Below are 72,089 nucleotides of genomic sequence, written 5' to 3'. Positions count from 1 at the left end.
CCACTATTTTTGCTACTGGTATATAGTGCCATTGTCTGACTGGGAATTCAAAGAATATATTGGGGTTACGTGCACCCACAATTTTTGCTACTGGTATATAGTGCCATTGTCTGACTGGGAATTCAAAGAATATATTGGGGTTATAAATACCCTCATTTCTTGCTACTGCCATATAGTGCCAGTTTCTGACTGGTAATTCAAAGAATATATTGGGGTTATAAATACCCTCATTTCTTGCTACTGCCATATAGTGCCAGTTTCTGACTGGTAATTCAAAGAATATATTGGGGTTACAAATACCCTCATTTCTTGCTACTGCCATATAGTGCCAGTTTCTGACTGGTAATTCAAAGAATATATTGGGGTTACGTGCACCCACAATTTTTGCTACTGGTATATAGTGCCATTGTCTGACTGGGAATTCAAAGAATATATTGGGGTTACAAATACCCTCATTTCTTGCTACTGGTATATAGTGCCATTGTCTGACTGGGAATTCAAAGAATATATTGGGGTTACAAATACCCTCATTTCTTGCTACTGCCATATAGTGCCAGTTTCTGACTGGTAATTCAAAGAATATATTGGGGTTACGTGCACCCACAATTTTTGCTACTGGTATATAGTGCCATTGTCTGACTGGGAATTCAAAGAATATATTGGGGTTACAAATACCCTCATTTCTTGCTACTGGTATATAGTGCCATTGTCTGACTGGGAATTCAAAGAATATATTGGGGTTACAAATACCCTCATTTCTTGCTACTGCCATATAGTGCCAGTTTCTGACTGGTAATTCAAAGAATATATTGGGGTTACGTGCACCCACAATTTTTGCTACTGGTATATAGTGCCATTGTCTGACTGGGAATTCAAAGAATATATTGGGGTTATAAATACCCTCATTTCTTGCTACTGCCATATAGTGCCAGTTTCTGACTGGTAATTCAAAGAATATATTGGGGTTACGTGCACCCACAATTTTTGCTACTGGTATATAGTGCCATTGTCTGACTGGGAATTCAAAGAATATATTGGGGTTACAAATACCCTCATTTCTTGCTACTGCCATATAGTGCCAGTTTCTGACTGGTAATTCAAAGAATATATTGGGGTTACGTGCACCCACAATTTTTGCTACTGGTATATAGTGCCATTGTCTGACTGGGAATTCAAAGAATATATTGGGGTTATAAATACCCTCATTTCTTGCTACTGCCATATAGTGCCAGTTTCTGACTGGTAATTCAAAGAATATATTAGGGTTATAAATACCCTCATTTCTTGCTACTGGTATATAGTGCCATTGTCTGACTGGGAATTCAAAGAATATATTGGGGTTACAAATACCCTCATTTCTTGCTACTGCCATATAGTGCCAGTTTCTGACTGGTAATTCAAAGAATATATTGGGGTTACGTGCACCCACAATTTTTGCTACTGGTATATAGTGCCATTGTCTGACTGGGAATTCAAAGAATATATTGGGGTTATAAATACCCTCATTTCTTGCTACTGCCATATAGTGCCAGTTTCTGACTGGTAATTCAAAGAATATATTAGGGTTATAAATACCCTCATTTCTTGCTACTGGTATATAGTGCCATTGTCTGACTGGGAATTCAAAGAATATATTGGGGTTATAAATACCCTCATTTCTTGCTACTGCCATATAGTGCCATTGTCTGACTGGGAATTCAAAGAATATATTGGGGTTATAAATACCCTCATTTCTTGCTACTGCCATATAGTGCCAGTTTCTGACTGGTAATTCAAAGAATATATTAGGGTTATAAATACCCTCATTTCTTGCTACTGGTATATAGTGCCATTGTCTGACTGGGAATTCAAAGAATATATTGGGGTTATAAATACCCTCATTTCTTGCTACTGGTATATAGTGCCATTGTCTGACTGGGAATTCAAAGAATATATTGGGGTTACAAATACCCTCATTTCTTGCTACTGCCATATAGTGCCAGTTTCTGACTGGTAATTCAAAGAATATATTGGGGTTATAAATACCCTCATTTCTTGCTACTGGTATATAGTGCCATTGTCTGACTGGGAATTCAAAGAATATATTGGGGTTACAAATACCCTCATTTCTTGCTACTGCCATATAGTGCCAGTTTCTGACTGGTAATTCAAAGAATATATTGGGGTTATAAATACCCTCATTTCTTGCTACTGCCATATAGTGCCAGTTTCTGACTGGTAATTCAAAGAATATATTGGGGTTACGTGCACCCACAATTTTTGCCACTGGTATATAGTGCCATTGTCTGACTGGGAATTCAAAGAATATATTGGGGTTATAAATACTCTCATTTCTTGCTACTGGTATATAGTGCCATTGTCTGACTGGGAATTCAAAGAATATATTGGGGTTATAAATACCCTCATTTCTTGCTACTGGTATATAGTGCCATTGTCTGACTGGGAATTCAAAGAATATATTGGGGTTATAAATACCCTCATTTCTTGCTACTGCCATATAGTGCCAGTTTCTGACTGGTAATTCAAAGAATATATTGGGGTTATAAATACCCTCATTTCTTGCTACTGGTATATAGTGCCATTGTCTGACTGGGAATTCAAAGAATATATTGGGGTTACAAATACCCTCATTTCTTGCTACTGCCATATAGTGCCAGTTTCTGACTGGTAATTCAAAGAATATATTGGGGTTATAAATACCCTCATTTCTTGCTACTGGTATATAGTGCCATTGTCTGACTGGGAATTCAAAGAATATATTGGGGTTATAAATACCCTCATTTCTTGCTACTGGTATATAGTGCCATTGTCTGACTGGGAATTCAAAGAATATATTGGGGTTACAAATACCCTCATTTCTTGCTACTGCCATATAGTGCCAGTTTCTGACTGGTAATTCAAAGAATATATTGGGGTTACGTGCACCCACAATTTTTGCTACTGGTATATAGTGCCATTGTCTGACTGGGAATTCAAAGAATATATTGGGGTTACAAATACCCTCATTTCTTGCTACTGCCATATAGTGCCAGTTTCTGACTGGTAATTCAAAGAATATATTGGGGTTACGTGCACCCACAATTTTTGCTACTGGTATATAATGCCATTGTCTGACTGGGAATTCAAAGAATATATTGGGGTTATAAATACCCTCATTTCTTGCTACTGCCATATAGTGCCAGTTTCTGACTGGTAATTCAAAGAATATATTGGGGTTATAAATACCCTCATTTCTTGCTACTGCCATATAGTGCCATTGTCTGACTGGGAATTCAAAGAATATATTGGGGTTACAAATACCCTCATTTCTTGCTACTGCCATATAGTGCCAGTTTCTGACTGGTAATTCAAAGAATATATTGGGGTTATAAATACCCTCATTTCTTGCTACTGCCATATAGTGCCAGTTTCTGACTGGTAATTCAAAGAATATATTGGGGTTACGTGCACCCACAATTTTTGCCACTGGTATATAGTGCCATTGTCTGACTGGGAATTCAAAGAATATATTGGGGTTATAAATACTCTCATTTCTTGCTACTGGTATATAGTGCCATTGTCTGACTGGGAATTCAAAGAATATATTGGGGTTATAAATACCCTCATTTCTTGCTACTGGTATATAGTGCCATTGTCTGACTGGGAATTCAAAGAATATATTGGGGTTATAAATACCCTCATTTCTTGCTACTGCCATATAGTGCCAGTTTCTGACTGGTAATTCAAAGAATATATTGGGGTTATAAATACCCTCATTTCTTGCTACTGGTATATAGTGCCATTGTCTGACTGGGAATTCAAAGAATATATTGGGGTTACAAATACCCTCATTTCTTGCTACTGCCATATAGTGCCAGTTTCTGACTGGTAATTCAAAGAATATATTGGGGTTATAAATACCCTCATTTCTTGCTACTGGTATATAGTGCCATTGTCTGACTGGGAATTCAAAGAATATATTGGGGTTACAAATACCCTCATTTCTTGCTACTGCCATATAGTGCCAGTTTCTGACTGGTAATTCAAAGAATATATTGGGGTTATAAATACCCTCATTTCTTGCTACTGCCATATAGTGCCAGTTTCTGACTGGTAATTCAAAGAATATATTGGGGTTACGTGCACCCACAATTTTTGCCACTGGTATATAGTGCCATTGTCTGACTGGGAATTCAAAGAATATATTGGGGTTATAAATACTCTCATTTCTTGCTACTGGTATATAGTGCCATTGTCTGACTGGGAATTCAAAGAATATATTGGGGTTATAAATACCCTCATTTCTTGCTACTGGTATATAGTGCCATTGTCTGACTGGGAATTCAAAGAATATATTGGGGTTATAAATACCCTCATTTCTTGCTACTGCCATATAGTGCCAGTTTCTGACTGGTAATTCAAAGAATATATTGGGGTTATAAATACCCTCATTTCTTGCTACTGGTATATAGTGCCATTGTCTGACTGGGAATTCAAAGAATATATTGGGGTTACAAATACCCTCATTTCTTGCTACTGCCATATAGTGCCAGTTTCTGACTGGTAATTCAAAGAATATATTGGGGTTATAAATACCCTCATTTCTTGCTACTGGTATATAGTGCCATTGTCTGACTGGGAATTCAAAGAATATATTGGGGTTATAAATACCCTCATTTCTTGCTACTGGTATATAGTGCCATTGTCTGACTGGGAATTCAAAGAATATATTGGGGTTACAAATACCCTCATTTCTTGCTACTGCCATATAGTGCCAGTTTCTGACTGGTAATTCAAAGAATATATTGGGGTTACGTGCACCCACAATTTTTGCTACTGGTATATAGTGCCATTGTCTGACTGGGAATTCAAAGAATATATTGGGGTTACAAATACCCTCATTTCTTGCTACTGCCATATAGTGCCAGTTTCTGACTGGTAATTCAAAGAATATATTGGGGTTACGTGCACCCACAATTTTTGCTACTGGTATATAATGCCATTGTCTGACTGGGAATTCAAAGAATATATTGGGGTTATAAATACCCTCATTTCTTGCTACTGCCATATAGTGCCAGTTTCTGACTGGTAATTCAAAGAATATATTGGGGTTATAAATACCCTCATTTCTTGCTACTGCCATATAGTGCCATTGTCTGACTGGGAATTCAAAGAATATATTGGGGTTATAAATACCCTCATTTCTTGCTACTGGTATATAGTGCCATTGTCTGACTGGGAATTCAAAGAATATATTGGGGTTACAAATACCCTCATTTCTTGCTACTGCCATATAGTGCCAGTTTCTGACTGGTAATTCAAAGAATATATTGGAGTTATAAATACCCTCATTTCTTGCTACTGGTATATAGTGCCATTGTCTGACTGGGAATTCAAAGAATATATTGGGGTTACAAATACCCTCATTTCTTGCTACTGCCATATAGTGCCAGTTTCTGACTGGTAATTCAAAGAATATATTGGGGTTACGTTCACCCACAATTTTTGCTACTGGTATATAGTGCCAATTTCTAACTGGGAATTCAAAATGCGCAAGGCTCCCGGAAAGGGACGTGGACGAGGCCGTGGGCGAGGTCGGGGGAATGGTTCTGGGGAGCAAGGTAGCAGTGAAGCCACAGGGCATCCCGTGCCTACTCCTGTGGGGCAGCAAGCATTGCGCCACTCCACAGTGCCAGGGTTGCTTGCCATATTAACTAAACTGCAGGGTACAAACCTTAGTAGGCCCGAGAACCAGGAACAGGTCTTGCAATGGCTGTCAGAGAACGCTTACAGCACATTGTCCAGCAGCCAGTCAGACTCTGCCTCCTCTCCTCCTATTACCCAACAGTCTTGTCCTCCTTCCTCCCAAAATTCCCAAGCTTCACAGAACAATAACCCCAACTGTCCCTGCTCCCCAGAGCTGTTCTCCGCTCCTTTCATTGTCCCTCAACCTGCCTCTCCACGTCACGATTCCACGAACCTAACAGAGGAGCATCTGTGTCCAGATGCTCAAACACTAGAGTCTCCTCCATCTCCGTTCGATTTGGTGGTGGATGACCAGCAACCCACCCTCATCGACGATGATGTGACGCAGTTGCCGTCAGGGCATCCAGTTGACCGGCGCATTGTGCGGGAGGAGGAGATGAGACAGGAGTTGGAAGAGGAAGTGGTGGATGATGAGGACACTGACCCGACCTGGACAGGGGGGATGTCAAGCGAGGAAAGTAGTGTGGATGTTGAGGCAGGTGCAGCACCAAAAAGGGTAGCTAGAGGCAGAGGCAGAGGTCAGCAGCTTAGGCGAAGCCAGGCCACACCCGGAATCTCCCAAGATGTTCCAGTTCGTACCCAGCCCTGAAAAACTCCCACCTCGAGGGCACGTTTCTTGAAGGTGTGGAGTTTTTTCAAGGAATGCGCCGAGGACAGATATAGTGTTGTCTGCACAATTTGCCTCTCGAAATTGATTAGGGGCTCTGAGAAGAGCAACCTGTCCACCACTTCAATGCGCCGTCATTTGGAATCCAAGCACTGGAATCAGTGGCAGGCAGCAACGGCAGGACAAAGGCCGCCTGCCGTTCACGCCACTGCCACTGCCTCTGCCACTGCCTCTGCCTCTGCCACTGCCACTGCTGACTGTGCTGGCGATGCACTCCAGAGGACGAGCCAGGACACCACTTCATCTGCCTCCGCCACTTTGTTGACTTCTCCCTCATCCTCCCCTGTTCCTGTCTTATCTCCTTCTCCTGCACCATCAAAGGCACCATCAGGCGCTTCTTTACAACAACCCACCATCTCTCAGACATTGGAGCGGCGGCAGAAATACACTGCTAACCACCCACACGCGCAAGCCTTGAACGCTGGTCTGGGACACCTTGATGGCACCCCCTCGCCAAAGTGCCGCCACGGAGGGTCCTAGTGTCACCAGGCGTGAGAAGTATAGGCGCATGTTGCGGGAATACCTTTCCGACCACAGCCCTGTCCTCTCCGACCCCTCTGCGCCCTACACGTATTGGGTGTCGAAGTTGGACCTGTGGCTTGAACTTGCCCTATATGCCTTGGAGGTGCTGTCCTGTCCTGCCGCCAGCGTCCTATCTGAGAGGGTGTTCAGTGCAGCCGGTGGCATCATCACTGACAAGCACACCCGTCTGTCAGCTGAGAGTGCCGACCGGCTCACTTTGATAAAAATGAACCACCACTGGATAGAGCCTTCATTTTTGTGCCCACCTGTGTAAAGCACCCCAACATGAAACTCCATGTCTGTACTCAACCTCTCCAATTCCTCCGCATCCTCATACTCATCCACCATAAGCGTTGCACAATTCTGCTAATACTAGGCTCCCTCCACCCTGATTTCCCCCAACTCTGCTGGTTAGAGGCTCCCTCCACCCTGATTTCCACCAACTCTGCTGGTTAGAGGCTCCCTCCACCCTGCTTTCCCACAACTCTGCTGGTTAGAGGCTCCCTCCACCCTGCTTTCACACAACTCTGCTGGTTAGAGGCTCCCTCCACCCTGCTTTCCCACAACTCTGCTGGTTAGAGGCTCCCTCCACCCTGATTTCCACCAACTCTGCTGGTTAGAGGCTCCCTCCACCCTGCTTTCCCACAACTCTGCTGGTTAGAGGCTCCCTCCACCCTGATTTCCACCAACTCTGCTGGTTAGAGGCTCCCTCCACCATGAATTGGTCCAAACTGGGCTGTTTAGAGGCTCCCTCCACCATGAATTGGTCCAAACTGGGGTTTTTAGAGGCTCCCTCCACCATGAATTGGTCCAAACTGGGCTGGTTAGAGGCTCCCTCCACCATGAATTTGCCCAAACTGGGCTGTTTAGAGGCTCCCTCCACCATGAATTGGTCCAAACTGGGGTTTTTAGAGGCTCCCTCCACCATGAATTGGTCCAAACTGGGCTGGTTAGAGGCTCCCTCCACCATGAATTTGCCCAAACTGGGCTGTTTAGAGGCTCCCTCCACCATGAATTGGTCCAAACTGGGGTTTTTAGAGGCTCCCTCCACCATGAATTGGTCCAAACTGGGCTGTTTAGAGGCTCCCTCCACCATGAATTGGTCCAAACTGGGGTTTTTAGAGGCTCCCTTCACCATGAATTGGTCCAAACTGGGGTTTTTAGAGGCTCCCTCCACCATGAATTGGTCCAAACTGGGCTGTTTATAGGCTCCCTCCACCATGAATTGGTCCAAACTGGGGTTTTTAGAGGCTCCCTCCACCATGAATTGGTCCAAACTGGGCTGTTTAGAGGCTCCCTCCACCATGAATTGGTCCAAACTGGGGTTTTTAGAGGCTCCCTCCACCATGAATTGGTCCAAACTGGGGTTTTTAGAGGCTCCCTCCACCATGAATTTGCCCAAACTGGGCTGTTTAGAGGCTCCCTCCACCATGAATTTGCCCAAACTGAGCTGTTTAGAGGCTCCCTCCACCATGAATTGGTCCAAACTGGGGTTTTTAGAGGCTCCCTCCACCATGAATTGGTCCAAACTGGGGGTTTTTAGAGGCTCCCTCCACCATGAATTTGCCCAAACTGGGCTGTTTAGAGGCTCCCTCCATCATGAATTGGTCCAAACTGGGGTTTTTAGAGGCTCCCTCCACCATGAATTGGTCCAAACTGGGGTTTTTAGAGGCTCCCTCCACCATGAATTGGTCCAAACTGGGGTTTTTAGAGGCTCCCTCCACCATGAATTTGCCCAAACTGGGCTGTTTAGAGGCTCCCTCCACCATGAATTTGCCCAAACTGGGCTGTTTAGAGGCTCCCTCCACCATGAATTGGTCCAAACTGGGGTTTTTAGAGGCTCCCTCCACCATGAATTGGTCCAAACTGGGGGGTTTTAGAGGCTCCCTCCACCATGAATTTGCCCAAACTGGGCTGTTTAGAGGCTCCCTCTATCATGAATTGGTCCAAACTGGGGTTTTTAGAGGCTCCCTCCACCATGAATTGGTCCAAACTGGGGTTTTTAGAGGCTCCCTCCACCATGAATTGGTCCAAACTGGGGTTTTTAGAGGCTCCCTCCACCATGAATTTGCCCAAACTCTGCTGGTTAGAGGCTCAATCCACCCTGATTTTCAAAACAAATGTTGGTGCCAACCTCAACTTACTACAAGGGCCAAATTCACTGCTGGTGACAAGCTCTCCTCACTGCAAGTGCCAAATACACACGTTTCAAGGTGTTTTCCTACTGTCAGAGAGGTGGTATTGAGTGTGTAAAGTGTGTAGTTGTTAGGCTGTGATGTTGGGGTAATAGAGGGTCTTTGGTGTGTTAGATGCCCCCAGACATGCTTCCCCTGCTGTCCCAGTGTCATTCCAGAGGTGTTGGCATCATTTCCTGGGGTGTCATAGTGGACTTGGTGACCCTCCAGACACGGATTTGGGTTTCCCCCTTAACGAGTATCTGTTCCCCATAGACTATAATGGGGTTCGAAACCCGTTCGAACACACGAACATTGAGCGGCTGTTCGAATCGAATTTCGAACCTCGAACATTTTAGTGTTCGCTCATCTCTAGTGTCCTTCTATACGAGTAAATAAGTTACGGACATGTAATAGTTAAAAAACAAACGTGATTGACGTGTTTCACTAGTATAAATAGAAGGTAACACGCTCTTGAAAACCAACGAGCTTGAAAAAGTATATCTTGTATACGAAACAGCTGTCGCTCGGTTTTTTGAGCGTGCCTCCTCCCGTTTTTAACTTTGTATGGACGTTCTTCAATAAAGTTTACAACTTTTTACGCAACTTCGGTGAGTGCCAAGCAATTTTTCTTTGTTATTTACATTGTACTTTGTTTGGGACTTAGAGCACCACCATTGTTTGCGCCTTTTTTGTCTCCTGTACAGATGCAATTTTCTGTTTGAGTAGTGCCACCTCTACCTACGTGTCTGTTGGGTTTAATTATATGAAAGTCTGCTCTGTCACTTTAAGCCGTCAGCATAGAATCGGTGCAGAATATGGATAATAACATTCCTATGGGGTCTGACAGATGTAGCAGTGCTGACTACTGAGTCCCCGCTGTGTGAGGCTAGGGATAATGCATGCTCAAAACACTCTGACTATAGATAATATTAGATCAGGAGTATACGGAGCCCAAGACAAGACTAAAGCATCCAAAGACCAGGCTAAACAGAGCCCTAGGTCAGAACTAGATATAGCCCAAGACAGGACTAGACACAATACAGGACAAGGCCAGACACAGCCCAAGGATAGGTCTAGACACGACCCAATACAGAACTAGATACAGTCCAAGACAGGACTAGATACAGCCCAAGACAGGACAAGGTCAGACACAGCCCAAGACCAGGACTAGATACAGTCCAAGACAGGACTAGACCCGATCCAGGACAGGGTCAGACACAGCCCAAGAATAGGTCTAGAAAATAGAGAGACACCGAGCACACTTATAGTGTAGATGGTCTATTATAAATATATAGATGAATTATCTGGTGTTTATAAAAAGAACTCAGGACCTGGTGGCCTCTCACCTGATCGGGTTGTGACTCCGTTCACAACTCCGTTTTCAGCAATATTAGGCTTCGTCAGAGTGAGAGTGGCAGCACGTCTCTATAACACTGGTCAAAAACCAGGAGGATGCACCAATGAAAGAACAAAAGGACGGCGCTCTCAGGTCCAAAGGAATTTATTCAAAAAGAAGATTGCAATCTTCTTTTTGAATAAATTCCTTTGGACCTGAGAGCTCCGTCCTTTTGTTCTTTCATTGGTTCAAGAATAGGTCTAGACACAGCCCAAGACCAGGCTACACACAGCCCAATACAGGACTAGATACAGCCCAGGGACAGGAATAGACACAATCCAGGACAAGGCCAGACACAATCCAGGACAAGGCCAGACACAATCCAGGACAAGGCCAGACACAACCCAAGACCAGGACTGAACACAATCCAAGACAGGCGAGGACTTCAGCGAAGACTAGGACCAGATCAGGACAACCAAGAACTTCCATCATATTAAACCTCAAAGAGAACACAAAACAAAACAGCACCGATCAAAAACCGATGATAGTGTAGTAATTTTTAAAATATGGTTGGTACAAAAAAAGTATAAAAAGTAATAATATCTATTTAGACCCGATGGCCTCTCACCTGTTCAGGTTGTGAAACTGACGTGCATTCACACAGAGTAACACCAAGCGTGTATCACAACCGTACACGCAAGCGCTACGGCAGGCTGCCGAACACTTCCCTTTAACTTCAATGGGAGCGCTCGTAATGGGTTCAGTCTGTAAAGAAGGAATAAATAATTGAGTTATCAGCTGCTAAAATGTGTATACATTTTTTTGGGACACCCTGTATATGCGCGCGCATATATATGGGACACTCTGTATATGCGCGCGCATATATATGCGAGCGCATATATATGTGAGACCCTGTACATGTGCACGTGTATATATATGGGACACCCGCGCCCATGTGCGCGTGCGTTTTTTTTGGACACCCTGTATTTGCGAGCGCATATATATGCGCTCGCATATATATCTCAGACTGAATCTGGCTCTGACCTCTCATACCGATTCTGGCTCTGACCTCTCATACTGATTCCGGTTCTGACCTTTCATACTGCTTCTGGCTCTGACCTCTCAGACTGATTCTGGCTCTGACCTCTCAGACTGATTCTGGCTCTGACCTCTCAGACTGATTCTGGCTCTGATCTCTCATACTGATTCTGCCTCTGACCTCTTATATTGCTTCTGGCTATGACCTCTCAGACTGCTTCTAGCTCTGACGTCTCATACTAATTCTTGCTCTGACCTCTCAGACTGATTCCGGCTCTGACTTCTCAGACTGATTCTGGCTCTGACCTCTCAGACTGCTTCTGGCTCTGATGTCTCATACTGCTTCTGGCTCTGACCTCTCATATTGATTCCGGCTCTGACCTTTCATACTGCTTCTGGCTCTGTCCTCTCATACTGATACTGGCACTGATCTCTCATACTGATTCTGGCTCTGACCTCTCATACTAATTCCAGTTCTGACCTTTCATACTACTTCTGGCTCTGACCTCTCAGACTGATTCTAGGTCTGACCTCTCAGACTGATTCTGGCTCTGACCTCTCAGACAGATTCTGGCTCTGACCTCTCATACTAATTCTGGTTCTGACCTCTCAGACTGATTCTGGCTCTGACATGTCATACTGCTTCTGGCTTTGATCTCTCAGACTGATTCCGGCTCTGACCTCTCAGACTGATTCTGGCTCTGACCTCTCAGTCTGATTCTGGCTCTGATGTCTCATACTGATTCTGGCTCTGACGTCTCATACTGATTCTGGCTCTGACCTCTCATACTGATTCTGGCTCTGACCTCTCATACTGATTCTGGCTCTGACCTCTCATACTGATTCTGGCTCTGACCTCTCAGACTGATTCTGGCTCTGATCTCTCAGACTGATTCTGGCTCTGACCTCTCAGACTGATTCTGGCTCTGACGTCTAATACTACTTCTGGCTCTGACTTCTCAGACTGATTCTGGCTCTGAACTCTCAGACCGATTCTGGCTCTGACCTCTCAGACTGATTCTGGCTCTGACCTTTCATACTGATTCTGGTTCTGACCTCTCATACTATTTCTGGCTCTGACCTCTCAGTCTGATTCTGGCTCTGACCTCTCATACTGAACTGAAGTATGAGAGGTCAGAGCCAGAATCAGTATGAGAGATCAGAGTCAGAATCAGTATGAGAGATCAGAGCCAGAATCAGTATGAGAGGTCAGAGCTGGAATCAGTATGAGAGGTCAGAGCCGGAATCAGTCTGAAAGGTCAGAGCCAGAAGCAGTATGAGACGTCAGAGCCAGAATCAGTCTGAAAGGTCAGAGCCAGAAGCAGTATGAGACGTCAGAGCCAGAATCAGTCTGAGAGGTCAGAGCCAGAATTAGTATGAGAGGTCAGAGCCAGAATCAGTCTGAAAGGTCAGAGCCAGAATCAGTATGAGAGGTTAGAGTCAGAATCAGTCTGAGTGGTCAGAGCCAGAATCAGTATGAGAGGTAAGAGCGAGAATCAGTCTGTAAAGAAAGAATAAATAATTGAGTTATCAGCTGCTAAAATGTGTATACATTTTTTTGGGACACCCTGTACATGCGCGCGCATATATATGGGACACCCTGTATATGCGCGCGCATATATATGCAAGCGCATATATATATGAGACCCTGTATATGTGCACGTGTATATATATGGGACACCCGCGCCCATGTGCACGCGTGTTTTTTTTGGACACCCTGTATTTGCGAGCGCATATATATGCGCTCGCATATATATCTCAGACTGAATCTGGCTCTGACCTCTCATACCGATTCTGGCTCTGACCTCTCATACTATTTCTGGCTCTGACCTCTCAGTCTGATTCTCGCTCTTACCTCTCATACTGATTCTGGCTCTGACCACTCAGACTGATTCTGGCTCTGACCTCTCAGTCTGATTCTGGCTCTGACCTCTCATACTGATTCTGGCTCTGACCTCTCATACTGATTCTGGCTCTGACCTCTCAGACTGATTCTCGCTCTAACCTCTCAGACTGATTCTGGCTCTGACCTCTCATACTAATTCTGGCTCTGACCTCTCAGACTGATTTTGGCTCTGACGTCTCATACTGCTTCTGGCTCTGACCTTTCAGACTGATTCCGGCTCTGACCTCTCATACTGATTCCAGCTCTGACCTCTCATACTGATTCTGGCTCTGATCTCTCATACTGATTCTGACTCTGATCTCTCATACTGATTCTGGCTCTAACCTCTCGTACTGATTCCATTTCTGACCTTTCATACTGCTTCTGACTCTAACCTCTTATACCGGTTCTGGCTCTGACCTCTCAGTCTGATTCCGGGCTCTGACCTCTCAGTCTGATTCCGGGCTCTGACCTCTCATACTGATTCCGGCTCTGACCTCTCATACTGCTTCTGGCTCTGATCTCTCATACCGATTCTGGCTCTGACCTCTCAGACTGATTCTGGCTCTGACATCTCATACTGCTTCTGGCTCTAACCTCTCAGTCTGATTCTGGCTCTGACCTCTCATACTGATTCTGGCTCTGACCTCTCATACTGATTCTGGCTCTGACCTCTCAGACTGATTCTGGCTCTGACCTCTCAGACTGATTCTCGCTCTAACCTCTCATACTGCTTCTGGCTCTGACCTTTCAGACTGATTCTGGCTCTGACCTCTCATACTAATTCTGGCTCTGACCTCTCAGACTGATTTTGGCTCTGACGTCTCATACTGCTTCTGGCTCTGACCTTTCAGACTGATTCCGGCTCTGACCTCTCATACTGATTCCAGCTCTGACCTCTCATACTGATTCTGGCTCTGATCTCTCATACTGATTCTGACTCTGATCTCTCATACTGATTCTGGCTCTAACCTCTCGTACTGATTCCAGTTCTGACCTTTCATACTGCTTCTGACTCTAACCTCTTATACCGGTTCTGGCTCTGACCTCTCAGACTGATTCTGGCTCTGACCTCTCAGACTGATTCTGGCTCTGACCTCTCATACTAATTCTGGCTCTGACCTCTCAGACTGATTCTGGCTCTGACATCTCATACTGCTTCTGGCTCTAACCTCTCAGACTGATTCCGGCTCTGACCTCTCAGACTGATTCCGGCTCTGACCTCTCATACTGATTCTGGCTCTGACGTCTCATACTGATTCTGGCTCTCACGTCTCATACTGATTCTGGCTCTGACCTCTCATACTGATTCTGGCTCTGACCTCTCAGACTGATTCTGGCTCTGACCTCTCTGTTTGATTCTGGCTCTGACCTCTCAGACTGATTCTGGCTCTGATCTCTCAGACTGATTCTGGCTCTGACCTCTCAGACTGATTCTGGCTCTGACGTCTAATACTACTTCTGGCTCTGACTTCTCAGACTGATTCTGGCTCTGAACTCTCAGACCGATTCTGGCTCTGACCTCTCAGACTGATTCTGGCTCTGACCTTTCATACTGATTCTGGTTCTGACCTCTCATACTAATTCTGGCTCTGACCTCTCAGTCTGATTCTGGCTCTGACCTCTCATACTGATTCTGGCTCTGACCTCTCATACTGATTCTGGCTCTGACCTCTCAGACTGATTCTGGCTCTGAACTTTCATACTGATTCTGGCTCTGACCTCTCATACTGATTCCAGTTCTGACCTTTCATACTGCTTCTGGCTCTGACCTCTCATACCGATTCTGGCTCTGACCTCTCAGACTGATTCTGGCTCTGACCTCTCATACTGATTCTGGCTCTGACCTCTCATACTATTTCTGGCTCTGACCTCTCAGTCTGATTCTCGCTCTTACCTCTCATACTGATTCTGGCTCTGACCACTCAGACTGATTCTGACTCTAACCTCTCATACTGATTCTGGCTCTGACCTTTCAGACTGATTCTGGCTCTGACCTCTCATACTAATTCTGGCTCTGACCTCTCATACTAATTCTGGCTCTGACCTCTCAGACTGATTCTGGCTCTGACGTCTCATACTGCTTCTGGCTCTGACCTTTCAGACTGATTCCGGCTCTGACCTCTCATACTGATTCCAGCTCTGACCTCTCATACTGATTCTGGCTCTGATCTTTCATACTGATTCTGACTCTGATCTCTCATACTGATTCTGGCTCTGACCTCTCATACTGATTCTGGCTCTGACCTCTCGTACTGATTCCAGTTTTGACCTTTCAGACTGCTTCTGGCTCTGACCTCTTATACCGGTTCTGGTTCTGACCTCTCAGACTGATTCTTGCTCTGACCTCTCATACTGATTCTGGCTCTGACCTCTCATACTGATTCTGGCTCTGACCTCTCACACTGCTTCTGGCTCTGACCTCTCAGTCTGATTCTGGCTCTTACCTCTCATACTGATTCTGGCTCTGACCACTCAGACTGATTCTGGCTCTGACCATTCAGACTGATTCTGGCTCTGACCTCTCAGACTGATTCTGGCTCTGACCTCTCATATTATTTCTGGCTCTGACCTCTCAGTCTGATTCTGGCTCTTACCTCTCATACTAATTCTGGCTCTGACCTCTCAGACTGATTCTGGCTCCGACCTCTCAGACTGATTCTCGCTCTGACCTCTCATACTGATTCCAGTTCTGACCTTTCTTACTGCTTCTGGCTCTGACCTCTCATACCGATTCTGGCTCTGACCTCTCATACCGATTCTGGCTCTGACCTCTCAGTCTGATTCTGGCTCTGACCTCTCATACTGATTCTGGCTCTGACCTCTCATACTGATTCTGGCTCTGACCTCTCACACTGCTTCTGGCTCTGACCTCTCATACCAATTCTGGCTCTGACCTCTCAGACTGATTCTGGCTCTTACCTCTCAGACTGATTCTGGCTCTGACCTCTCATACTATTTCTGGCTCTGACCTCTCAGTCTGATTCTGGCTCTTACCTCTCATACTGATTCTGGCTCTGACCACTCAGACTGATTCTGGCTCTGACCATTCAGACTGATTCTGGCTCTGACCTCTCAGTCTGATTCTGGCTCTGACCTCTCATACTGATTCTGGCTCTGACCTCTCAGACTGATTCTGGCTCTGACCTCTCAGACTGATTCTGGCTCTGACCTCTCATACTGATTCTGGCTCTGACCTCTCATACTAATTCTGGCTCTGACCTCTCACACTGATTCTGGCTCTGACCTCTCATATATATATATGTGCGCGCATATACAGGGTTCCCAAAAAAATGTATACATATGTGCGAGCGCATATACAGTGCCTACAAGTAGTATTCAACCCCCTGCAGATTTAGCAGGTTTGATAAGATGCAAATAAGTTAGAGCCTTCAAACTTCAAACAAAAGCAGGATTTATTAACAGATGCATAAATCTTACAAACCAAAAAGTTATGTTGCTCAGTTAAATTTTAATAAATTTTAAACATAAAAGTGTGGGTGAATTATTATTCAACCCCTAGGTTTAATATTTTGTGGAATAACCCTTGTTTGCAATTACAGCTAATAATCGTCTTTTATAAGACCTGATCAGGCCGGCACAGGTCTCTGGAGTTATCTTGGCCCACTCCTCCATGCAGATCTTCTCCAAGTTATCTAGGTTCTTTGGGTGTCTCATGTGGACTTTAATCTTGAGCTCCTTCCACAAGTTTTCAATTGGGTTAAGGTCAGGAGACTGACTAGGCCACTGCAACACCTTGATTTTTTCCCTCTTGAACCAGGCCTTGGTTTTCTTGGCTGTGTGCTTTGGGTTGTTGTCTTGTTGGAAGATGAAATGACGACCCATCTTAAGATCCTTGATGGAGGAGCGGAGGTTCTTGGCCAAAATCTCCAGGTAGGCCGTGCTATCCATCTTCCCATGGATGCGGACCAGATGGCCAGGCCCCTTGGCTGAGAAGCAGCCCCACAGCATGATGCTGCCACCACCATGCTTGACTGTAGGGATGGTATTCTTGGGGTCGTATGCAGTGCCATCCAGTCTCCAAACATCACGTGTGTGGTTGGTACCAAAGATCTCGATCTTGGTCTCATCAGACCAGAGAACCTTGAACCAGTTTGTCTCAGAGTCCTCCAAGTGATCATGAGCAAACTGTAGATGAGCCTTGACATGACGCTTTGAAAGTAAAAGTACCTTACGGGCTCGTCTGGAACGGAGACCATTGCGGTGGAGTACGTTACTTATGGTATTGACTGAAACCAATGTCCCCACTGCCATGAGATCTTCCCGGAGCTCCTTCCTTGTTGTCCTTGGGTTAGCTTTGACTCTTCGGACAAGCCTGGCCTCGGCACGGGAGGAAACTTTCAAAGGCTGTCCAGGCCGTGGAAGGCTAACAGTAGTTCCATAAGCCTTCCACTTCCGGATGATGCTCCCAACAGTGGAGACAGGTAGGCCCAACTCCTTGGAAAGGGTTTTGTACCCCTTGCCAGCCTTGTGACCCTCCACGATCTTGTCTCTGATGGCCTTGGAATGCTCCTTTGTCTTTCCCATGTTGACCATGTATGATTGCTGTTCACAAGTTTGGGGAGGGTCTTAAATAGTCAGAAAAGGCTGGAAAAAGAGATAATTAATCCAAACATGTGAAGCTCATTGTTCTTTGTGCCTGAACTACTTCTTAACCCCTTCCCGACATGCACCGTAATAGTACGGCGCATGTCGGGTCTGTAACTATGGCGACCGCCCGGGAGCCGGGCGGCCGCCATAGCCGCCGGGTGTCTACTGCTTTAAGCAGTAGACAACCGGCTCTAATGCCTCCGATCGGTCCCCGGACAAATCGGAGGCATTAACCCCTCAGCCGCCGCGGTCAAAGGCGTCGGAGGTGCCATTTTCCCGGCGGAGCATGCGCGCCGCCATTTTGGCCGGGATCGCCGGCTCCTGGAGCATGCTCCAGGGCCGACCCCCCGTTGCCATGACAGCCGGGAGCCTTGTTAAAGGCTCCCAGGCTTGTCTGCAAATCCTCTCTTTTGCAGGCTGGTCTATGCAGCCTGCAAAAGAAAGGATGCTTTTTTGCAATGCATTGCAATGCATTAGCATTGCAATGCATTGCATTAGTGATCAGACCCCCTGGGGTTCAACACCCCTAGGGGGTCTAATAAATGCAAAAAAAAAATTAAAAAAAAAGTTAAAAAAATATAAAAAAATATAAAAAGAATTAAAAGTTCAAATCACCCCCCTTTCCCTAGCACACATATAAAAGTAGTTAAAAACTGTGAAACATATACATGTTAGGTATCCCCGCGTCCGAAATCGCCCACTCTACAAATCTATAAAAATATTTTTCCTGTTCGGTAAACGCAGTAGCGGGAAAAATAGTCGAAAGTGCCAAACCGCCGTTTTTTCACTGTTTTGATTCTGATAAAAATTTGAATAAAAAGTGATCAAAGCAATAACATTTCCCGAAAATGGTAGAACTAAAAAGTACACCCAACCCCGCAAAAAAAGACGCCCTATGCATCCCCGTACACTTACGTATAAAAAAGTTACGGCCGTCGGAATATGGCGACTTTTAGAAAAAAAATTTTTTAACACAGTTTTGGAATTTTTTTAGGGGTCAAAATGTAAATAAAACCATATAAATTTGGTATCCCTGGAACCGTACCGAAACACAGAATATAGGGTACATGTCATTTTGGCTGCACAGTGAACGCCGTAAAACCAAAGCCCGTAAGAAAGTCGCAGAAATGCATTTTTTCTTCAAATCCACCCCATTCTGAATTTTTTTCCTGCTTCCCAGTACATTATATAGAATAATTAATGGTAGCATCATGAAGAAAAATTTGTCCCGCAAAAATTAAGACCTCATATGGCTCTGGGAGCGGAGAAATAAAAAAGTTAAGGGGTTTAGAAGGAGGGGAGTCAAAAACGAAAATCAAAAAATGCCATCGGCGGGAAGGGGTTAATACTTTAGGGGAACCAAACAGAATTCTGGTGGTTTGAGGGGTTGAATAATAAATGACCCTCTGAATAAACTTTTCACAATTAAAAAAAAAATTAAACAAAGAAATAACATTCTTTTTTGCTGCAGTGCATTTCACACTTCCAGGCTGATCTACAGTCCAAATGTCACAATGCCAAGTTAATTCCAAATGTGTAAACCTGCTAAATCTGCAGGGGGTTGAATACTACTTGTAGGCACTGTATATGGGACACCCGCGCATATTTATATATATAAATATATGCATATATATAGAGGGTGTCCCAAAAAAATGCGCGCACATGTGCGGAGGTGTCCCATATATATGCGAGCGCACATATGTATACATTTTTTTGGGAACCCTGTATATGCGCGCAAACATATATATATATATATATATATATATATATATATATATATATATATGTACAGGGTGTCCCAAAAAAATGCGCGCGCACATGTGCGTGGGTGTCATGTGCGCGCGCATTTTTTTGGGACACCCTGTATATATATAAATATATATATATATATATGTGCAGGGGCGTAACTACCGTGGTAGCAGCAGTAGCAGCTGCCACAGGGCCCGGGCCATTAGGGGGCCCGGTGACAGCCGCTACCGCTGCGGTTTTTTTTTTAAATAGGCCGTTACAGGCCCTATTCACTTGCCGATCCTGGCTGGGCCGGGATCGGCAAGTGACACCGCGGGCCCCACAGGGGCTATCATTATACTCGGGGGTCTTTGCAGACCCCCGAGTATAATGACCGGCGGATCGGGAGAGGTAAGGGAACATAACAAACAGTGTTACTTACCTCTCCGCGATCCTGCCAGGCCTCCGTCCTACTGCTGTCTGACGTCTCTGACGTCACATGAACCCGGCATGTTTCCCGGGTCATGTGACGTCCGACGTCATTAACGAAGGACGCGAGAGGAGGACAGCACAGCACAGGAGCCGGGGAACAGGTAAGAAGCAACAGTGGGTTTTTTTTTTTTAATGTTTTTATTCCCCCGGGTCTCCGATTATTATACTCTGGGGTCTGAAAAGACCCCAGAGTATAATAATTGTTTATGGGTGTCCACAGAGGGCCACTATTGGGGTTAATACTGTGTGCAGGGGCCACTATTGGGGTTAATACTGTGTGCAGGGGCCACTATGGGGGATATTACTGTGTGCAGGGGGCCACTATGGGGCATAATACTGTGTGCAGGGGCCACTATGGGGGATAATACTGTGTGCAGGGGCCACTATTGGGGTTAATTCTATGTGCATGGGCCACTATTGGGGTTAATTCTGTGTGCAGGGGTCACTATTGGGGTTAATACTGTGTGCAGGAGTCACTATTGGGGTTAATACTGTGTGCAGGGGACACTATTGGGGTTAATACTGTGTGTGCAGGGGACACTATTGGGGTTAATACTGTGTGCAGGGGACACTATTGGGGTTAATACTGTGTGCAGGGGACACTATTGGGGTTAATACTGTGTGCAGGGGACACTATTGGGGTTAATACTGTGTGCAGGGGCCAGTAAGGGACATAATAGCGTGCGGAGGAGGGGGTCGGTCGAGGTCTTCGGCGTCAGTTGGGATGGGGGGGGGGGCCCCATGTCAAAAGTTCGCCACGGGGCCCCGCCATTCCTAGTTACGCCACTGTATATGTGCGTGCATATACAGGGTTCCCAAAAAAATGTATACACATTTTAGCAGCTGATAACTCAATTATTTATTCTTTCTTTACAGACTGAACCCATTAAACCGAGTGATGGCATACAAACTTGACTTTGAAAAAAGGAAATTTATTCTAAAATGCTCCTGGAAGTATGAAAACGCAATAGAAGTGCAAAGACAATTTAGGAGGGAGTTTAACAAAGAACAACCTACACGAGTTACCATCACTCAAATTAGAGATAAGTTTGAAGCTGATGGAAATGTTCAGGACGTCCATAAGAAGCGTTCCGGAAGACCACGCACCTCGACAAGCCCCATAAAAGAAGAAAGATTACTGGAAACGTTTCAACGAAGTCCAAGAAACTCTTTGCGGCAAGCTAGTCGTGAGGTAGGGATTTCAAACTCATCAGTTCATCGCATCATGAAACGTTGTCAGTGGAGAAGTTACATTCCAAGATTAGTCCATGCTCTTAATGACGATGATCCAGACCGAAGAGTATTGCGAATGGTACTTGGAACGATGTAACGAAGATGCACACTTTCCCACAAAGATTGTGTGGAGTGATGAGGCCACATTCAAATTAAATGGTTCGATTAACAGACACAATTGCACCTACTGGGGACCTGAGAATAACACATGGTAGTGTGGAGGTGCCCCATCTTTCTTCTTTTATGGGGCTTGTCGAGGTGCGTGGTCTTCCGGAACGCTTCTTATGGATGTCTTGAACATTTCCATCAGCTTCAAACTTATCTCTAATTTGAGTGATGGTAACTCGTGTAGGTGGTTCTTTGCTAAACTCCCTCCTAAATTGTCTTTGCACTTCTACTGCGTTTTCATACTTCCAGTAGCATTTTAGAATAAATTTCCTTTCTTCAAAGTCAAGTCTGTACAGTATGCCATCACTCGGTTTAATGGGTTCAGTCTGTAAAGAAAGAATATAATTGAGTTATCAGCTGCTAAAATCTGTATACATTTTTTGGACACCCTGTATATGTGCGCGCATATAGAGGGTGGGGCGCATATATATGTGCGCGCATATATATGTGTGCACATATATATGTGCATATATATGTGCGCACACACACACACACACATATATATATATGCGCGCACATCTATATACACACACACAAACACATATATATGCACACACACACACACATATATGCGCACACACATATATAGGCACGCACACACACATATATATATATATATATATATATACTGTATGTCACTCTGGGATGGGGTTATGAACGATTTCACATTTTTGATGAAAATGAGAGCCATGCTTCTTTGAAATTGTGAATTATCAATTTAACTAAATGAATTCCCCATCCCTTAAAGGGTATGTTCACACATTCCGCATGTGAACATTCCGCAGGGCACCAGCATCCTGTTGTGGCATTCCGCTCCGGATTAGGCTCGAATGAATGGGCCTAATTCGCAGTGCGCTTCTTTTTTTCGATCCTATCATACAAACACTTTTTTTTCTGAGTAAAAAGTCGGAATAGCCTTAAGAAAGGCTATTCTTCTCCTACCTTTCGTTGTATTCTCCGTGCCGCAGTTCGCCTGAAATCCCAGTTTTTGTTGGTATGCAAATGAGTTCTCTTGCAGCACTGGAGGTGGGCCCCAGCGCTCAAACAGCACTAGGGGCGTCCCCAATGCTGCAAGAGAACTCTCTCCGGCGCCGCCTCCATCTTCTTCTGCAATGTCCTCTTCATCCTCTTCTTCCGGCGCAGGTTTCAGACTTCTTGGCCTCAAGCAAAGCAGATTGCATATGCCCACAGGCCAAGAGAAAATGGCCGCTTACAATATTGTAAGCGGCCATTTTCTTGTGGCCTGTGGGCATGCGCAGTCTGCTCTGCCCGAGGCCGCTCACAGTATTGTAAGCGGCCATTTTCTCGTGGCCTGTGGGCAGTCTGCTCTGCCCGAGGCCTAGAAGTTACAAGCCACCGCCGGAAGAAGAGGCTGAAGAGAGCTCTGCTGACGAAGATGGAGGCGGCGCTAGAGAGAGTTCTCTCGCAGCATTGGGGACGCCCCCAGTGCTGTTTGAGTGCTGGGGACCACCTCCGGTGCTCCAAGAGAGCTAATTTGCATATCGAGAGAAACTGGGATTGTAGTCGAACGGCGGCACGGAGAAGATGACGAAAAGTAGGAGACGAATAGCCTTTCTTAAGGCTATTCCAACGTGGCACCTAGAAAAAATTGTGTGTAAATGATAGGATCCCTTTAAGTTCCCAAAATTTTTTGGAACACCTCTACAATCTATACTTCTTGGGCTGTCCTGTTCCTAAGAATAAGGGTAGTGGGTGTAAGTCAATTACTATCCAGAGTACCAGCAACATCTGTCACAACCTACATGTCAAAGGCCTACATCCAAGGCCATGCATTCGAGTCCCAATGCTGCTGCCACTAAGTTATATCACATCGCCAGCACTGAAAGCACAAGATTCAGCTGTTAGCTGGAAATGAAATAGTTCATATGGCTTCACAACTGCATTCATTGGCAGCCACACAATATAAGTGGGAATACCAGTGCTTAAATGGTCACTAGCTTTTCTGACAACTTAGTCTCACTTCATAGAGCATGTGATTCTGGACCAAAATGATATGCACTTTTAATTAAAAATGTTTCTGCTTTCTGTCTGAAAAACCTCTCTAAAGTTCTTGCCACTAGGTGTCTCCCTTCTACCTAATTTGCTCATATGACTCTGCGAACGGAGAAATAAAAAAGTTATGGGGTTTGGAATCGGGAGAGTCATAAAAGAAAATCGAAATATGCCCTCGGCGGGAAGGAGATAACTTGTAAATTACATTTTGTATGTTTTACAGTTGTTTGAAGGAAAATCACTACACACAGCTCTGTCACTAATATGTAAACTGGCTTGGCCCGTAATGAGTTAATATGTGCAACAACTAAAGCATAAAGAATACATGAGCACGAGTACCTCTAATACGGATTGGGAAACGCTGCTAAGCTCTTCGTCTATGTCAAAAGATTTCACTGAAAAAAAAAACACACACATTTTCCAATCTTAAGCATCAGGGGCGGATCCAGGGCCGGGCGAGCCGGGCAACCGCCCGGGGCCCCGCGGCGCGGCCGGGCCGGGACGCCGATGAGCTGAATGCATAGGCGTTTAAAGCCGGAGCTGTCACAGCTCAGCTCTTGCTTTAACGCTGAGCTCCGGTATTTGTAGCCGCGATGTGATGACGTCATCACATCGCGGCTACAATATGTGTATGAGGGAGAGAGCTGCGAGGGAACGAGGAATGGTGAGTGTGTGTGTGTGTGTGACAGAGAGAACGTGAGAACGGCATGACACTGGGGCAGATGAAGAGGGGGAGAGAACAGCATGACACTGGGGCAGATGGAGGGGGGAAAATGGCATGACACTGGGGCAGATGAAGGGGGGAAGAACAGCATGACACTGGGGCAGATGGAGGGGGGAGAATGTCATGACACTGGGGCAGATGGAGGGGGGAGAATGGCATGACACTGGGGCAGATGGAGGGGGGAGAATGGCATGACACTGGGGCAGATGGAGGGGAGAGAACAGCATGACACTGGGGCAGATGGAGGGGGGAGAACAGCATGACACTGGGGTAGATGGAGGGGGGAGAACGGCATGACACTGGGGCAGATGGAGGGGGGGGAGAACGGCATGACACTGGGGCAGATGGAGGTGGGGAGAACAGCATGACACTGGGGCAGATGAAGGGGGGGAGAACAGCATGACACTGGGGCAGATGGAGGGGGAGAACGGCATGACACTAGGGCAGATGAAGGGGGGGAATGGCATGACATTGGGGCAGATGAAGGGGGGAGAACGGCATGACACTGGGGCAGATGAAGGGGGGAGAACGGCGTGACACTGGGGCAGAGACGGGGGGGAAATGAAACTGTGGGCAGATAAAGGGGGAGAATGGCATGAAACTGGGGACAGAGATAGAGGGGGGGGCCATGAAACTAGGGGTAGATGAAGGGTGTATATGAAAATGGGGAAGAGATATAATTTATGGGTGACTGTGTAAGGGGCTTATGGAATAACTGTGTCATTTGTCTGATCTTCTGCTGCCATCTACTGCTGAAAGACTAAATTGCAGGGCAAATCTATTCACAAAAGAACCCCCCCTACAGCTCAGAGAAAGATGGTATGTTCCAGAGAGGAAAAGCGTGTGCATACAGGAAGCTGCAGGCAGAAGGGGGACACATGTCATGCTAGGAGGACCTGCTGCAGGCTGCTTTGCCCATTAAGGACTTTCCTTTGCTGAACAAGGACCCTGAGAGACTTCACTATTCCTGCCTTGTGTCAGCTTGTAAACAGAGGTATGTTGGAGTGTGAGTAGAGTGAGGGGCCATACAGCTCGGTCAAGCATTAAAGCAGCTTTGTGTGCTGGAAGACAAAGCAGGCCCTGCCTGGAAGATAAAGCAGGCCCTGCCTGGAAGATAAAGCAGGCCCTGCCTGGAAGATAAAGCAGGCCCCTGCCTGGAAGATTAATAAGGTGCACCTTGTTACTGACTTACTTTAAGAGAGGCCTCTCCTAGCCAATGCATACAGGTTCTAACTAAAGACACTAGAGGGGTAACTACCACTATTTGTTGTGCGCACTGTCATATTGAAGTTATATGTTTTGCTTAGCTACTGTATACTTATTTCTTACCTTCTCTCCTGCTCTCATCCTCCTCCCCTCCTTTCTTTATTAAACTGTTATATATTGTTATTCCGTGGCTCTGTGCAGTTACTGCGTATATCATCACCTGCTCCCCATTACAACTGTAGGAGGATTATACTGTGTGGAATCACATGAAAATTGAATGAGAATGGGTGGAGTCAACATAAAAGTGGGTGGGGTCTAACTTGCTGTGGGGCGCTGTGCGCGCTGCACATTTTGTTCCCTCTTTCTAGTCTTCAACAGTTGGGAAGTACAGGTTAGAAGTGCGAGACCCCCAGTAAGTAGGGCCCCGCCAAAGTCAATTGCCCAGGGCCCCGAAAACCCTGGATCCGCCACTGTTAAGCATCTTACTATTGATTGGAAAGCCAAATAAATGAGGGCAGAAGGAACCCAGATTCTGTCATGAAGAGTTCACATACTGGAGTCCTCACTCCATAATAAAAAGGCTACTTATTGAAAATGGGCGCTGCATTCGTCTCCCCGCACTGACAATGGACACTGATATGGCTGCTATTATAGTTATGGTGATTGATATGGCATACATTTATTGATACAGTTAATAGGTTGTGTAATCTTTTAGGCAGATCGTCTATGTGCCACATTTATCAGAAAACTGGAGCCGTGGTGATAAATCTGGTGCGTATTCAGACCAGCTGTTCACACTGCCTATTAGTAGGTTTTGCCCTATAAGTTTACACTACAGCCGCATTACATCTGAGGAAAGTCTAAAGCAAAACAGGAAGTTAATATATTTTGCAGTAAGATGCCAAAAATGTCCTAGAGATGAACGTCCTTTACCCAAATTCAAGTAAAGTTTAATAGGCGCCACTCCTCTGATACCAGCACTACTGGTATTTTTTCCCTATCCCTCACCATTCCTGAGAAATCAGTGCAGATAGTTTTGGTGCCTGATGTGCTACTTAGGCTCTGCACAGTCAAGAATGAAATCTCAGGCAGTGGTTGGCAAGGATGGGTGATTCAGACCATTGACTCTGTCCACCTCTGATTGTACAGTGTTGGAGAGCTCTGAATTATGTCCCCCTGGCTTGCTCGTGTCCAAGACCACCCGCTTGTAGACATTAGAAGCTTTACTAGCATACCAGGCACAAAAACTAACTGCACCAACTACTCAGGAATGGTGGGAGATAAAAAAAAAAAAAAAAATCAGTCAGTGTGACAAGCTGGAGTTGGTGAAAGGTTCTCTTTAACCAGCTAAAGACCAAGCACCACACATTTGGGACTAGCCACACCATTGCAAAAGTACAGTGTGGGTTTAATTTTCCCTGAAATCTTATAGGAGCATGTAGGGTGCCCGGATGCCAGAGACTGATTTGTTTTCTCATTTCCATGCTACATACCATTCAAAGGACCAGATTCACTATTGTGGTTTAGACTAGACAATGGCGTAAACATAGGGCATATTCGGCACATTTCTGGCATAATGTAGTGCATCTTGGTGCCTCTAGCTTGGCCTACAATCTTTCGACATGCTAGACATCTCAGAAAAAGGGGTGTGGCTTAAATGCACCACTGTACAGTAAAATCTTGCCAGAAAATCAGTAAACCAACTGGGTGCATTCACATGGAGGAAAATGGTGCTGAATTTGGTGTGGAATCCGCGTCAGATTCAGCACTGAAAAAAAAAGCCTCCCATTGACTTCAATGGGTTCCTTTTTCTGCTACGAGTTCAATGGGTTGAAGTCAATGGGAGGCTTTTTTTTCAGCGCTGAATCTGAGGCGGATTCCACACCAAATTCAGCACCATTTTCCTCTGTGTGAATACACCCTAAAAGGTGGTATAAAGGCAGACTAGATAGTTTAAGGATAGGCCAGATTTATCATCCAGCATCAGTCACTGTGACAAATCTGACATATTCTCAGACTGCTTATCTACGTTTGCACTGTTTATTAGTAAAACTGAGACAATGAGTGCTATATATTGAACACAGGAAGTTGTAAGTTCTGCTGTAGGGTAAGTTCACGCAGGGTTTTTTGGACCGAATTCTTTTTTTTTAAATGTAGATTGTGAGCCTCATAAAGGGATCTCAATGTACATTTTTTTTCTCCTATCACTAAGTCTTTGTAGAATGGGAGGAAATCCACGCAAACATGGGGAGAACATACAAACTCCTTGCAGATGTTGTTCTTGGTGGGATTGGAAATCCAGGACTCCAGCACTGCAAGGCTGCAGTTCTAACCAGTGAGCCACCGAGTTGCCCAAGTCCATCTCCAAAGACCTGAATGTTCCTGTGTCTACCGTGCGCCGTGTCATCAAGAAGTTTAAAGCCCATGGCACTGTGGCTAACCTCCCTAGATGTGGACGGAAAAGAAAAATTGACGAGAGATTTCAACGCAAGATTGTGCGGATGGTGGATAAAGAACCTCGACTAACATCCAAACAAGTTCAAGCTGCCCTGCAGTCCGAGGGTACAACAGTGTCAACCCGTACTATCCGTCGGCGTCTGAATGAAAAGGGACTGTATGGTAGGTTACCCAGGAAGACCCCACTTCTTACCCAGAGACATAAAAAAGCCAGGCTGGAGTTTGCCAAAACTTACCTGAGAAAGCCAAAAACGTTTTGGAAGAAGGTTCACTGGTCAGATGAGACAAAAGTAGAGCTTTTTGGGAAAAGACATCAACATAGAGTTTACAGGGAAAAAAAGAAGCCTTCAAAGAAAAGAACATGGTCCCTACAGTCAAACATGGCGGAGGTTCCCTGATGTTTTGGGGTTGCTTTGCTGCCTCTGGCACAGGACTGCTTGACCGTGTGCATGGCATTATGAAGTCTGAAGACTACCAACAAATTTTGCAGCATAATGTAGGGCCCAGTGTGAGAAAGCTGGGTCTCCCTCAGAGGTCATGGGTCTTCCAGCAGGACAATGACCCAAAACACACTTCAAAAAGCACTAGAAAATGGTTTGAGAGAAAGCACTGGAGACTTGTAAAGTGGCAGCAATGAGTCCAGACCTGAATCCCATAGAACACCTGTGGAGAGATCTCCTGATGTCAGTTTGGAGAAGGCCCCCTTCACATCTCAGGGACCTGGAGCAGTTTGCCAAAGAAGAATGGTCTAAAATTCCAGCAGAGCCTTGTAAGAAAATCATTGATGGTTACCGGAAGCGGTTGTTCGCAGTTATTTTGTCTAAACGTTGTGCTACCAAGTATTAGGCTGAGGGGGCCAATACTTTTGTCCGGCCCGTTTTTGGCGTTTTGTGTAAAATGATCAATGATTTGGCTTTTTTTTCATTCTCTTTTGTGTTTTTTCATTGCAAGCAAAATAAATAAAGATATTAATACCAAAGAGTTTGTGCTTGCAATCATTTTCTGGAAGAAACTGAGTATTATCTGACAGAATTGCAGGGGTGCCAATACTTTTGGCCAACACTGTATGTGAGATACAGTATATGGGGGTACTAATAATGAAGATATTTATTACCTCCATGTCTCACATATCAGTAACTCTTATGTGAAGCACACAGGGGTTAATGTGAGGGACATAATGGGGTTAACTGCTATTAATATGAGGCACATGGAGTTACTAAGGCAGGGGTAGGCAATTAATTTTCCCATGGGGCCGCATAAGAAATTGAAACTATGCTAGAGAGCCGTGCCACTGCAAATTTAGCTCCACCCACTTCTACATTGACTCCGCTTATTCCCAATCATCTTTCCATGTGCCCCCACAAAGTCTAATCCTCCTAAAGTCACCCGTACATTATATGCCCCCACATTATAATGTTCCCTTCCAACTGCCCCACAGTATTTAGTCCCTCTCCTGGTGCCCCAGTTTAAACTGGCGGAAACTAGAGAGGACATGAAACTGGGGCAGCTGGCGGGGGTCATTAAACAGTGGGGGTAGTTGGAGGGTGGCAATAAATTGACAGATGGAGCGGGACATGAAACTGGGGGCAACTAGAGGGGGACATTAAAATCGGGATGCTGGAAGCCGTCATTAAACCGTAGGGGTAGCTGGAGGGTGACATTAAACTGGGGGCAACTAGAGGCAGACAGGTCCACCTCCAGCTACCTGCACGGTTTACTGCCCCCTCCAGTTGTCCCCAGTTTAATGTTCCCCCAGTTTAAGTGCTCTTCATCTACCACCAGTTGCATCCCCCCCTCCATTTCTCCCTCAGTTTCATATCCCCCTTTATTTGCCCCATTTCATGTCCCCCCCATCTGCCATCTCTGCCCTAGTATAACATTCCCCTTCCATCTCTGCCCCTAGGTTACTGAGACACACACACACACATACAGACAGACACATATAGACACACACATACATATAGACACACACACACACATACAAACAGACACACACATATAGACACACACACTCTCCACACTGAATCTGACATTCCCCTCTCAGTACCTCATGACACACACCACATGTCTCCATCTTCTTGCACTGTCCTGCCGGCACTAAGACACTCCTCCCTAGTCAAGCTGTGGGGGCCGGTCTGAATCAGTCAGAGGGCTGGATATGGCCCACGGGCCGTGCTTTGCCCAGGTCTGTACTAAGGGCTCACTCACATCTGCGCCCCGGTCTCCGTTTTGCAGGTTTCCGTTTCCTGCCCGAAACTGAACAGGAGACGGAAACCTGCAGGCATTTTTCAAACCCATTCATTTGAATGGGTTTGGAAAGTGTCCTTTTAAAAAAAAAATGGTTTTGCCGTGGAGAGCACAAAACGCTCACGGCCGAACACGGTCTGACAGGTTTCCATTTTCAGTCAGCAGCAGACAGAAACCTGGAAACGGAGATCAGGCGCTGGTGTGAAACCAGTGTAACCTGTAATACACATGACCATTCTTTTTATACTCAATTGTGGATAAAAGTGTGAAATAGAATATTTCAATGGTCCTGTACACACGGCCATTGTTTTTGCGGGTATTTGTACAGGCCAAATTGAAGACCTGCAAATTATGGAGCAGGTCCTATAGCTGTCCTATACCTAGAGCTTTCATGTCCTCAGAGATGGGTGATATTATATACCACTAGAAAAATGCAATACACTGAATTCACTGCACTGCCAGCTTTCACAGTATGTGCCCCTGTGCTGGAGATATTGGTGCTATTAATTTCGGGAGCAATATCTCTCCACTGTCAGAAGAGCGGGTCTTATAGCTCAGCATAATTCCTGGGCTGTGAAGAACGTCCTCCTGATTGTACTCTTCCACTTGCACTATCATATTGGCGTTTTCTACCGCTAAGCTAGAAGGCTCACCTTTCCAACAGTGGAGAGATATTGTGCCGAAACTAACTGCACCAATATCTCCATCATGGCGAATACCGGCAAATTCAGTCAGCTTTTTTTTTTTTAATCAGATAATTTTTATTAACAAATTTTTCTTAACATAAAATCAAACAATCGACAAAACAACAGCAACACAATAACAATTCAAAGTAAATATGGAGACACAATCCGACACATAAAGAGGGAGGGGGGGAAGTCCACTAGGACCCCCCGCTAAATCTCCCGAACCTCCTTTGATTTCCATGTAAAGAATAGCATTCAGGGGATCAAGGAAACAGAGAAAGTTGAAGTGAGAGATCTGTTCCTAATCAGAGACGGGGAGGGAAGGCCAGGTGTGTCCAACCATGCTCCCCAAATTTTTTCAAATTTAGTTTGGGCCTTTCTCTGTATATATACTCCCCTCTCCAGCCTAATAGTATTATTAACTCTAGATATCAATTCCACTAGAGAAGGAGGACTCGGGTCCAACCAATGATAAGCAATCAATTTTCTTGCCTGGTATAATACCCTGGACAACCCTATAAAATCCGGGCTTTCCGTGTCCACACCCTCCCCCAAAAGACCTAGGAGGCAAACTAATGGTGATCGCAGAAGTGCAATAGAATACACCCGGCCAAGCAAGGACAGTACCTGACTCCAGTAATTGGCTAACTCCTGACACTCCCACATCATATGCAGGAGATGTGTGGGTTCCATACTACAGCGGGGGCATTTGGCATCAGAACTGATATGAATACGGAACTCTGTGTCTCTGTGGAGTCCTATAGACCCTATGCAAGAAATAAATATGAGACAGTCTCTGTACTTCACTAGGGGACAGTGTTGGGGTTAGGGCTAACACATCTCGCCAGGTTTCCTCATCCACCGCACCAACATCCCCCTCCCACCTTTCCCTAGTCTTGACCAGGAAATCCTCCAAGTATGCCATTAATAACTGTCGGTACAGTGTAGATATCATTCCCTTAGTAATAGATCCCATAAGAGTATGTTGCAGTGCGGGGTTTAGTCCAACTGTCAGGGGGGTACGTCTAGTCTGAACATGGAAGGCATGACGAAGCTGAAGATACTGATAAAACCACACCTGGGGTATAGAAAAATCACTCTGAAGGTCTGCAATGGTCTTAAATATCCCGTTATCTAGGATATGACTAAGGGACAGGACACCCTTATCCCTCCACCCCTCAAAGCCCGTTAGCACAGTAAATTCAATCAAGCGATTATTATGCCACAGAGGAGTAAATGTAGTAAAGCCACAAGTACCTAACAGCTTCTTCCCCCTATCCCATACCTTGTATAAGAGGGCTAACGTGGGGAGTCGAGAACGAGCGGTTGGTAGGGGACCAGCCTCCAAAACAGCCACCGGAACAGTCCAAGGGGTATCTTGCACACATAGATGGCCCGATCTCACTGAGCCCAACGGAAGTTCCCATCCCTGAAGCTGCTGCAATTGCGCTGCCAAAAAGTAAATCCAGGCATTCGGAACTGCCAAGCCCCCCTCTGTCTTGTCCCGCTGTAGTGCCTCTAGACCAGAGGTTCTCAAACTTATTTTGTCTACCGCCCACTTCAAGAATTAATTATTTTCTAGCGCCCCCCCAAATGTTTTTTAGCGGCTAAATTCACTTGTTTTCGTAATATCGTCGAATGACATTACTGGCTGTGACATGATGGCGCGTGCGCTTTTATATGAGGCAGCAGGCGGGCCTAGTACTTTCGAGAATGGACTAGAAACTTCTCGCTTCGCATTGGAGCTTACCGCCATCTATGGTACAGTTTGACAACTTTTGGACAGGAAATAGTTACTGTCTAGTCCCCTAGATGGCGTTACACGAGGAAACGCGCATTAAGCGTAAAGGAGCGGTAAAGTTTGTGTTAAAAGCAAAAAAAACAATTTTAAAGGGGTAGCCTCATGAAGCTGGATCTGCCTTCTAAGCTGCCTAAAAATCTTCTTTCTTCCTGTTTGCTCGCGTCAATTAGCCCCACCCCCAAATTAGTGTGTAGCTCCGCCCACCACATAGCGTGATCCTATGGGATGACTGAAGGGCCTGTGATGTCATCAAAAGGTCCTGTAGACTTGGATTTACCTTGTACGGAGTTTCCTAAAGGACCTGGCTCCTCTGCCCACTAGCAGCCTGCTCTTTATAATAAAGCTTTATCCTAGTGAACAGAGAGACCAGTTCCTTTAGCCCAGTAGGATTGAGGGTGCATTCACACTGAGTAAACGCTAGCTTATTTTGTAGAGTAAAATTACACTTGTAAATTTTGCTATCCCATTGACTTCAATGATATTTTTTTACAAGTGTAAAAAAACGCCTGTAAAAAATACGCCTGTAAAAAATACGCCTGTAAAAAATACGCCTGTAAAATGTCATTGAAGTCAATGGGATAGCAAAATTTACAAGTGTAATTTTACTCTACAAAATAATCTAGCGTTTACTCAGTGTGAATGCACCCTTAGACTGCTTTATATAAGAAAGCAGCACTTATTCCACCCCCCCTCTATCTCACAGCAGGGAGCTAGGTGATGTGTATGTGATGTGTATGTGTGGTGCAGACACAGGCTGGCTCTGTACACTCAGCCCCCCCCTCTCCCCCCACACAGCAGGGAGCTACGTCATGTGGCTCCCTCAGCAATGAGCAGGGGGCCAGGTGCTAGTGTCCATAATGAAGTGAATAAAGTAAGATAGTGGACAAACAAAGCAGTTTTGCTGAAGCAATGTATTTAGGAAAAGTCTTAAATCCACATTAACAAGCAGTATAGATAGAATCATTGTTATGATACCACCCCTTTAAATTAGCCATCGCCCCCCTAAACCGCTTCAACGCCCCCCAATCTTCTCTGTGCCCTTTACTGCCCCCCCTATAGGCCTCCAGCGCCCACAAGGGGGCGTTATCGCTCACTTTGAGAAAGACTGCTCTAGACTGATGCGTGCTCCCTTCTTCTACCAAATTAATTCCCTGAAAATACTATGAATTTTCCTAAAGTATTGCATTGGTATCCACACTGGAGAATTATGAAGGAGATATAATAATTGTGGCATAAGGACCATTTTAAGTAAGTTACAGCGCCCTACTACGGAAAGGTAAGAAAAGGACCGGAATACGGAAAGGATCACCGCGCTCAGTAGATGAATAAAGTGTAACTCACACTTACATAGCAGGAAGCAGAAGTGGGAGACACTAGGGGCCCCCAGAGACACCCAGAAATCACTCAAAACACACTAAAAAGTATATAGGTACATTTATTAACCCATTAATAGAACCAATAGACATTTAAAATAAAAACAAAAAACATTTTATGCCCTTTAAGGGAGAACACTTCTCAGAGTTGGCTAAGAATTCCTGGGGAAATTCGTTCAGAGGTCGGTGGTGTTTAATAAGCTTGACACCTTAGCTTTGTTAAATGAAAGTGATGAAACTGGAGCATTAAAAGGACCCCTGTATATACACTTGAAAAAGGGCACAGATGCCCGAAACGCGTTGTGTTTCTTCTATCAAAATAAAGCACTTTTTATTCATCTACTGAGCGCGGTGATCCTTTCCGTATTCCGGTCCTTTTCTTATATTTGACTGACACCAAGGGTGGCACAGGATCCTGCAGTCTCATTGCCCCGGGCGGAACCCCCCTCATTAAGTGGTTCAAAAGCCTATAAAAGCGGTTGTGTTCACAACCATCCAAGGTGAGAAGTTATCTTACCAGTTCTTTTCAAATTACTATACAGTACTTCACTATATGCAGCTCGGTGCTGCTTTCTGTTTTTGTCTCATATCTACTACGGAAAGGGGGAGTTTACACCAGGAGTCCACTTTACGTCGCATTTTAGTTATGAAGGGTTCTAAATTTAGAGACAAAAACGACACAGGTCTGGCAGATACCACCACCCCCAGATATTTAAAGGAGTCTACCCTCTGCAAAGGAAGTCTGTCAGTTAGTAGCGACTGCGGTAGCGGGTCAACTGGTAGCCAGACCGATTTGTCCTAATTTATTCGTAGTCCAGACCAAGCCCCAAAATCCTGTATTATAGCCATTACCCGTGGGAACGAGGAAGTCACATCTCCCAGATATAAAAGCATGTCATCAGCATACAACGATACTTTTTCTTCTATGTCACCACATTGGAAGCCCACAAAAATTCAAAGCATCCCGCAGAATGCAGGCTAGGGGTTCAATAGCTAGGGCAAATAATAAGGGAGACAGTGGGCAACCCTGTCTGGTGCCCCTGCTCAATTGAATACGCTGTGACAACGTCTCATTCACCCGCAGTCTGGCCCCCGGGAGATGATATAGCAATTGAACGTAGGTTAAAAACCGAGGTCCAAACCCCATCGCCCTGAGGACAGCCCATAAATAAGTTCAGTCAGCTTTCTAGCAGTATATAATACCGCACATCTCTGAGGACATGAAAGATTGTCTTTAAAGAAGACCTTTCATGGGTTTAATCACATGCGGTGTTATATACAGCTGGAAAGCCGACAGTGCACTGAATTCAGCGCACTGTCAGCTTTCCCGATCTATGCCCCAGGTAAAGAGTTATCGCTACCGGTACCGTAGCTCTTTACAGTCAGAAGGGCGTTCCTGACAGACTTTTCATTGTACTAATTTGGTTTTCTCTTTTTTTCCAGCTTGGATTCAATAGGAGGTGACAAAACCAAAAATTGCCCGACCAGATCTGAACAGGTGGCCCTGACCTCAAAGATCCAGGCTCTTCACTTCATCCTCTACATCTTATATGAGCCCAGGTACGTGATCTGACCCCCTCTACCCACACCCCCACCTTTATTTTGTACTGATTTGGTTTTCTCTTTTTTTCAGCTTGGATTCAATAGGAGGTGACAAGGCCAAAAATTGCCTAACCAGATATAAACAGGTGCCCTGGATCTTAAGGATCCAGGATCTTCACTTCATCCTCTGCATCTTCTATGAGCCCAGGTACATGATCTGACCCCTCCCCACCTTTTCATTGTACTGATTTAATTTTCTCTTTTTTTTCAGCATTAATTAAATAGGAGGTGACAAAGCCAAAAATTCCCTGACCAGATCTCAGCAGGTGCCCCAGACCTCAAGGATCCAGGATCTTCAGTTCATCCTCTGCATCTTCTGTGAGCCCAGGTATGTGATCTGACCCCTCCCCACCCCCACCCTCACCTTTTAATTGAACTTATTTGGTTTTCTCTTTTTTTCACCTTGGATTCAATAGAAGGCGACAAAGCCAAAAATTGCCTAACCAGATCTAAACAGGTGCCCCAGACCTCAAGGATCCAGGATCATCACTTCATTCTCTGCATCTTCCGTGACTTCAGGTACGTGATCTGACACCTCCCCACCCCACCCCCACCATTTCATTGTACTGATTTGCTTTTCTCTTTTTTTCAGCTTGGATTCAGTAGGAAGTGACAAAGCCAAAAATTCCCTGACCAGATCTCAGCAGGTGTCCCGGACCTCAAGGATCCAGGATCTTCACTTCATCCTCTGCATCTTCTATGAGCCCAGGTACGTGATCTTACCCACCCCCACCTTTTTATTGTACTGATTTGATCCTTACTTCATCCTCTGCATCTTCCTTGAGTTCAGGTACTTGATCTGACCCCTCCCCACCCCCACCTTTTCATTGTACTGATTTAATTTTCTCTTTTTTCAGCTTGGATTCAATAGAAGGTGACAAAGCCAAAAATTGCCTGACCAGATCTAAACAGGTGCCCTGGACCTCAATGACTTAGGATCTTCACTTCATCCTCTGCATCTTCTATGAGTCCAGGTACATGATCTGACCCCTCCCCACCCCCACCCTTTAATTGAACTTATTTGGGTTTCTCTTTTTTTCACCTTGGATTCAATAGAAGGTGACAAAGCCAAAAATTGCCTAACCAGATCTTAGCAGGTTGACCAGACCTCAAGGATCCAGGATCTTCACTTCATCCTCTGCATCTTCTATGAGCCCAGGTACGTAATCTTACCCACCCCCACCTTTTTATTGTACTGATTTGGTTATCTCTTTTTTTCAGCTTGGATTCAATAGAAGGTGACAAAGCCAAAAATTGCCTAACCAGATCTAAATAGTTGCCCCGGATCTCAAGGATCCAGGATCTTCATTTCATCCTTTGCATCTTCTATGAGCCCAGGTATGTGATCTGTGATCCAGGTATGTGACTTACAAAAGTAGAATTCGAAGACCAGGAGGCATCTGCACATATCTGGTCAAGGGACAAAGCTCGATTTTCCGCCCAGGATGTAGACACACACAGAAAGAGTGAGTGCGCTGACACCTGACTAAATCCAAGGTGTGAAATCTTTCCAACAGGTGTCTCCCTTCTACCTAATTTGCTGTTCACTCCCTGTTAATAGGGAAATCTTGTCCATAGATACATTTAAAAAAAGCAAGACATTTTCATAGAGAGTGTAAGGAGAAGCCCGATCAGTTGCAATTTTTTGTGGAGATTTATTTAATGTTCATTTGCATTATGTAAGAAAAATTCACACATTCTTTTCAAATAGCATTGCAACAAAATATAGTCTAGTAATTTAATTATGTCTTCCCATAATTAAAGAAAATATGTAAACCTAATAACATAAAGCTATGATAACTGCAGTCTTCTGCTTGTCCAATGACTCAAGTAAAAATGAAAATAAAATTTGTGAAATTGTAAAATCTCTAGTAAGGTGAGAAATGTTAGTTACACCAAAGAATAAATACATTTAATGAACTGAATTATTTCCAGCTAATGTTATTAGATATGGTGACTGTAGGTTGTAATATAAAGCAGCCTGCATTATAGGCATATTCACACCAGTTTGTCAACAAATAATATTATCACTTATTCCATCTGTTTTTGCTATATTGTATCTCTTGTTTTACTGAGGCACATTCATCATTCCATACTGTTGTTCATGGGAAAAAAAACCAAGGCAGAATCTTTGGCGTGCGCCAGTTTCGACCCTAGAATTGCACTTTTTTTTGTCCCTTTTTTGCCGCTTATGGCACTTTCTTCAAAAACATGGATGGGGCAGGATCAGCCTTCTTGATAATTGAGAAGCATCTGGTGCCAGATGGCCACCCACTAAGATTGGCATACAATACAGATAAAAATGTCTTTGGTCAAAAAAACAAAAGCTGAAACACGCGGGTAAAAACGTTAAGGTATGAACAGATCCTAACAGCGATTTTGTCATTAACATCGCTAGTCCTATGACCTATTTGTACATAGCATTCATGTGATATATACTTAGCATATGGTGTTGTAATGGTTTTGTTAAATAAAAAAAATCAGCAATTCAATTCTGTAGAAAAAACTCAGGAGAAAAATTATGTTTAATATCTTTGGTTTATGATATGCAGATTTCCTTTGTATTGATGGAAATCTGTTGTGTTAGGTTTTTCATTCTGTTATTTGCTATATTGTGTGTGCTGCTGGACATTGCTCTAAGCTAAGAAATCGACCATTCGGTATTTTTTTAAATATATCGCCTGTATGATTTTTGTTTCGTGTGTATGAGCTTGTATATACTTCTGAAAGCAGCCTGTTATTGTGAAAAGCACATTCTGCAAGTGCAATAGTAAAATATTCCTAATTTTTATAGAAAGGTGAAAGTGCGATGTGTGTGAAATGATATATCTAAGCAGTTGATCATAAAGCATATTTTTCATGTCTTCTTTCAAATGATGAAGTTATGGAAAACCGTATCCATTACCCAGATGAAAACTCAAAGTCCATATATTTTCAGTGTTTGGGGTATTCATCTTTCACATTGCTGATAAACCTTCCATTTTCATACCCATTGAAAGCCTATACATCATTGAAGCTGGCTGTTATACATGAAATAAGTTGTGGCTGATGGGGGCTCCATTTAAGCCTTTTGGTAAACTGTGACCGCGTCATATCCTTCTGGAGGTCTCATGCGTGCTCTGGCATGGGCTTCACAGTAAAGCTGGCCCTCCACAAAGAAGTAGCCTTTCTGTTTCAGGTTCAGGTTGCAGTCTGCACAGACAAAGCAGTCAGGGTGGCGGAACTTGTCCCTAGCTTTTACCACTGTGCCCCTGTAGTTGTAAAATGAAAAAAATCTGATTATTTAACGTTCCACTTATTGACATGCTAAAATATGTTTTTTAGGATTTGCTATGAATATTATGTGCTTACACTAGGTTCACACTAGCATTGGTTGTCCACTGGAGGACCAGAACAAAATAATAATAAGGAAAGCTTGTCATGCTTTGTCACCTTTAGGTTCCTTGCAGACAACCGTGGCCATGATCAGTATGCTATACGTTTATTTCACGGATAGCACACTGACCTATTTATTTCTATGGGACTGTACACATGACTGTGAATTACTCAGTCACGTGTGTGGGCCGACAGTCCAGACCACAAAATATATAGAACAGGTCCTATTCCTGTCCTATTTTGCGGTCCTTGCTTTGTGACTCCTATTCATATAATGAAAAGGGCCACAGAAGCTAGGCTAGCGCTCGGGCGGCACACAGGTGACATCCACATGTCCTTTACTTCACTGCAATTTCCAAAAATGCATCTGTCCATTACTTGTCACTTGATTCCTTTGCCCTTTTTGTGTATAAGTATGCTTACCTTCTGAAATTGTGTCATACCATGCCTGATGAAGAGACCTAGTAGTCTCGAAAGCTTGCAATCTGTCATTTTTGTTAGCCATTAAAAAGGTATCAGCTACTGAAGACTTAATCTTTCTATACTGTCTCACAGTTGCTTGGCTTCTTACAATGCAGATTTCTGATGTACTTTACAAGCCACATTGTGTCTTATACTTACACTATCCCATTCCCACATCTGTCACATATGGGAACTTTTTGGACAGCAGGTGCTCCGGTACTGGGCTTAGAAACTGGAGCTCTAACACTTCTTGTGCCTGTGGGGCGGTCTAAAACAACAAGAATTTTTATTATTAGTTTCAGGGTTTAGGGTTATTTTTTTAAAATAAATAATAAGCATCCAAGTGTTTTATAAAAAATATCTGTACATTTCATATAGTGTATCAATATTTAGCTAAAATATTCTGATAAAAAACATTCGGATGCCCTTACATTGCATAGCAAAAGAGCGTGTCCTGCTCCTGTATGTTGTAGAAATAGTTATTTTGCAGGTCTACATAATAAACACACATACATATACTAACCAGCATCATCATCTACCATATCCTGCAGCACCCTGAAGGACCCAGACTGCCGTGGTCTACTTTCATGTTCAGTGTCATCATGAAGGAGCCTGTATACATCTGACTGTGGCACAGAGGGAGGGATTGGATCACTGAAAATAATGACATTTATCAGTTATATAGCATATAGCACTATGACATATATGGTATCACAATGTGTTATCAAAGGTCATCATATGACTGCAGGTAAACCTAATTGAGAAGCCATTATATTAATAGGGCCTCTATACTCAGGGTAATGCCCTATACAGTGGCTCCGACCACCCAAGTTGGATGGCCGGTGTTATCACTGAGCACAATGAAACATTAATTCAATATTTTCTTGTTCTTGGAGTGGCAGTTCTTGGGCACCCTGGAACACCCAAAGGACAATTTATTGAGAGAATACGTTTGTGTCTCATAACTGACCCATGTAAGGTTAAGGTCACACATTGCAGAAGCACAGTGTTTTTCATGCTGTGGAAAGTAAAGGATGTAGTAAATGCCCATTGGAGTTCAGGGGTTTGTTTATACAGCAGCCATGCTGACACAGTTGATAGGTGAAGCTTGGCTCCGTAAACAGGACCTGTCACCTCTTCTCAAATGTCTTTTAGTAAATACTTGTGTTTCCCATGAAATTACAATTTTGGAGCATGTTATATTTATTGTGTTAATGAATGCAGCTCAGACCGGTCCTCTGTTAAATGGTGTACCCCAGGATTCACTGTTATAAGTGGTGTACCCCAGGATTCACTGTTATAAGTGGTGTACCCCAGGGTCCAGTGCTGGGTCCTCTGTAATAAGTGGCATACCCCAGGGTTCAGTGCTTTGTCCTCTGTTATAAGTGGTGTACCCCAGGATTCACTGTTATAAGTGGTGTACCCCAGGGTCCAGTGCTGGGTCCTCTGTTATAAGGGGTGTACCCCAGGGTTCAGTGCTGGGTCCTCTGTTATAAGGGGTGTACCCCAGGGTTCAGTGCTGGGTCCTCTGGTGTACCCCAGGGGTCAGTGCTATGTCCTCTGTTATAAGTGGTGTAACCCAGGGTCCAGTGCCCAGGGTCCAGTGCTATGTCCTCTGTTATAAGTGGTGTACCCCAGGGTTCAGTCCTATGTCCTCTGTTATAAGTGGTGTACCCCAGGGTCCAGTGCTGGGTCCTCTGTTATAAGTGGTGTACCCCAGGGTTCAGTCCTATGTCCTCTGTTATAAGTGGTGTATCCCAGGGGTCAGTGCTGGGTCCTCTGTTATACAGTCCTATGAAAAAGTTTGGGCACCCCTATTAATCTTAATCATTTTTAGTTCTAAATATTTTGGTGTTTATAACAGCCATTTCAGTTTGATATATCTAATAACTGATGGACACAGTAATATTTCAGGATTGAAATGAGGTTTATTGTACTAACAGAAAATGTGCAATATGCATTAAACCAAAATTTGACCGGTGCAAAAGTATGGGCACCTCAACAGAAAAGTGACATTAATATTTAGTAGATCCTCCTTTTGCAAAGATAACAGCCTCTAGTCGCTTCCTGTAGCTTTTAATCAGTTCCTGAATCCTGGATAAAGGTATTTTGGACAAACAATTCAAGTTCAGTTAAGTTAGATGGTCGCCGAGCATGGACAGCCCGCTTCAAATCATCCCACAGATGTTCAATGATATTCAGGTCTGGGGACTGGGATGGCCATTCCAGAACATTGTAATTGTTCCTCTGCATGAATGCCTGAGGATTTGGAGCGGTGTTTTGGATCATTGTCTTGCTGAAATATCCATCCCCGGCGTAACTTCAACTTCGTCACTGATTCTTGAACATTATTCTCAAGAATCTGCTGATACTGAGTGGAATCCATGCGACTCTCAACTTTAACAAGATTCCCGATGCCGGCATTGGCCACACAGCCCCAAAGCATGATGGAACCTCCACCAAATTTTACAGTGGGTAGCATGTGTTTTTCTTGGAATGCTGTTTCTTTTTGGACGCCATGCATAACGCCTTTTTTTATAACCAAACAACTCAATTTTTGTTTCCAAAATGAAGCTGCCTTGTCCAAATGTGCTTTTGCATACCTCAGGCAACTCTGTTTGTGGCGTGCTTGCAGAAACGGCTTCTTTCTCATCACTCTCCCATACAGCTTCTATTTGTGCAAAGTGCGCTGTATAGTTGACCGATGCACAGTGACACCATCTGCAGCAAGATGATGCTGCAGCTCTTTGGAGGTGGTCTGTGGATTGTCCTTGACTGTTCTCACCATTCTTCTTCTCTGCCTTTCTGATATTTTTCTTGGCCTGCCACTTCTGGGCTTAACAAGAACTGTCCCTGTGGTCTTCCATTTCCTTACTATGTTCCTCACAGTGGAAACTGACAGGTTAAATCTCTGAGACAACTTTTTGTATCCTTCCCCTGAACAACTATGTTGAACAATCTTTGTTTTCAGATCATTTGAGAGTTGTTTTGAGTAGCCCATGATGCCACTCTTCAGAGGAGATTCAAATAGGAGATCAACTTGCAATTGGCCACCTTAAATACCTTTTCTTATGATTGGATACATCTGGCTATGAAGTTCAAAGCTCACTGAGGTTACAAAACCAATTTTGTGCTTCAGTAAGTCAGTAAAAAGTAGTTAGGGGAATTCAAATCAATAAAATGATAAGGGTGCCCATACTTTTGCACCGGTCAAATTTTGGTTTAATGCATATTGCACATTTTCTGTTAGTACAATAAACCTCATTTCAATCCTGAAATATTACTGTGTCCATCAGTTATTAGATATATCAAACTGAAATGGCTATTGCAAACACCAAAATATTTAGAACAAAAAATGATTAAGATTAATAGGGGTGCCCAAACTTTTTCATAGGACTGTAATTGGTGTACCCCATGGTTCAGTGCTATGTCCTGTTATAAGTGGTGTACCCCAATGTTCAGTGCTGGGTCCTCGGTTATAATTGGTGTACCCCAGGGTTCAGTGCTATGTCCTCTGTTATAAGTGATGTACCCCAATGTTCAGTGCTGGATCCTCTTTTATAAGTGGTGTACCCCAGGTTTCAGTGCTATGTCCTCTGTTATAAGTGGTGCACCACAATGTTCAGTGCTGGATCCTCTTTTATAAGTGGTGTACCCCAGGGTTCAGTGCTATGTCCTCTGTTATAAGTGGTGTACCCCAATGTTCAGTGCTGGATCCTCTGTTATAAGTGGTGTACCCCAGGGTCCAGTGCTGGGTCCTCTGTTATAAGTACTGTATCCCAGGGTTCATTGCTGGGTCCTCTGTTATAAGTGATGTGCCCTGGTGTCAGGGGAGTAACTACCACAGTAGTAGCTGCCACAGGGCCCGGGACATTAGGGGGCCCTTGATTGTTTTTTTTTTTTAAATAGGCCATGTGTGCAGCAATATGTTTTGTGCGCAGGGGAGAGACATGTCAAATGTTCACCTTGGGGCCCCTCCATTCCTAGTTATGCCACTGCCCAGGGTTCAGTGCTGGGTCCTCTGTTATAAGTACTGTATCCCAGGGTTCAATGCGGGGTCCTATGTTATAAGTGGTGTACCCCAGGGTTCAGTGCGGGGTCCTCTGTTATAAGTGGTTTACCCCAGGGTTCAGTGCTGGGTCCTCTGTTATAATTGGTGTACCCCAGGGTTCGGTGCTAGGTCCTCTGTTATAATTGGTGTATCCCAGGGTTCAGTGCTAGGTCCTCTGTTATAATTGGTGTATCCCACGGTTCAGTGCGGGGTCCTCCTTATAAGTGGTGTGCCCCTGGGGTCTGTTATTTAACTTATTTATTAATGATATTGAAGATGGGATTAATATCACATTCTGTATTTTTGCAGATGACACCAGACTATGTAGTACAGGGCAGTCTATAGAGGATGTATGTAGGTTACTAGCCGACTTGGACAAAATGAGTGTTCTGCCACATGGCAAATAAAGTTCAATGTGGATAAATGTAAAGTGATGCATCTGGGTAAAAATAATCCACATGCAACATGTCCTAGAGGGAGTAAAGCTGGAAGAGTCACAAGTATCAGAAGACCTAGATATACTTGTAGATCATAGATTACATTACAGCGCAATGTCAATCAGCTGCTTCTAAGGCCAGCGGGATATGGACTCACAGGACAGGGATGTAATATTATCACTTTACAAGTCATTAGTGCGGCTCCATCTGGATTATGTAGTTCTGCTTATGTAGTTCATAGAAAGGATGTCCTAGAGTTGAAAAAGGTTCATTTGAGGCCCACAAAACTGATACAAGGCATGGAGGAACTCAGTTATGAAGAGAGGCCCATGCGAGCCACAGCCAAAATGCGCTGTGGGTAAAAATGCAACGGAAACGCATTGCTGTTTTTCCTGCAGCGCTTTTCACATAAAGCCTGACTCTCTGCTTCTATTATCCCTATATGGAAAAGTGAATAACTGACCTGCTGTGATTTTCTGATAAACAACTCTTTTTGAAATTGCAACCTGTCCTCTAAGGATATTTTTTTGCAGTGTATGGATGGGATTAACCAGAATCCCATACAGTTTGCAGGTCCTAGAAAATGCAGCGGATTTTGTCTGACACTACAGCACAGATTGGACAGATGTCAATTTCAATTTATTTCTAGGAGAAATAACAGATGAATTGCACAAAACAAAACGGTAAAGTAGGGTTCACACTAACGTTGGATTCCGTTATGAAGGTTTCCATTTAAAAAAACAAAAAAAAAAATGGACACCTATCATAACGGACACAAACGGACAGTAACTGATGGCTATTAGAGATAAGTGAGTACTGTTCGGATCAGCCGATCCGAACAGCACGCACCATAGAAATGAATGGATGCACCTAGTACTTCCGCTTTGACGGCGGCCGGCCGCTTAACCCCCCCGTGTGTCGCCTACGTCCATTCATTTCTATGCGAGCGTGCTGTTCGGATCGGCTGATCCAAACAGTACTCGCTCATCTCTAATGGCTATCAGTTACTGTCCGTTGTAAGTCCATTGCTCATAGACTTCAATGTTAAAAAAAAATGGACACTTGCCGTCCATTTTTTTTATAATGGACAGAAAAGTCCTGCATGTAGGATTTTTTTGTCCGCTGTAAAAAAAATGGACGTGGGTGTAAACAGACACAAATGGACACTGACGGACACAAGATAAAATCCCATTGAAATGAATGTAAATTTTAATAGACTACAGACTGTTCAGCTAGTGTCCGTTGCTAAAAATCTTGTAACGAACAATAGCTACGGACACTGCTGACGGTCACCAACGATAGTGTGAACGCCCCCTTAGAAAAGATAATCTCTGTTTAGTTGGCCATGCACATTATTAGAAGAATTTCAACTGAGCACAGCCTGAGCATATGACTCCCTAATATGTTTAGGGCTGTCCCTGTCCTCCTCCAGTGACAGATGGTGAGGGAAAGAGGGATTCCCATATGTCAAACCATTTGAGCTTCTCACTGCTTAGTTCACTTGACAAGGCTTGCAAATATATGGAATGGTCTGGAGAAATAGCTGCCAGTCTAAAGTAAATGCAGATTTACTTACATTTCCTTAGTGAATAGCCCCGCTGGTTCATATAAACATTTTATCATTAAGATTTCCTAAAAAGCTCAGCAATATGTAAAAAAGTGTTACTTTGTTATGTACCTCATTGCAGGTTTCTCCCCTAAAATGGTGGAGACTTGCCCCTGTAGACTTTCCAAGATATTGTCATCAGAATATAGTTGCATAGGTGTATTGAACTGTGCATGGACAATCTTCACACCGGGAAGTTCCATTTCCAGAGGAATGTTAGGTGCAATTCTAGAGGCAGCTTTCAGCTCACCGGGATCTATAGTGCTAACAGTGCTCACTGTGGAGGGGGTGCTGCGTCCACTGCCGGGGTCAAAGCCTGAAGGAGTGCTGCTTCCACTGTGTTACACAGCCAGTGACGGAGCAGGATTGAGAAAGTGAAATAAGAAGTGCAAAGATATTAGCCAAAGTGTAGTCATAGAATATGTGGCATGCGTAAAATGTAGTCAGAGAATATGTGACATGCTTATGTGGCTTTAATATTTGTTAATTTATGCTAATCGGTGAAGTGGCATGCAAACAGGGGGTAAAATCATGCTAAGGCCTCATTCACACTACAGTGTTATGGATCCATATTGTTCTGTGTGGTGCTGTGTTTTTGCATTTTGTCATTTGTTTTATGCACAATCTATCAATTGATGCTCAATTGGAAGTCAATTGATTGAGAAATTGTCTCTGGGATGTGTAACAAATGAATAAATGAGCATATTTGTCTTTTTACATATAAGTGCGAGTTCACACCTGTGCCCGGTCTCTGCTTTCAGGTTTCCGTCTTCTGCCGAGAGAAACTGGACAGGAGACAGAAACCTGGCGGTCAGTTTTCAAAGCCATTCACTTGAATGGGTTTGCAAAGTGACCGCCTGTGAGCGTCTTCTGCCTCTCCGCAGCGAAACCGTTTTTTTTAAACCGGACACAAAGTCGGACATGCAGGAGTTTGTGTCCGGTTAAAAAAAAAAACAGTTTCACCATGGAGAGGCAGAAGATGCTCACAGGCGGTCACTTTGTAAACCCATTCAACTGAATGGGTTTGAAAACTGACCGCCGGGTTTCCATTTCCTATCCAGTTTCTCTTGGCAGAAGACAGAAATCCAAAAGCGGAGACCGGGCGCAGGTGTGAACACCCCCTAACTGGGATATGGTACTGAACACCAAACATAAACAATATGGTGGTCTCTTGTGATCCTTTCAAAAAGCAAACAGGAAACTTATGAGCTTAGAATATTAGTTACAGGGCTCCTGGTATATACTGTATGAAGGTAGATTACAATCATGCAGCCTCCCACTAACAATACAGGCTTGTGCCCAGGGTACTAAGGGGCTATTCCCACCTATTTATGGCATATCCACAGGATAGACTGAGATCTGACCTATTTTGGGAACGGGGTCACTCAACCCTTTCTGTCACAGCTGATGTGATTGGAGAGAGGACATTGTATCCAAGAAGTTACCTTGGCGGTGTCTTACGCTCAAGTGATCACCTGTTATCTACAATGAATGGCCATATACAAACTGCATGGACAGCTTGGGTCCAGCAGAGCAGGAGTTGGTCTTATAGAGCAGCTCTTCATTCTGGCTAATACAGGGGTTCCTGAACATGTCCGCTACCTCTGTGATGTCAATAATAATAGTAACATGGCCCCATAATATGCACAGGTGTTACCTTCATGAGACGATCATATAAACTTCACAGCAATTTTATAGTTATACTTATAATTTTATATAAGTCTTTTGAGTTTTCAAAATGTTTTATAGGTCGGGAAAGAATACCATCCACACATTGAGGCAAAATACATACAGTGGATTTCCAAAACCATTGGGGGAAAAATATCTGTGAAATACTGTATATAGGAGCGTGTAAAGGAAACTAAAACATCCAGCAATGCATTAACACTGCTTGAGATCAACTAAGACCGAGGACCCATGTTGCGGAAACACAGCATTTTTTTGTTGTTGTAGATTTTGTTGCCTTTTATTGAGCCAAAGACAGGAGTGGATTGAGCAGAAGGTAGAACTATAACAGTTTCCTATATATTTTTCATTCCTTTTGTAGCCATTTTTGGCTTTGGTGGAAAAAAACGCAGCAAAACCTGCAACAATAAAAAAAAGCTGCGTTTCCGCAATGTGGGGCCTCAGCCTAATAATGCTTTACATGCAAGAGTGAAATAGTTTCAGCTTGATAGTTTTGGGATGGATTATTTGCATTGTCCTTTCTATGCACTGTATATATGAAGACAATACCCGGGCTTCACCTGTTTATTTGCCAAGGTTATCTTGAAGCTCACACTGGGATGTTACGTATAATGTAATACTCTTTAGTAGCATGCATATAACACACATAATACAAATCATTATAACCTGGTCCTGCCTGGAAGTATGAAAGGCTTAGGCCTGACATTATGCTTGTGCTCAAAGTAGCCCAAATCCTGTAGGATTAAAAACGGTTGGTACAATTTAAGTGTAAACCATAAAATACAATATTTTTCTTTCATTTCAGGCATGATCAATGCAATTTTCTCAGACATTAATTATGGGGGAAACATTGAATGTCCATACTCAAAAAGGTACAAAAAAGCAACATAGTTCTTTTATACAGTAATGATAAGTCTTGAAAAATTTACATTAAGCACAACTATGTGTAAATGGTTGGGCCAGTTCACACGGAGTTAACGCGCTCGCATTCGGGCACGTATACACGTGTCAGAATGTGAGCGCTCAAAACAGATCCCATTCATTTTAATGGGTTGTTACGGGCGTATAACGCACATATTTTTGCGCGCGTAATTTTGCGGCCACAAAATTGCGCGCACAAAATTACGCGCATTATATGCCCGTAACGACCCATTGAAATGAATGGGATCTGTTTTGAGCGCTCACATTCTGACACGTGTATACGTGCCCGAATGCAAGCGCGTTAACTCCGTGTGAACTGGCCCTTATATAGTGTTTTGGACTTTCTAGAAGTCTGGCATCTATCATGCATTGGCTAATGGAAAAGCACAATATTCCCTCTAATATTAACCCTTTGCTGACCCTCATTCAGAGATACATTTTACCTATAGCATAATATGTCGAACAATACAGAAAAAGCTATGCACATCTCACAGTCTCCACATACGTGATGCTATAGACAGTAGTAATGTGCCCTGCTTTTCAGGGACACACAAGATAGTTGTTGCTGCTGACAGGACCAGTATACTATAATGGGGTTTTGAAAATGTTTAACATTATCAGCAACACTGTGCACTCTGAAGAGGGAAGACTTTCACAGAAGAGGAAAGTAGTGTTTAAGGCTATGGAAACAAATCCCCACCACCACATCTTGTAAGTTGTCTTAGTGCTTCTGATGCTAGAGACAACCTTCACATGATAGCAGGCAAGATAGATTGAAAGGGACATGCCTAGTGGTCAACATTTTCAGCGTTTTTTTTTTAGACATGTCAGAAATAATAGGATTTTGTGAAACAGAATTCAAGACATGTTCCATATAGAAAAGTAATAGTTTAGGATATTCACTTTAGTCATGATGGTTAGAAGCATTGTTTTGGCATGCATACTTATATACTACTTACATTTGATCTGCATTAGGAATAAGACCTCTCATCTGTCCATGGAAGGCATCTTTAATGTTGCCAGATGAGTATAGCCCAATTGGGGTGTTATAGGATGAACTCACTACCTGCTTTTTGTCACCAATATTTGCACCAGCTACAAAAGGCTGTGCTCTCCGGTTATGAGCTGTACCGATGGGCTTGAACTCCTGCGTACATTTGGGTAAAACACACCAAACCACAATTCATGCGGATTAAGCACAAACAGGCAAAAGCACCACTGTTTAGATTTCACACATATGCATCACATGCACATAATATTATTTAATTATATACAATCCATGCGGCTTAGGAACAAGACTCAAAGGGATTGCCCAAAATAGAAGAATATGGCTACTTTAATCTTGAAACAGCGCCACACCTGTCTACATTTGTATGTGGTACTGCAGTTTAGCAGTTTAGCTCATTAAAGTGAATGGGACTGAGCTGTAATACCACAAGCAACCCTTTAAGGGTCCATTCACATGGAGGAAAATGGCGCTGAATTTGGTGTGGAATTTCAGCGCTGAAAAAAAACATCCCATTGACTTCAATGGATTCCTTTTTCTGCTAGCAGAAAAAGGAACCCATTGAAGTCAATTGGAGGGAGATGAGGCCTAAAAAAGAAGTGATCAAAGATGTGCTGTCTCTATGCAAAGCTTCCAACTATAGGGACAGTTCTGGGTTCTCCTATGAACATGTATGAAGCACCTTCACTCTGTCAGTGCTTTACCACACAAGCGTTACAACATTTTTCTATAATAAATTCCAAAAATGCTAAAAAAATCTCATACAATTTGTAATGTAAGTCCATGCCACCCATAGAAGACATACGGTCCCAGATCAATTCATAGTGTGAATGCATGAGTAAGTCCAATTATACAAGTAATCCTCAATATAGTATATAAGAAGGGAGACTTATAAGTAATAGCAAATTGTGCTATAGGATTATAACTATGCAAGGCAAATAAATACACATATATAAATATAAAGGATATACAGAATACAGACTAAAGTAACTCGAACCAGTTACTCTATTTGCAAATACCTTGTACAATTGGACTTGCTCATGCATTCAGACTATGAATTGGTTTAGGATCTTATATCTTCTACGGGTGATATGGATTTAATTTACAACTTATATGGGTTTTGTAGCATTTGGGGGTTTAATAAAGACTATTGTTGGATTTTAAGTTATATTTCTCTCATGTATTGTTTGTTGGAGTTAGAATTTTAATAATGGCATTATATGAACTTTGTATTATATATTATAATTTTATAGCTATTATAAGAAACCATTTTTTTTTTACCGGACACAAAGTTGGACATGCAGGACTTTGTGTCCGGTTTAAAAAACCCAGTTTCGCCCAGAGAGGCACAAGACGCTCACGGGCAGACACTTTGCAAACCCATTCAAGTGAATGGGTTTGAAAATTGACTGCCGGGTTTCCGTCTCCTGTCCAGTTTCTCGGGCAGAAGATGGAAACCCGCAAAGCGGAGACCGGGCGCAGATGTGAACCCGCCCTTACAAGTTTTCTGTATGTACTTTACCTACAGGAGGCGTGTATCGCTTCTTTTTTGCTCTATTTGCATGTTATTCATGCAGTTCTATAGGGGAGCAGCAATTGTACATACAACCCTGAATGATACATCATCCACATGAAGTCAGTAAATTCCCTCTGTGCTTTTCTGGGTTTCCTCGGTACTGAAGGAAGACCGTCATTGGTTTTGACCATGCAAAACTGCTGATAGCACTAGGTGGAATCTGGTTAGTGGTGTTAAACGCGCCTTTTATTGTTAGCAGCACTTGAAAATGATATTTTATCCCTGCAAGTGCACCAACACTGGTCCTTCATCCTGAAGTGCACGCACTCTTTCCATGGAGTCGCTCCACTGTCTCTCCCCTCCTCTCTAAGTGATGGCTGTAGTTGCAGGAAAGAGGGGAGGAACTGTGGAGCAGACTCCATCTAAAAAATATATTGGGTTATATCTAAATCTGTGATGTTCACAAAATCTATAAAACATTAAAGTAAAATAAAACATTAGAGTTTTTCTTACCTGTGGTTCAGCTTCAAGGCTTATTTTATATGGGTCTTCACAAGTTTGCGGAGACCACATCCTAGTTTCAGCTCTAAAGACAAATATATTAATATTAAAAATCTCTCTCTCTCTCTCTCTCTCTATATATATATATATATATACACACACACACACACACACACTATGATGGATCAACCCATATATTATTTGTGCTTTTGCAGGATTTAAGCTCCATGCTCACGAACATGTGCACTGTTTTTCACACCTATCCCATGTACACGTTGTTTTCTAGAGTACTATACACACACCTGTATGGGCTTTGGTAAGGGGCCATAAGCCAGGGAGGATTTATTATTTTATCTACATCAGTTTTGTGGTGATAGTGTGGTGCACATTTGGCACAGTGTGTGCCACATCGCCTGTTCTTATGCAGGGGTGAACCTACCCCTTTCACCGCCCGAGGCGAACTACAGAAATCCGCCCCTCCCCCGGGAGGAGGGGGCGGAACGAAGGGGCGTGGCCGAGCGAATGGGGCATGACAGCACGAAGGGGGCGGGGCTTAGCGCCGTTCGCAGGCAGAGAGCAGGCAAGGAGATGACCTGCTCTCTGCCTGAGCGTGAGGGGAGGCTGCTGGAGCAGCGCTGCTCCAGTGGCCTCCCCAAACCACCGCTCGGTGCTAAGCCAGTCCAGGACAGCTTGTCCTGGACTGGCTTAAGTAATCAAAAATGCCGCCCTCCCTGGGGTCCTGACATAGCGCCGCCTGAAGCGCTCGCTTCAGGTCGCCTCACGGGAGGTGTGGCGCTGTTCTTATGACATTCTTGTGACGTCCTCCTTGTAGGACTTTACTCTCCACTGATTGTAAGCAGAATCTGCAATGGAGTCTCCTACAGAGTCTACGGATAGAGACTCCAACGTACATCTGAACCTAGCTTTAGAGAACTTAGTTTCTGCAAAAAAAAAAAAAAAGCACCAAAATTTTGGAACAAAGTTTTGATGCCCAGTGGTTCATATTAAGCCATGCCCCTTTGCAAAAATCTTCAATCCCTGATATACCCCAGCTTACTTTTCAGGCAAATTAGAAAGTGCCTGAAACTATTAGAAAATAAGGTATAGAGCATGTATACTAGTTTGTTGGCACAAATTGCTGCAGAATTCTAGCACATTTTCATGAATTTATCTGCCCTAGTGTCTCAACCTGTAGAATTTCTATTTTATCCATATAGTAGGTGATAAAAATTAGATTTCTGGATCACCACTAATCGTCCCTAGACCCCTTATCTGTAACCAGATCTGGAAGGATTCCTTAGATAATTCTTCCTTATGTGTAATATATTTATAATGGTTGTGATTAATAATAGTATGGGTGCGACTAGAGATAATGGATCACATATTTGACACCGCTGATGTTCTACTGCACTCCATTAAACCTCTCATTAGTAAACTGACACCTGGACGTTCTGCAGGGTTGTTAGAATCTGTAATCCAAAGTAAGTGTATACCTGTCAATCTTTAGGCAGAGCTGGTCAGTTGCAGCTTTAATCCTATCCTGTGCTTCGCCATGTGTCATATTATCAGTGCTGTATCCATCAATGGCAAGTATTACATCTCCAGGACACAGATTTGCAATCGAAGATTTACTTCCTGGTGTTATCTAAAATGGACAGATATAGAGTACATGAGTTATAGTATAATAAAAACACAGATCTGAAGAAAAATTCCACTGTAGAAATGGCAACAAATTTGTTATAATATGTTACATGTGAACTTGTTGCAGATTTTACACAGAATTCTCCCTATGCATTAGAAAAGGAGAAATCTGCACTGGTCAATTTCCTCCAGCAAAATAGGAAATAGGTAAAAATGACTCAACCACTTTTCAGGTACTGTAAAACACTTACAGGAAACAGATATGGGAAATGTAACCTATGTCCCATGTAGGTGCACCCAAAAGAACATAACGAAGCTGTGTGTACCTTTATTTTATCTATGTGAAATGTACAGTTTGGGTAATTTTTTCAGTTTACTAAAGAGGACCTTTCATGTCCCATGAAAGTCCGGTTTTATATACTGTTAGAAAGCCGACAGTCCACTAAATTCAGTGCACCGTTGGCTTTCCCGTTATGGAAAGAGATATTGGTGATGTTAGTTACAGGACTGATATCTCACCACTGTCAGAGGAGCGTTCCTTGTAGCTTAGCATCATTACTTGGCTTTTAGGAATGCTCAGCCCCTCCAGCTCAGGATCATCATTGGGTGGTAAAGAACGCTCCCTTCGACAGAACAATACTATGTTGCATGTTGGAGTACAGTCAAATGGGGCGTTCCTCACAGCCCAGTAATGACTCAGAGTTATGAGGAAAGCCCTTCTGACATTGGGATGGTATCTGTGCCGAAATTAACAAATTCAGCACACTGTTGGCTTTCTAGCGGTATACGTGGTATATAAAACCGCACTTTCATGAGGACATAAAATGTCCTCCGGCAGACGCCGGGTGTTTAACTATGGTGGCTGCCCAGGAGTCATACCTCCAATGGCTCTGAGAGAAATAAAACAGTTATGGGGTTTTGAAGGGGGGGAGTCGAAAACGAAAACCGAAAATCAAAAAATGCCGTTGGCGGGAAATGGTTAAAGGGGTTGTCCAGCAGTATACTATTGATGACCACTCCTTTGTGAGAGACTCACATGAACGATAAGACCTCACAGACCTCAAGAGCAGTCGATCGGTGACCTCAGTAGTCACTGCAGAGAGACCAGTGACATAACTCACATACGTCATCAGTACCTTACCAGCGATCTGTGAGGCCAATGACTGGCTTATCAGCCATGGGAGCCTGTCATCTTCCAGCATGGGAGGAAAAGGGGACTGAGACTGGATAACAGAGCACTAGGGACAGATGAGTATTTTATTGTTTTGTTTCACAATAACCACAGAGTTTCTTCTAAATCTTAGATCTTTGTCCTGGATATTTAGCTTGTCAGCCCTAGCTATTACTTTGCTTTCTCAGTGGCTTGCCGACCACCACTGTCCTGTACTGCTCGTTCCCTCAGTTGAACTGACCCTACATGTTTAATCTCTCCTGTATTATCAGGGGTCATTTTAATACATTGTATTTGTGTGATTAAATTGGACAGTCGGTTAACTGTTTGTAGCTGCTAAAACCTGCTTAAACCTGCAGTAACTTTCCCTGCCGCAACATAGTGCACTGAGCTATACCGATATACTACAGGCTTCTGCAAACAGCCGATCGTTGGGGTGACCTAACCATAGGTCATCAATAGTATACGCATAGTATACTGTATGAGCAGCAATGTCCTACTGTGTACTTAACTTAAAAATGTTTTAGTAACAAACTTGTATTATATCGGTGGAATTTGTGTTACATCTGTAGCAAATAAAAAATAAGGTATTGCAAAATAATTTTTGTCTGCTGACAGGTATATGGTGAGCTGTACACAATTGTTTAAGTGCTTTTAAAGGTGAATCTGTAGTATTAAGTGCACTTTGTAATGTCTCATGATGGCTCCTTCCACTAACCAGTAGTCATTAGACAGACCAGTTATCCTACAAATTCACAATAATTGGCCCCAAAGTCTCTATAGGTCCTTTAGGAGCCCCAATGCAGGTCCATGCAGTCAAACTGAATAGGTTTTCCTACAAACAGCATTTACTCCCTATCTACAGAATAAATCATTAGTTGTTTCTGAAGTGGGTGTCTTACTGCTGGGATCCGTGTACTCACGTGTAAATGGAGCATCGGTCTGATGCTTTACTCATTTCTATGTAAATTACAAAGAGAAGCCATGCACAATCCTCAGCTGTCTCCAGCAGTCCTATAGTAATAAATGGAGCTGCAGGGTACATTGAGACTGGAAATGACATGAGCCCTGCTCTTGTGAGACACCTGTTGTCACACAGGACTCCTATTGATCGGACACTTGTCTCCAGGAGTTACAGCAACTCCATAACTTTTTCAAAGACAGAGCCCATCTTTACAGCTGACAAAACAGCCCCATATGAATTCCCATGTAGTCACAGCAGGATGTCCTTCCACTTCCTTAGAAGTCATAAGAGTCCAGAACCGGAGGCCGCCTCAGGTTCCGATCCAAAGACCGGGTAGCCTCGAACTGAAAGCCGGTGCACTGCACCAGCACCAGCTGCGCATTTTGCTCCACATTAGGCCCAATGAATGGCCCTAGTCCAGAGGAGGGAGTGTCTTCAGGCCGAATCACGAGGCGACTCGGCCTGAAGAATGAGCATGTCGCAAAATGTGAACTTACCCTAATGGAGCTTTTTTTGTTGTAGATTTTGTTGTGTTTTTTTGAGCCAAAGTCAAGAATGGCTACAGAAGGAAAGGGAAATAAATAGGAAGTTCTTATACTTCTGCCTTCTGCTCAGTCCACTCCTGGATTTGACTAAAAAAAATAAAAATAAAAATCTGCAACAAAAAAGCTGCGTTTCTGCAACATTGGACCTCAGCCTAAAAGACTCCTTCTTTTGCAGAAAAGTAATGCTTAAAATTTTTAAAACCTTAAGATAAGTGTATGTGAATGAAGCTTAACTAGTCACAGGAGGTGGAGACCAGTTTCAGCTAGTCAGATGTCATTGCTCTTAGTCATGTCCTGTGAGGAGTGATTGACATGTCCTTCGCTGATGTCAGCCTGTTATTCTTCCTAAATGGTATCTCCCTAAGTCATTGCACCTGCTCCGTCATTGGCATCAGGCAGTGGCGTAACTAAGAATGGTGGGGCCCCGTGGCGAACTTTTGACATGCCCCCCCCCTAAAGATCTCGACCGAGCCCCTCCTACGCATTCTTGCGCGCTCTTTTATGCCCCATACAGGCCCCTGCACACAGTATTATGCCCTATAGTGGCCCCTGCACACAGTATTATCCCCCATAGTGACCCCCACACACAGTATTATCCCCCATAGTGACCCCTACACACAGTATTATGCCCCATACAGGCCCCTGCACACAGTACTATGTCCCATAGAGGCCCCTTGCACACAGTATTATGCCCCATAGTGGCCCCTGCACACAGTATTATCCCCCATAGTGACCCCTACACACAGTATTATCCCCCATAGTGACCCCTACACACAATATTATGTCCCATAGTGGCCCCTGCACACACTATTATGTCCCTCAGTGGCCCTTGCACACAGTATTATGTCCCTCAGTGGCCTCTGCACACAGTATTATGTCCCTCAGTGCCCCCTGCACACAGTATTATGTCCCTTAGAGGCCCCTGCACACAGTATTATGCCCCATAGTGGCCCCTGCACACAGTTTTATGTCCCTCAGCGGCCCCTGCACACAGTATTATGTCCCTTAGTGGCCCCTGCACACATTATTATGTCTCTCAGTGGCCCCTGCACACAGTATTATCCCCCATAGTGGCCCCTGCACACAGTATTATGTCCCATAGTGGCCCCTGCACACAGTATTATGTCCCATAGTGGCCCCTGCACACAGTATTATGTCCCATAGTGGCCCCTGCACACAGTATTATGTCCCATAGTGGCCCCTGCACACAGTATTATGTCCCTCAGTGGCCCCTACAGGCCTAAATCCTGTCACATCACCAGCTGACCGCTATACCAGGACAATTGTGGATAAAAAGTCTGGTCATGTGCATTACAATTTAGTAACTCCATGTGCCTCATAGTAATACCAGTTAACCCCATCATGTCCCTCACATTAACCCTTGTGTACCTCACATAAGAGTTACTGATATGTGAGAGACATGGAGGTAATAATAAAGTATCTTCATTACTATTACCCCCATATGTCTCACATATTAGTAACTCTTATGGTGAGGTACACAGGGGTTAATGTGAGGGACATGATGGGGTTAATTGTTATTAATATGAGGCACATGGAGTTACTAAAACAAAATTAATGACCCCCAATGCCTGATATTAATAAGCATAGTAACCCCAGTATGTCCTGTGTACCTGTGTTTTCTTTTTTTAGTGTCACTTTCCTGGAGCTTCTTCTGCTCCTTCTCTTGTGTGCAGGACGGCAGGAGCTCACCAAGGGTCCATTTTCTGTATAGGGATAAGCCCCGCCTCCTGGGCTCTCCTCAGCCCTCTCATTGGTGGGCAGAGGACAGCCAGAGAAAGGTATGGGGGAGAGAAAGCGTCCTGAGAGCGCTGAGTGGAGCCAAACCTTGCATCGGCTCCTGTGTATCAGCTGTTGCTGCAGCTTCGGACATATACTTTCCCTATATTAATAGAGAAAGTATTCCACCAACAGGGGGCCCCTGCAAGTGCTGGGACCCTGAGCAATAGCCAAGTTTACCTCTCCCGGGCCGCCGATCATTATACTCGGGGGTCCGAAAAGACCCCCGAGTATAATGATAGCAGCGGTAGCAGCTGTCACCGGGCCCCTAATGTCCCGGGCCCTGTGGCAGCTGCCTCTGCTGCTACGGCAGTAGTTACGCCACTAGCATCAGGAGGCCCTATTGAGCAATGAGCATGTTTGCAGTAGAATCCACCATGTACATGTTTTTAAAGGCTAGCACACTGTTCCATTATTTTCTTATAGCCCCATACACACAACTATTTCTTATCATGGAACTGTGTAGGGGACCCTAAGCCCGGAGACAAAACTGAAAACTCCCTTTCCTGTCTGTTTTGCGGTTTGGGCTCATTATTGAAATGTATGGGTCCGCGGAGGTCACTGATAGCACATAGATATCATTCATGTGCATCCTTGCTGTTTTCTCCTAGACCTGTATACACACATATGAATGTAGACTAAGGCTATAATCACACTTTCGCATTTCCTGTACGAAAAATACAGGCGCCATACCTATCCATTCATTTCAGTGACTTAATTCAGACATCAGATCCCTAAAAACACTATTAGTAATAGATCAGTTTTAACCTTTATACTTATTATATGTGTATGTAGATGAGGTATGGCTTTGTTATCTGCTATTATTATGCTCTCATACAATGGGTGTTGACAAGACTTCGTTGACAAGTGGTTTAGACAACTCTTTCACTGCATTGTATAAAGCACACTGTAGTACATTACCGCTGGATGTCATTCATGGCAATTATTCATTTTAATACCATAATCATGTTATTATTCGCCTTCACATACTGCTACAATTGTATCTGTGGGACACTCCTCAATGTAGAAGAAAGTTTAATGATGATGTGTTTGCACTTATATGAGTTGTGTCAAGTCCTGGATCATTGAATTTGATCACATTTTAATGTATGTCACTTTTTTCCCTCTTTCTACTATATACCTATTCACATGCAATGTACTTATGATTGTAATTACTCTAGGTACTTAATCCGCCGTGATTCAGCATTGTTATACAATACTATATTCACACGACCATACTTTTGGTTGTGGATTGGCAGATGTGGATCAAAGTATAGAAACATACACTTCTATGGGCCCATACATGCTGTAGTTTTCGTGGCTATATATTCCTGCCATAGTGGAGCAGACCCTATACCTCTCCGCATCTGCGGCTCGCTTCATTCACTTCAATGTATGGGTCAGTGAAAAACATGTATGACACATGGATACCAAGCTGTATGTTATCCATGCTGTTTTCATTGACCTGTACAATGAACATGGTCATATGAAGGAGACCTAAGGTTATACATTTCAGCGGATGTGCGCCTGAGGTTAGGCAAATGTCCCCTAGTTTTACAATGTGGTTTCACTATTAAATTTAAAGGGAACCAGTCACCATGAAAACTCAGCACAATCTGCAGGTAGCATGTTATACAGCAGTAGATTTAAATCTATATTTTTGGTGAAAAAATTCTGTATAACCCGTCATTTATCCATTTATTTCTGTTTTTTCCAGGCCTATGAGGAGTATTTGAGACCAGTGGGTGGTCCGATCAGTGTTATTAATGTTAGCCAGACTTGTATACAAGTTACATCATAGGGTACTAAAGATATAATGCACAGCCCGTGTCAGCTGCTCAGCAGGTGCACATGAAGACGTGACCTCCTCATCCCCCCAAAATATACATTAGCATCTATGACAACATCACCTCTGAAAGGGCATCCCGCTTCATGTGGAACAGTCTACTTGATCCGCTCCGAGGCAAGCCCTGTTTGTGAAATGATATCTACATGCTGAAAGTAGTAACCCAATCTAGCTTCTTGAGCTATATACAGTATCGCACTGGCTAGAGGGGTCTCCAGAGCTCTATTACAGTACATAGCACTCCATGTGATCAGGCACACAACAATGTACATGTCATCGTGTTTGCAGTACTTAGTGTTTCCAGAATTGCTTACATTGAGAACCATGCTGCATATAACAACATGTATAGGCTATTTCTCTGAGTGAGATATGTGTGTTATGGAAGACCAAGCTAGAACATATCTTAGCTTACAAAAAGGAACAAAACATCTTCAAGTGAACCCATAGGGTAGTTTATGCTATCCCCGTCTGAGAGCTGGATGTGACAGAGGGAGAGAGGCTGCGCTCTCTGATATACTGTATAGGTTCATGTCAGTTTGAGCAAGTTTTCTGGATAAATCGAAGAGAACAACCTCACAGGGAAACGGTGCTTACCCAGGCTCTAAAACAATAATGGTCCGGTACAGGGGCGTAACTACTGAAGACTAAACCCCATAGCAGACTCTTATCTGCCCCATCTCACATAGTATAATGCCCCCTCTCCTGACCCCACATGGTATAACGCCCCCTTTACCAGCCCCCATATGGTATAATGCCTCATTTACTAGCCCCCACATGGTATAATGTTCTCATACCTGTCCCCCACGTGATATAACATCATCTTTTCTGGCTCTAAATGCTATAAAGGCCACCTTATAGTTTTCTGCCTCCTATTCTGCCCTCCACACAGGAAATGCCCCTCTAACTGTCCCCTTCAGTATCTTGTCCCTTTATTGACCCCCATGCAGTAAGTTCCCCATTTACAAACTACCATATAGTAAGTGCTAGCGATTTTAGACTACCAACTGCCTCAGCCAGGGTTTATCCATATTCCATAATGCACAGTATAATGTTCTATAGTGGCCCCTCCATAGAGTATAATGTCCCATAACAGCTCTCTACATAGTACAATGTCCCACAGTGACCCCTCCACACAGTATAGTGTCCAACAATGGCCTCTCCACGCAGTATAATGTGTCATAGTGGCCCCTCCACACAGTATAATATCCCACAGTGGCCCTTTCAGAAAGTATAATGTCACATAGCAGCTCTTCCACACAGTATAATGTCCCGTAGTGCATAGTATAATGTTCCATAGTGGAAGCCTCCATGCAGTATAATGTCCCACAGTGGCCCCTCCAAATAGAATAATGACATATGTGGCCTCCATACAGTACAATGTCTCACAGTAGCTGCACCACACAGTATAGTGTCCTATAGTACCCCCACAATTTTCCAAAAATTTGGGTTTGGCAGAACTGAAGATACCCCAAATTTCGCAAACGTCCACCTTATGAATAATCTTAATGCCTGGTCCTGCCCATAGCCAACTCCACTTCTCCTTTCAGCCTCCAGGAGGTCCTGTGCAGCACCCTCAATAGTGTCAGTGACATCCTGATGCTGTTCCGCGTCATGCAACATGATGTTGGAAACACAGGGCCCTCTGGAGGGCTGAAGGGAAAGCGGAGACAGCCATGGGCAGGACCAGGGATCAGTAAGTAAATAGCAGCTGTTACCTGCTAGAGTATGTGTGTATATATATAAATATATATATATATATATATATATATATATGGATGTATTAACCTGCCTCCTGGTACAAGTATGTGGTATGTGTTGATAATTGTTATTATGTATTATTAGAGTATTAGAGTAATTGTTATTCTGTATTATTAGAGTAAATGTCTTTATGAAACAACTACATTTTCTTTGTACGTCCCCAGTTTGTTATTAGTTGATAAGAGACTGTGTTGACATCAATAGATATTAACCAGATGGCGGCAAGACAGAAAAGTGTAACCAACTGGTAAAATAAGGCGAGTAACAGATGTCGGTGACTAAAGTCTCCAGAAGTGACCAATAGTAATATAAGATAAAGTCGCCTTTACACATTACATATCATTTGCATTTGTCAAGCTAATAAGTGTATTGTCACAATGAATGACAGCGACCGATTCTTAGCAAAAATCTTCTTGTATATTTCCACCTAGTAATGCCTTGTCTGGGATTTATCTGCTGGGTTTTGTATAACTGAGGAGCAGAAAATAATGTCTACTTATCTGTTTACAAGTCTTCAGTAGGTGATACCTTTTTTAATGGCTAACTCATAATGATGACAGAATATGACGTTTCGAAGCTTTCCTCTGAGCTTCTTCTTCAGATATAACTAAAAAACACTCTGTAGAGGCTGCATATTTATAACTGGACACAGGGCTAGAATTACAGGAGGGAGGGGGGAAGAGGCTTATTACTATATACTTATAACAACAAACAATCAATTGCCAGATCCCCCAGTTCTTATCTTAATGGCTGTTTACAAACATACTATAGAGCTGTATGGAAGCAATTCACGTGCTTGGTCATTGTATACACAACTCCTTGCCAGTATGATTGCTTGGGTGGGTGGAACAGGGAATTGGAGTTGGAATTGGATCTAAGTGTTAATATTGCTGTATGATAAATGTTTACAGCTGTATTACCCCTTTACAGAATAACTATAGACATATGGGAAAATTCTGTAACACTGGAGATTAACCATTAAAGCAAACACCATTGTTCCTGATGGCATCACATCTGACCTATCACAGACATATCACAGACATTATTGTTACAAGAGTATTATGTACAGATGTAGCAGAGTTAACCTAAACTTCTACAATTGGGTAAAAGCTGTATCGTCATATCTTATCACAGAAGACAGCGAAAAGTCATTGAAAAATATTTTGTGATCGATTTTTTTGTTGTGATAAGATATCACGCTGCAGCATTTAACCAATTGCAGAAGTTTGGGTTAACTTTGCTATATATGTATGTACAGTAACAGCGTATTAGACACACAGTCTCTTCCATATACATTGTTCTCCAAAAGAAGCACTGAACACAAGAGACTATGTATAACCGGCCCGGGTAACAGCTCTTCACACATCTAGTTACCATTTGGTGTAGTTTATTCCCTTTCCCATCTGTCACCTGTTGTACTCCACAGACTATTTGAAGCCTGTAACAGGTTACATCTAGTATCACATACTATTTTTAGGAAAGTATAGACCCCCCATATGTACCAGGGCCCAGGTGTGACTGCAGCCTCTCCACCCCCTATAGTTATGTCCTAATTTATAAATCGCCTGCATTGACAATAGTATAAAACCTTATATCTTCTATGTGTCCTGTAAGGTTACTTACCCTAGAGATGACCAGAGGTTGGTTAAAATCAATGCCCCCGGTCAGCCTGAATCCCCAAGGAGCAGGTCCAGGCAGGACCACATTTTGTGGCATTTTTGTTTCCCTATGTGAAGATTTAGTGATGCAAAGGAAAAAAAGACAAAAAAGAAAAAAAAGTCTCAGATCCCAAATTCTAAGAATATAGTCTCCTTCAAGCAGCAGCTGAAACAGCCCAACTCCCTGATGCCTAATGATCTTCTCTTTATCCTTTTCCTCAGAGCGACGTCACAGCCTGGACTGGAGACCTAGGGAGAAAAGAGTATGAGGGGAGGAGAATGAACAGAGGGGGGAAGAAAGAACGACAGCCAGGGATGTGTTATGGCATTCCGAAACCTCAGGACTCTTTAGTCATTACAGGATTTTAACCCTTCAATTGACCCGGCAACTTGCATTCATTCATGTTCAGATCACTCACACACCAATTACATAATGTTAACAATGAAGTCAGTTTTTGATTTTTGCCAGGACCTGTATAATTCTACATCTGTTACTGCTTTGGATTATTCTGCAGATCATCCTCTGAAATACTTTAGTTTAGACCCAAATTGCTGTAAATTATTTCTAATTGAATCATTTTCAGCAGGTAGTACTTATTATTCCCTTTATATTGTACATCTGGAGCGTAGTCAAGTATAGTCTTTGCATAAACTTCTAGGTACACTTTAAAGAGAGTCTACTATCTTCCCTTGGCATACTACACTACCCTTACTACATTATACAGCACGGTACACTGATAAACAACATACCTTTGCAAGACTAAGGGCTCATTCACATGACCGAGTTTAAGCCATGAAACTGGGTCTGTGTGTTGGCTGGATTTACCAACCTGCACCTTATGCCAGGAGAGGGACTACTAGCTGTATATCCATGTTGCTAGGAGTCCCTTCCTCCCAGTGACATACTGTCCTGTATTGTAATTGGTGCAGGACAATATGTTGCAGGGACTCCTAGCAGCATATATAACTATACAGATAGTAGACCCTCTCCTGACATAAGGTGCAGGCCAGTAAATCTTTCCAAAATGCTAAACCTCAGTTGTGTGAATGTGCCAAAAGGGTAGGTTCTCTCTACTACTATTATATGTCCGTTGTTCTTATCTGTCACAGGATGAGTGCAATGAACATTAAACAGCAGATGCAGGTGGAGCCCCCTCTGATGTCTGTCTGCATTCACCACCATGTCAAAAATATGCATGCAGGACTTTCACTTCCATTAGAAAAGTAAAAAAACATGACGGAAGACATCTCTAACAATGTTTACATTAGAGTCAATGGGAACAGACACTGAGATACGGAGTCCGTCTGTGTTGATAACTTTAGTGTTGTTAATGCCCCTTGGAGCCATTGGTGAGTACTGTATTATTCTTTCATTTTGTTAAGCCACTCTACCAAATTCTCACCAGCGAGGCCCTATCCCCACACACAGGAAAAATAAATAACTTTCCCATCCAATGACTCACTGGTGACATCTCTTCTCATTGTAGATATAGACTTTGTTGAACTTGCAGACATTACCTCTGCAGACAGTAGCCGTCTACCATGGTCATATGCTGGGACAACCTAAAAGGCCAGTGGATATGCAACACGGCAACTGGGGGAATCTAAAAAGTATGTTATTTGCCAGAATCCTACACGTTTTTGGGTACAAAGAAAGATCCCTGTCTTACACAAATTTTGTATGGTGAAATCTTATACAGGTTTTATGAGCAATCCTCAAACTTTCCTGCCCCACAGACCAGTTCCATGCAGACCACAACTGGTGATGTGGTCTCAATGGCTCTCCATTGCTTTCACACTACTAGGTCTTGGACGTGAAACTCAGTCCATGGGAAAGCCGGAATTACTGGCCTGTACATTATGCTGGGAGAGGGACTCCTAACATTCCTTAGGATTTACTGGCGCATAGTGATTAAAGTACAGGGCAATATGTCTCTGGGGTCAGAGACTCTTATCATCACATATAACTATAATGCTTGGTGTCCCTCTCCCAGCATGATGTACAGGCCGGGAAATTCAGCATTCACATGAACCAAGTCTCACGTCCAAGAATTGCTAGTGTGAAAGTGAAATTTCCAGTGAGCAGTGTGTGCGGGGTGCGGCAGCTAATGAGGACTCCCCCTGGCCAGGAACTAACTAAAGTAGTTATATCCTGGCTAGTGCTCTCCTCATTGGCTGCTTCTCCCTGTATTCGCCAAGAGGTGCTCAGAACTGAAAAGGCATCCTGTGGCCCAGTACCAGGTGATCCATGGCCGGTGGTTGGGGCCCTCTGGGTTACATAACATTTTGTGAAGTGGTATGTCAAATATACTTTATTCCTTGATCTTTTGGTGCATTAGGTTTAACAACACAGGGATATATCAATAAACCAAATTTTCCATTTTATGTCTCCTGATGGCACTTTGGATAATGTATATTACCCAAAGGGGCGTCTTTATGAGATGATCCCGATGGATCTTGTTATATGTCAGTTGTGTTGGGTGCCAGTAGTGTCCTCCTTATGACTGATAAATAAATAGAAACCACAAAGCTACTATGAGCAGGGCCTAAACCATGCAAAACTTTTTGTTGAAGAACCAGGTAGCCATATTACTTTTATGGATATACTGGAACATTCGCCAGTTTTCATCTTTCTTGATCTGTATTTGGATGAGGTAAAGGATCTATTCCTGCACATATCACTAGGCGAAGCTGCAGAAGTTATTGCTTGGTATTTCCTCTGAATTTCTGTGTGTGATGTAATACTGTAATATAATATCATTATTTTGTTACCATTGTTGTTTATATCTAAATCTAATCTGTTAATCTGAGTTAATATTACAGTGTTGCAGAATATTTCTAATTTTCATCATAAGTATCTGTGAATTAGATAAGCGGCATTGACTATGTAGCGAGAAGAGCGCTGTTTGATTTTACTGCAGGTTCCTGGAAGAAATACTGTAACATGTAATATGAAACTTAAGAGCTGGAAGAGGTCAAGAAAGAAGAGATGCATTCAATTACATTTTACTTGGCATGAGTAAGAAGTCAGAACAACGAAGTACAGAAATGCAGATTGTAGATGTTGGATCTCAACCGAGTTAAACTAACCTTTCATGCAATGTAAAATACAGATCATGACAGAATAGAGAAGCTCTAAAAGCCAAAGCCCCAAATCTGTCCTGTTAATCCTGTTATTAAACAACAAGCAGGATGGTGGTCTGGGAGATTCCCATTTTAGTGCTGGATGTGGGACGGAGATGTGTGGCCTGAATCCGTCAGACATTTATGGTTTATTTTGTGGACACCTCCTTTAACGTCTAGTCTAGTCAAGTCTAGTAGGGCAAACACCTTATATGTTTTAGCTTTTCCTGGACTACTGATTTCTTCTAATATCCATTTAGCTACATCCAGTAGAGAAACCGCTGCCTCCTGTTTTGAGGTCAGTTCTTGAATGAAAATTTATTTTTTTCTCTTAATAGGCTGTTACCGGCTGGAGTTACTCCAGCCGGTAACAGGCCCTACTTAATTACCGATCCTGGCAGGGGCCGGGATCGGTAAGTGATGCCACGGGCCCCACAAACATCATTATTATACACTGGGGTCACTGGGGTTTCAGACTCCCAAGTATAATGATTGGTGGTTCAGGGAGGTCAGGTAACATAAAAAACATTGTTACTTACCTTTCCACGCTCCGGGCAGTTTTGGGCCTACTTCTGGACGCTCCCTGACGTCACATAACCCGGGATGTCAAAAGTTCGCCGCAGGGCCCCGCCGTTCTTAGTTACGCCACTGTAGATGGTCTATATAATTCTTAATTTCAGATGCATTTGGACAACAAAAGGCTAAGTTTTCACTAGGTTAAGCTAAGGCCCGCAGGACAATCTGCAGCGCTAAAGTGCTGCGGGAAAAAGCACGGCGGGAACGCATTGTGGTTCTTCCCACAGCGCTTTCAACAGAAATTTCATGGAGTTTTTCTCTGCAGACTTTCTGTTACCCTTATATCTATGGGAAAGCCACAGGTATTTCCGTAGATATAATTGACATGCTGTGATTTCCAAAACCGCCCTTGTAAAATGCTGCGATTTTTCCCGCTGTTTTTGCCGCAGGCAAATCTCAGCAGTTCAAACCTGTGGGGCCCCAGCCCTATAGTTCTTTTAGTCTTGTTCTAGGACCAGCATCTATATCCTGAACTGGGTCCCCTGATCTCCATCCTGTTAGATGGTGAATGGAGAGGTGGCCAAACACATACTGTATGTGGCTCCGTTCACTTTTATGAGAGTCAGCTCAGTAAGTTTTCCCATCGGTTTCCATGACTCTGATAGATGTGAATGGCCACCTAGTGATTCTCTGTATGTGGTGGCTGGTGGTCAGAATATGGCATATGCTGTAAAATACGCCCTCTGCATTGTACCGCTTCTCTTAATTCATCCTAGAATACAGTGACAACTGGGAGTTACCGTGTAGGTGTGAGTTCTTACAGTCTTACATTGTCCAATCAATGCTGTATCAGACTGCTACACAGTAACACACGCCTGACTGGTAACTCAGACACAACCCATTGATAAGTGAAATGGTAACAACTGGTTGTCCATTTAAAAAAAAAAATAAAAAAAAAAAAAATTAAAGAGTAGGGATGAGCGAATAGTATTCAATCGAATACCTCCCTTCGCATAGTTATTGGTGTACTCGGTAGAATACTACGCGGTAAACATTCGATTTCCCTCCCACCTTCCCTGGCGCTTTTACAATAACTATGCAGTGGAGGTATTCGATCGAATATACTCGCTCATCTCTATTCAGGAGGAATAACAGAGGAACACACAATACAGAGTTGTAAAATTGAGTCAGCTGTGAGGGCCGTCTACTACCAAAGACTCTGCCCACATCCCAGACTTCATACCTGCAGACGAGAACAGGAAACTACATTCTACTGGGAGAAGAAGAGGCCACTGTGGAGATCGCTGCCCAATACGTGTCCAACTGTCACCAAATAAGAGGAAGATGAGACTCCACGGACTGTTATATTTATCCCAATACACCCGCCCCATCCCCCCCCACCCACCCCATATAGCGGTCACCAACGAAGAGGAAGATGAGACTCCACGGACTGTTATACCCCAAACCAACCGCCCCACCCCACCTCCCCATATAGCGATCACCAACTAAGAAGAAGACGAGACTCCATGGACTGTTATACCCCAAACCCCCCCCCCCCATACCCACCGCTCACCCACCCGAATCCAACCCCCCCCCCCCCACACACACACACTCTACTAGCTTTGGCAATGCCAAATATCTATTCGGACGTGCCAATAAAGCTATTTGATTTGAATTGGGATCTAGAGTTGCTATTTCATGGTAAATGCAAGTACTGTATTTACAAAGATGCATAGCCACTTCTCCATCCCTTCTTATCTATGCAGTGTTGTTTCCTGAAAGGTCGGGTCCCAGAGCAGAGCAATGTACTATACACTATACTACTGTACTATACACTATACTATATACACTACTCATATAAATAGAAAATGATGAGTGGAATGGAGAGAGAGAACCAATTTAGTCAAAACCTTAGGATTCTTAAAGGGGTCGTCCATTACCAAAATTATTTTTATCAGGTATGTGATCTGTGCGTGTCCGACAACAGGACCCCACACAGATCAATTGTTCCTGACAGTCTCCAGGCTGTGGAATTTACAACAGTGAACTGGGAGTAAATGCAGATGCTGCCATTCATGTAATAGTTGTCAACTGCATTCAAGAAAGTGCTGTGTAGCTTTAACAGCTGATCTGTGAGGGCTCCATGTGTCGACCACCCCACAGATTACTACTGATAAGTACGAAAAAAACATTTTTGAGCTGCATATCCCCTTTAAGGCCCCTTGAGCACTTTCAACAAAGAATGTTCTGCTCATGGAGTGCTCTAGCATGTTGGCCTTCTTATTATATCTTCTCCGTGTAAAATAAGAAACAGGGATCAGAATCTGCCAAAACATTTTGCTATTAAATGAAGAAAAATTATTTTATTGAAGGGGGACAACTCCCCTGTGCCTGGAAATGACCTCTGCTGCCAGTGACTGACCTAGATAGTATCTCCTGTGTTTTGAGGTGAGGCCATAAAATATAGACCAATGGAGACTGGTCGGCATTGAAGTGATAAAAATCTTTATTTTTTTCACCCCTTTTAAGAACAAAATCCTGCCAGACAATCACTTTATGCAGGATATTCCCTATGCTCCTCACCAGGAGAGTCTCACCTGATAACACACTGGTGTAAACTGATATACTTGAATAAAAAAAACAAACCATGAAATGTTATTACTAGAGTTGGGGTATCCGACAATCTATTATTTTTCTTAGGTGAACTAAAATGGCCACCACATTATGCTGGTGACCCCAAAGTATAATAGGTGGAGGCCCTGTGGAGGTGAGAAAAAAACAAAACAAAAAACCATTCCTATTCACCTTCTGTTACCTCTTTTGGGTCTCTTCACGGCGTCTGGTTATTGCTGACTCCTGTGATTGGGCAAACAGTGGGCACATAGGCTTCAGCAGTGGCGAATGATGCCACCAGGAAAGAGCTGGATGGTACAAAGAGACCCAAAAGAGGCAACAGAAGGTGACTATGAATGTTATTTTATTATTTTTGGGCCTCCATCTATTATACCTTAGGGTATGAAGAGACCCCAGACTATAATAATGTCACTTTCACTTTGACATAACTCCAGCTGTGTTTGCTTTAGTGAGCTAGACATTGGATAGATCGGTTCTTAAGAGCCCTGATGGTGTTCTACGCTTTGTTCTAAGCTAATATAAGGTGTGGTAGCCAACTTGTTCATCCCAAAATCTATCTTGTACCCAAGCCACCTGTACCCGAAACTAAACAAATCCTGAGACGTTCGCCCAATGCTAGTTATTAGAGATGAGCGAACACTGTTCGGATCAGCCGATTCGAACAGCACGCTCCCATAGAAATGAATGGAAGCACCTGGCACGCAGACTTTGCCGGCGGCCGGCCGCTTAACCCCCCGCGTGCCGGCCGCTTCCGTTCATTTTTATGGGAGCGTGCTGTTCGGATCGGCTGATCTGAACAGTACTCGCTCATCTCTAGAGATGAGCGAACACTAAAATGTTCGAGGTTCGAAATTCGATTCGAACAGCCGCTCACTGTTCGAGTGTTCGAATGGGTTTCGAACCCCATTATAGTCTATGGGGAACATAAACTCGTTAAGGGGGAAACCCAAATTCGTGTCTGGAGGGTCACCAAGTCCACTATGACACCCCAGGAAATGATACCAACACCCTGGAATGACACTGGGACAGCAGGGGAAGCATGTCTGGGGGCATAAAAGTCACTTTATTTCATGGAAATCCCTGTCAGTTTGCGATTTTCGCAAGCTAACTTTTCCCCATAGAAATGCATTGGCCAGTGCTGATTGGCCAGAGTACGGAACTCGACCAATCAGCGCTGGCTCTGCTGGAGGAGGCGGAGTCTAAGATCGCTCCACACCAGTCTCCATTCAGGTCCGACCTTAGACTCCGCCTCCTCCGGCAGAGCCAGCGCTGATTGGCCGAAGGCTGGCCAATGCATTCCTATGCGAATGCAGAGACTTAGCAGTGCTGAGTCAGTTTTGCTCAACTACACATCTGATGCACACTCGGCACTGCTACATCAGATGTAGCAATCTGATGTAGCAGAGCCGAGGGTGCACTAGAACCCCTGTGCAAACTCAGTTCACGCTAATAGAATGCATTGGCCAGCGCTGATTGGCCAATGCATTCTATTAGCCCGATGAAGTAGAGCTGAATGTGTGTGCTAAGCACACACATTCAGCACTGCTTCATCACGCCAATACAATGCATTAGCCAGTGCTGATTGGCCAGAGTACGGAATTCGGCCAATCAGCGCTGGCTCTGCTGGAGGAGGCGGAGTCTAAGGTCGGACCTGAATGGAGACTGGTGTGGAGCGATCTTAGACTCCGCCTCCTCCAGCAGAGCCAGCGCTGATTGGCCGAATTCCGTACTCTGGCCAATCAGCGCTGGCCAATGCATTCTATTAGCCCGATGAAGTAGAGCTGAATGTGTGTGCTAAGCACACACATTCAGCACTGCTTCATCACGCCAATACAATGCATTAGCCAGTGCTGATTGGCCAGAGTACGGAACTCGACCAATCAGCGCTGGCTCTGCTGGAGGAGGCGGAGTCTAAGATCGCTCCACACCAGTCTCCATTCAGGTCCGACCTTAGACTCCGCCTCCTCCAGCAGAGCCAGCGCTGATTGGCCGAATTCCGTACTCTGGCCAATCAGCGCTGGCCAATGCATTCTATTAGCCCGATGAAGTAGAGCTGAATGTGTGTGCTAAGCACACACATTCAGCACTGCTTCATCACGCCAATACAATGCATTAGCCAGTGCTGATTGGCCAGAGTACGGAACTCGACCAATCAGCGCTGGCTCTGCTGGAGGAGGCGGAGTCTAAGATCGCTCCACACCAGTCTCCATTCAGGTCCGACCTTAGACTCCGCCTCCTCCAGCAGAGCCAGCGCTGATTGGCCGAATTCCGTACTCTGGCCAATCAGCGCTGGCCAATGCATTCTATTAGCCCGATGAAGTAGAGCTGAATGTGTGTGCTAAGCACACACATTCAGCACTGCTTCATCACGCCAATACAATGCATTAGCCAGTGCTGATTGGCCAGAGTACGGAATTCGGCCAATCAGCGCTGGCCAATGCATTCTATTAGCCCGATGAAGTAGAGCTGAATGTGTGTGCTAAGCACACACACATTCAGCACTGCTTCATCACGCCAATACAATGCATTAGCCAGTGCTGATTGGCCAGAGTACGGAACTCGACCAATCAGCGCTGGCTCTGCTGGAGGAGGCGGAGTCTAAGATCGCTCCACACCAGTCTCCATTCAGGTCCGACCTTAGACTCCGCCTCCTCCAGCAGAGCCAGCGCTGATTGGCCGAATTCCGTACTCTGGCCAATCAGCGCTGGCCAATGCATTCTATTAGCCCGATGAAGTAGAGCTGAATGTGTGTGCTAAGCACACACATTCAGCACTGCTTCATCACGCCAATACAATGCATTAGCCAGTGCTGATTGGCCAGAGTACGGAATTCGGCCAATCAGCGCTGGCCAATGCATTCTATTAGCCCGATGAAGTAGAGCTGAATGTGTGTGCTAAGCACACACACATTCAGCACTGCTTCATCACGCCAATACAATGCATTAGCCAGTGCTGATTGGCCAGAGTACGGAACTCGACCAATCAGCGCTGGCTCTGCTGGAGGAGGCGGAGTCTAAGATCGCTCCACACCAGTCTCCATTCAGGTCCGACCTTAGACTCCGCCTCCTCCAGCAGAGCCAGCGCTGATTGGCCGAATTCCGTACTCTGGCCAATCAGCACTGGCTAATGCATTGTATTGGCGTGATGAAGCAGTGCTGAATGTG

At 44.0% G+C, this 72,089-nt stretch overlaps 1 protein-coding gene across 2 annotated transcripts; it reads right to left on the bottom strand.

Annotated features, from left to right (window-relative positions):
• Positions 1 to 37,342: 37,342 nt before the first annotated feature.
• PDLIM3 (PDZ and LIM domain 3) lies at positions 37,343 to 62,854 on the bottom strand. 2 transcript variants are annotated; one of them, XM_075259260.1, is made up of 8 exons: positions 62,618 to 62,854; positions 52,766 to 52,917; positions 51,285 to 51,357; positions 49,220 to 49,396; positions 45,715 to 45,728; positions 40,072 to 40,202; positions 39,708 to 39,816; positions 37,343 to 38,962 (listed from the first exon to the last, which is right to left on the bottom strand). In XM_075259260.1, exons 1-8 carry the CDS (start codon positions 62,708 to 62,710, stop codon positions 38,773 to 38,775), a joined length of 939 nt encoding a protein of 312 aa, XP_075115361.1. In that variant the 5' UTR covers positions 62,711 to 62,854; the 3' UTR covers positions 37,343 to 38,772. The 2 variants fall into 2 exon arrangements, with proteins under 2 accessions (XP_075115361.1, XP_075115352.1); XM_075259251.1 differs by lacking the exon at positions 49,220 to 49,396 and adding an exon at positions 47,995 to 48,062 and having other exon boundaries at positions 45,715 to 45,978; positions 62,618 to 62,846.
• Positions 62,855 to 72,089: the final 9,235 nt, after the last annotated feature.

Source organism: Leptodactylus fuscus, chromosome 1, assembly GCF_031893055.1.
Source record: "Leptodactylus fuscus isolate aLepFus1 chromosome 1, aLepFus1.hap2, whole genome shotgun sequence".
NCBI lineage: Eukaryota > Metazoa > Chordata > Amphibia > Anura > Leptodactylidae > Leptodactylus > Leptodactylus fuscus.
This window is presented reverse-complemented; position numbering and strand designations above follow the sequence as displayed.

Excerpts from the sequence above, each read along its gene's own strand:
- PDLIM3 (XM_075259251.1), bottom strand. The coding sequence starts at position 62,710 with ATGCCACAAAATGTGGTCCTGCCTGGACCTGCTCCTTGGGGATTCAGG. Across the intron at positions 51,358-52,765 it reads CTCTGCCTAAAGATTGACAG|AGCTGAAACTAGGATGTGGT; the intron begins GTATACACTTAC and ends ATTTGTCTTTAG. Across the intron at positions 48,063-51,284 it reads GCCTTGAAGCTGAACCACAG|GATTTGGGCTACTTTGAGCA; the intron begins GTAAGAAAAACT and ends TTAATCCTACAG.